The sequence below is a fragment of the Bos indicus x Bos taurus genome, chromosome 19 (assembly GCF_003369695.1).
Source record: "Bos indicus x Bos taurus breed Angus x Brahman F1 hybrid chromosome 19, Bos_hybrid_MaternalHap_v2.0, whole genome shotgun sequence".
NCBI classification, from domain to species: domain Eukaryota; kingdom Metazoa; phylum Chordata; class Mammalia; order Artiodactyla; family Bovidae; genus Bos; species Bos indicus x Bos taurus.
The window spans coordinates 52,513,706-52,578,885 of record NC_040094.1 but is presented as its reverse complement, the minus strand read 5'-3'; the positions used below and the strand labels follow the sequence as shown (position 1 = coordinate 52,578,885).

General features: G+C 56.2%; 3 protein-coding genes across 8 annotated transcripts; 1 reads left to right on the top strand and 2 right to left on the bottom strand.

Annotated features, from left to right (window-relative positions):
- Positions 1 to 1,294: 1,294 nt before the first annotated feature.
- Positions 1,295 to 12,479, bottom strand: TEPSIN (TEPSIN, adaptor related protein complex 4 accessory protein). Its single transcript, XM_027518011.1, is given in 14 exon segments — positions 1,295 to 2,983; positions 2,986 to 3,145; positions 4,100 to 4,234; positions 4,427 to 4,505; positions 4,631 to 4,744; positions 4,870 to 5,047; positions 6,001 to 6,204; positions 7,019 to 7,090; positions 7,213 to 7,291; positions 7,444 to 7,511; positions 9,897 to 9,990; positions 10,162 to 10,253; positions 10,580 to 10,652; positions 12,360 to 12,479. Coding segments are annotated over 14 exon segments (1,794 nt in total). The 5' UTR covers positions 12,408 to 12,479; the 3' UTR covers positions 1,295 to 2,585.
- A 47-nt stretch (positions 12,480 to 12,526) lies between these two features.
- On the top strand, positions 12,527 to 14,628 carry NDUFAF8 (NADH:ubiquinone oxidoreductase complex assembly factor 8). Its single transcript, XM_027518012.1, has 3 exons — positions 12,527 to 12,851; positions 13,014 to 13,124; positions 14,379 to 14,628. Exons 1-3 carry the CDS (start codon positions 12,768 to 12,770, stop codon positions 14,406 to 14,408), a joined length of 225 nt encoding a protein of 74 aa, XP_027373813.1. The 5' UTR covers positions 12,527 to 12,767; the 3' UTR covers positions 14,409 to 14,628.
- A 2,162-nt stretch (positions 14,629 to 16,790) lies between these two features.
- SLC38A10 (solute carrier family 38 member 10) lies at positions 16,791 to 58,308 on the bottom strand. Of its 6 annotated transcripts, none has more exons than XM_027518004.1 (17): positions 57,888 to 58,308; positions 55,010 to 55,127; positions 50,175 to 50,220; positions 49,279 to 49,372; positions 48,918 to 49,061; positions 47,925 to 48,049; positions 45,258 to 45,360; positions 44,249 to 44,431; positions 41,894 to 42,005; positions 40,939 to 41,045; positions 29,318 to 29,474; positions 23,883 to 24,050; positions 23,249 to 23,701; positions 22,592 to 22,711; positions 21,434 to 21,457; positions 19,560 to 19,730; positions 16,791 to 18,924 (listed from the first exon to the last, which is right to left on the bottom strand). In XM_027518004.1, exons 1-17 carry the CDS (start codon positions 57,984 to 57,986, stop codon positions 17,879 to 17,881), a joined length of 3,270 nt encoding a protein of 1,089 aa, XP_027373805.1. In that variant the 5' UTR covers positions 57,987 to 58,308; the 3' UTR covers positions 16,791 to 17,878. The 6 variants fall into 6 exon arrangements, with proteins under 6 accessions (XP_027373805.1, XP_027373808.1, XP_027373806.1 ...); XM_027518007.1 differs by having other exon boundaries at positions 19,569 to 19,730; positions 57,888 to 57,986; XM_027518005.1 differs by having other exon boundaries at positions 19,560 to 19,727; positions 57,888 to 57,986.
- Between the last annotated feature and the right edge of the window lie 6,872 nt (positions 58,309 to 65,180).

Genomic DNA, 65,180 nt, shown 5'->3' with positions numbered 1-65,180 from the left:
TATAATGAAAGTCTTATATGTTCTCTTACAATATAAAAATTAAAGTATTAATAAAAAACACATTTTAAAATAGTCCATCAGGACTTCCCTGGTGGTCCAGGGATTAAGACTCCGCATTTCCACTACAGGGGGCTTGGGTTTGATCCCTAGTCCAGGAGGTTTCACATTCTGCCTGGTGCTGTGCCCCCCAAAGAAGTCAGACAAAACCCAAGTCTTACGGGAATTTAGAAAATATTTTGAACTGAATAAGTACTAAAATGTTATCAAAGTTCATGGGATGTAGCTCAAAGTGTTAGAGGAAAATGTATAGCATTAAAAATGTTTCCATTAGGACTTCCCTGGTGGTACAGTGGATAAGAATCTGCCTGCCAATGCCGGGGACATGGGTGTGATCCCTGATCTGGGAAGATTCCACATGCCATGCAGCAACTAAGCCCATGAACCACAACTACTAGCCTGCACTCTAGTGCCCCCAAACCGCCACTCCTGCGCCCACAAGCTGCAGCCACCGACACCAGTGTGCCGAGAGCCTGTGCTCCACCATACAAGAGGCCACCCCAATGAGAGGCCCGTGAACTGCGATGGACAGCAGCTTCCACTCTCCGCCACTAGAGAAGGCCTGCATGCAGCAAGGAAGACCTGCTGCAACCAAAAATAAAATACAAAATTTTAAATGCTTGTATTAAAAAAGAAAAAAGGTCTTAAATCAATAATCTAAGCTTTCACCTTTAAAAAGCTAGAAAAAGAAAAAAATCCACAGCAGGAAGAATGAAACAGTAAAGACCAGAAGTCAATAAAATAGGAAACATAAAATCAGTAAGAAATATAAAACCAAAAAGTTAGTTCTTTGAAAAGGTCAATAATATCGAAACTTCTAATCAGGCTAACCAAGAAAGGGAAAAAAAAAAAACATTAATATCAGAAATGAAAGGTGGGACACTACAGAAATTGGAAGAACAAAAAAAGTAGGTTGAAAAAACTATAGCCATATTCACAACAGACCAATTCCTTGAAAGACACAAATTACTGAAACTCACGAGGAAAGAGATAACCCAAATAGTCCTTAAATCTACTTAAGAAATTGAATTTTGTAGTTAGAAACTTTGCAATTAAGAAAATTACAGGACAAGATAGTTCCGGTGGGGAGTCCTTCCAAACATTTAAGGAAGAATTGATACCTGTCCCTGCTTTCAGAAGGCTCTACCTGTGCCCCTTAGGGGCTCACCCCTGTGCCATTTTCTCTCCTCTCTCACTCACACACGCAGATAGAAAATGAAAAGGCGATCAGTGCAGCTTCCGGTGAACAGCAGGGTTTATGTGGGAAGCGTGACCCCAGGCCATCCCCAGTTCTCCCCAGAGCGACCACAGCCCTAGCTCTGAAGTGGCTGTGCAGTCTGCAGGCAGAAGTCACGGCAGGGGGAGCTGACACGGGCCACACAGGGACCTGATGCTGCCCTAAACCTACCCAGACCCCAATCCTGATGGACAAGAAGGCGGGAGGCTGCTTAGGACTCCCCCCTCCCCCAGAGAGACGGATCTGAGCTCAAAAACAAACACCCAAGCAGTGGTTCCAAATCGACCTTGTTTCTGAGGGCCAGGAAGGCAGGGGTTTCCCCGGAGGACCCCGAGGTCAGTGCTTGCAAGGCTCCGTGCCTGCCTGCCTGCTGCTACAGGAATTCAAGTCCAAATGGCCAGTCTCTGGCCAAGAAGACAGCAGGGTGGGGGCAGAGGAATGACTGAGGTGGCCCTGGGATCCTCCTCACAGGATTGTCGCCTGGAAACAGCAGAAGCTTGGCTGGAAGCTGGGCCTGGGCTCTGCCTGCAGATGGGTCCTCTCCGTCTTCCCCTGGTGCCCTTCTGTGTGTGCCCATAAGGACCCTGGGGACTCAGGCCAGTTTCAAGGGGTGTGTGGTCTCCAAGCTGTCACCAGGTCTCCTCTCCCGTGAGCTCCCCTCCAGTGCCCTCTGGGCAGGCCACATCATGCCGCCTGCCCCACTGCTCTCCCTTCGTCCTTCTGGCAGATGGGAGAAGCATCCCGCCAAAGCAGATGGCCATGAGGCGGGAGATCTGGCACCCCAGGACCCGCAGGCTGCCAGGCTTAGCTCATGCTTGGCTCCTCTTTCTGGGCCTGCCTTGCCCTCCTTGCAAGTCCTGCAGGGTGCTCGGGGGCGCTGCTCCTGGGCCATCAAACCTAGGGGGCAGGCTGTAAGTGGGGGGTCCTGCCTCCCAGCAGAAAAACAGGGAACCCACCTTAGGGGTAAAGTTGGGGAGCAGCTCCCACGGACACCTCATTACCACAGTGGTGGTCTGGCTCTGACTGGTGCGTGGACTTCTAAAATATCACCTGGGTTTTACTGGTGGCCATTCTCAACTCTGGGTGGGCCGTCCACTCTAAGCTTGCCTGGCTGGGTGGCTGCCCACACCCAAGGCCTCAGTGGGTGAGGGGAAGAGGCCAGGGGAGGGCGAGGCCGACCACAGAAAGGGGCATTGGGGGCTGTGGGCATAGGGGACAGCACAAAGTCACAGGGTCCTGGGAGTCATGGGCCAGGGAGCACACAGACTGCATGTGGCCCAGGCAGACAAGATCATGAGTTTAAGAATGTGAAAGCTGACGGCTCAGAGCCGGAAGGCTCTTTTGCTGCCAGCCTCTGTGACAACGTCCAGGGAGCCTGGTGGGCTGGGAGGGGCTCCTCTGCAGCAGTCCCGGCCCCCACCAGGCGGGGACAGGCCACCAGTTCCATGCCAGCAAATAAGGAGCTGCAGCTGTGGCTGAGGCCCAGGCCGATCTCTGGCCCTCCCTTTGGGGTGTCCATGTAGAGTGGGCCCTGCTCAGATGCAGCCCCCTGGTCTGTGGAACCTGCCAGCCCGGTCTCGGCATCCCTGCCAGCCCCAGGGACTGGAAGGGGGCAGCTGTCTGGGGACGTTGGGGGCACAGGGCTGGGCTGCAGCCCTGATGGGGGTGCGCTGCCCTTGGGAAAAACAGAGCTGAACTCAGAGGCTGCAGGAAGGCCGGGCCCCCGGTGAAAGGCAGGGTGTCGGTCAACAGGTCTGACGGGCCCACATGGGCGGCTGCAGGGCCAGGCTCGGCTGGGGACCTCCGGGAAGGGGGCCACTGTCGGCAGGAGGCTTCAAAGTGTCTCAGAATCTGGACGAGGGAAGAGGGGAACTGGTGAGGGCTCTTACGCTCCTCCAGGAATCACAGAGGACACGGTGCTCCCGGGTCCCCTCCTCAATGTCGCTGGCCAGAGCACAGGGCAGGACCACTGGCCGCTCACAACAATTCTGTCATCCCCGGGCAGCAGCGCTGCTGCTCTCCACCAGCTGTCATACAAACAGATGCTTTCCCCCACATCAAGCTGCTGTGGCCTGCCGGAGTGGAAGAGCGCCCCCTCCCGGTCAAGTGCCACACAAGCGCCTGACACGCGGGGGAACAGATGTGGCTGAAGCACCAACTCCCACCCAGGTGTCATCCCTGATAGCTGGCCTCCTGGGTCCTTCTCAGATTTTAGAAACTCCGTGATGTGCCCCCGGCGTGTTTTGTGTGTGGCAGGTTCACAAGCGCTTTGATGAAGGGCGCTTCAGAGACAGGTGACTAAGGATCTCAATTTTCAGCTGCCATACAGAAAACTGGAAGCTGAGGGAGGCCAACAGAGGGCCCCCAGAGAAGACTGCAGGTGGTCTCCCCACACTCATCAGTGGGAAGAGGACTCAGACAACTATTCCTGCTTTCCCAGAGTGGGGCATATGGGAACAGAGCTTAGACCCACGACACAGAGTACAGGAAGACAGCCATCCAAGCAGTCAAGGAGGGCTTCCTGCAGGAGGACGGCTTCCTGGAGGAGACAGCCTCCACGAAGAAGGCACTGCCCAAAAGGCAGATCTGCTGCGAAGGTCGGGGAAACCCGGGGAAGGTTGGGGAAACCTGGGGGTCCTGTGTATGGGAAGAGGCCAGGCCACCACCTGCAGTTCTAAGGGCATGACTTGTGCCAGCCGCGGGAGCGGGAGGGCGTGTGTCTAGGGAAGGCAGCGGGGGCGGGGGAGGGCGTGGGACTGCTGGGGTGTCCTGCACCCCCTCCTCTGGGCCTTGGAGGCTGCCCACCTTGGTGGCCTTGTTGGTCACGGGTCCGGGGCTGCCCGCACTGAGCTCCTGCAGCCGAGGCCGGGTGAGGAGCAGGACTCGCTCCTGGGAGAGCAGGTCGGTGCACCCGAGGGAGGCAATGGCACCCAGGGCTCTCTGCAGGGTGGGTGGGCTTGATGTCAGCTGGTTCCCCCTCCAAGGGAGGTCTGTGTGGCCGGCTCCCTCCCTCCCTCCCTCCTCTCAGCCCTCAGCAGACAATCGACCAGACAATCGACTGGGTGTCCTGTGCTCACTCTCCCCACTCCCCGTGCCCCGGCACACCCCAGCCCCGCCCACTCCCCTCCTCACCATCTGAACACGCTCACTGGTGGCAGCCAGGTGGCGGATGAGCAGCTCCAGCACAGCCTCACAGTTGAGGAGGCCACACCTGCAGGAAGGGGGTACCGCGCAACAGGGCTGGAGCCGTGGGGCGAGGGGTGTGTGTGCAGAGCCAGGGCAAGGGATGGGGGTGGGGTGCGGGGCTGAGGGGGCCTGGAACGGGTCGGGGCTCACTCTTTGACGAAGTGCTGCACCTCCTCTCGGCTCAGGAAGGTGTGCTGCCCCTGGGTCACAGTCCGGACCAGGCTCAGCTCCTGCTGGCAGTCACTCAGGGTCACAGCCTCCACCCTGCCGGGTGCACACGGGTTGGGACAAAGGGTGGGCTCCCTCACGCCAGGAGGGGTGAGCCCCCTCCAGGTCACCTCTCGCCCATCAGGGCAGGCAGGGAGGGGCACCCTGGGGTGTTGGATCACCTTTCTGCCAGGTCACTAGGTGCCCGGCTGGCCCCTGAGGGGCTGTCGCTGCCCGACCGACTACCCGAGTCCGAGGCCTTGCCCAGATCATCGTTCTCCTGGGAAGAATCCTGAGAGCTGGGACTGCTGTCCAGCTCATCCCAGCCGCCTCCGGCCTGCCCAGGCTGGTGTCTCGCTGCTGGAAGAAACACCGACTGAAGGTAAAACCCTTGGGGGCCTCAGATTGTCCCCATGTCTGTCTCCCCAGGAGCCCTGGATGGCGAGACCAGGGAAGAGCCTATGGGCTGGGTCCTTGGATGTGGACACATAGCTGCCTGGGTTCCAGCTCCGGGAAACACCACCCGAGAGGAAATGGGGCAGAACAGGGCATGCCCTCACTCAGGGCCAGGGTGGGGGGTCCGCATGGGACACGCCTGCCCAGAAAGCAGAGGAAGCAGCGTCAGGCACCAGACGCCAGGGCAGTGGGGACAGTATCCAGCACAGCAGCTCTCAAGTCCCGCCGAGCGCTGACATACTTGTTTCGAACCAGGCAAAGGGGACGGCGCTTCTGGGAGAGGCAGAGGTAGAGGCGGAGGGCGCGGGCAGCTGTCGCTCCCTCCTGTATCACAGCGCACCGCTAGAACACACACGGCATGGAGCCTGGCCCCTGCGGAGGGCTTCCCTGTTGCCCCTGGGCCCTGACGGGCTGCAAAGCTGCTTGAAGGCGCCAGGTGAACACACGAGAGCTGGGGATGGCTCCTGTCCCAGCTCTAAGCTTCCATATCTGAGCAGCTGGGATCCTGGGCAGACCCCACCTCTCATAGGGCCGTAATACCTGAGCTCCCACCCAGAGCAGACTGACAGAGAACACTGGACGTGGGGGGTTGAGGCAGGGTTGCCCTATGCGCACTGCCGCAGAGGCCGCAGGGAGTCGAGTCTCGTGGGCAGCTGGCTCTGCGAGCTTGTCACGTGCTGGCTCTGGGAGGTGTCGCAGGACCGGCAGGGTGGGGCTCCTGCCCCCTGCCCCCACCGAGCGCACTGCTTTCTTCCTCCTCCCTCGTCTGCTCCTGCCCAGCCCGAGCAGGTGATCGGAAGCCCAGGGCTCCGGGGAGGGGGAAGCCAGCACCCCAAGGGAGGAGTCCAGCTCGATACCTCGGGCTCCTGGGCTGGCCGCAGGGAGAGAGCTCCCGGAGGCGTGGGTGCCGAGGCTGGTTGAAGGTGTCACGGCCGGCTGGTAGGTATCACCCCGCGGAAGGGACCTCTGGCAGCTGGGGCTCTCAGGCCCAGGGCGCACGGCGCTGGCCACCACCTCTGCGGCTTTCTGGATGGTGGACAGGAAGGCTTCGCCCGCAGAGCCTACAGCAGAGAGAGGGGAGACGGCACAGCCCCTTCAGTCCCACCCTGTGTTCCCAGGATGAGGTGCCCACGGCTGCTCCTCACCCAGGACCCAAGAGGCTGGGACACAAGATGCAGTCACAGAGCAGAGGCCCTATGGAGGAAGAGGGCCCTCCCAGAAGCTTCTGCGGTAAATTCACTTCAATGCATCTGGGCCCCGCGGATCTTGGATGAGCGGCAGCTCACAGCAAAGCTGTACCACTTGCCCTCCTGGGTCCCCACCTCAGAGTAGGGGGCCACCTAAGGTGGTTGTCCTGAGACCACAATATCCCTGGCCACTTAAGGAGTGCTCACATCCAGTGCTGGGGGCTTTCCCACAGAGTGCCCCATGGAGAGTGAACTGGCGGTCACCCCCAGGTTAGGAACAGGTGGGCTCTAAGGCTGACCCACTTTAGGAATCACAAGTGCTGGGGAACTAGGAGCCATGGCTGGAGTGCTCAGCATATCAGCTGGACCCGGCCCAGAGCCCACAAGAGGCTCGCGTGGCCCTGGGGAACTTCATGCTCTCCCGGCAAGCAGGGCTGGCACTGCGCCAGCTCCAAGTCACCTCTGTCACAGACAGGACCACTGCTCTCTGCGCTCTGCTCTCTAAAGGAGCCGAGGGCTGATGGCCCAAGTGCGGGGCTGACCGTCAGCCTGGCTTCTCACCAGCCAGGTAAGGAGAGCCGACTGCACCTCCCCAGCTGCCCCGGGGTCGGACAGAAGCCAGTGGGGGGCACACAGGCCCCACCCACCCCCTCACCCTCAGCCGGGGCCCCAGTCCCGCAGCACTCACCTGTGTGAGCCCGCTCCTTGCTGTAGCCGAAGCCCTGCAGGGCGCTTTGGGGCCTGGACTGGGAGCCCATGCCTGCGGGGAGGCCCACATCAGCAGCAGCGGGGACCTGACCCTCAACCCCGGACATTTGCGGGAGGAGAGGCTTCGGGCCCGCCCAGAGTCACCCGGTGACAGGGCTGGGTGTACTTGCGTACCTGCCGGAGGCAGGGTCCTGGGAGGCTGGGAGGGAGGCGGAGGTGACAAGGCGTCGGAGTACAAGGCAGCCCCCAAGTCCTAGACGAGGCAGAGGGCACTCAGTGCAGCACGCCCACGGTCCCCCCACCCTTCCTTCTCCCCTGAGGGCCACTCAGGGGCTCTGTCCTGCAGAGAGTGGGGCCAGGGCGCTGGGCGGGGAGAGCAGGGAGTGACCTGGGTCCTGGGCTCACCTGGGCGGCCGCCCGCACCTTCTGGTACAAGCTGTTCCCGTGGAGAGGATCCGGGGGCCCCGCGAAAACTGCGCGACAGATGGGAGCAGAGTTGAGCTGTGCAATGCCGACCACTCAGCCTCAAAGCCCACACCCGATGCAGGCGGTGAGCCTTGGCCTTTTCTGGCCCCCCTTGAAGCCCCCAGTTCAGCCCCCTCAACCAAGTGCCTCGGGGCTTCCTAAAGCACAGATGCACTGCCGTCCCCAGGCCTCGGGTGGCTGTGCCCTCACAGCCCCTCGGCACCCCTTGGCCCACACCCCCCAAACCCCCAGCCGTGAGGCTGCAACTCAACCTCCAAACACCAGGGCCACTCCCCGGCCCAAGGCTGCCCCTCACCTGAGCCTCTGCAACAGCAGCCTCGCTGCCTCCCCTCAACACCATCTCCACCCAGAGGCGACCGGAGGAGGCTCTCAATGCAGGGATCGAACCCAGGTCTCCCGCAGTGCGGGCAGATTCTTTACCAGCTGAGCCACCAGGGAAGCCCAAGAATACTGGAATGGGTAGCCTATCCCTTCTCCAGTGGATCTTCCCGACCCAGGAATCGAACCAGGGTCTCCTTCATTGCAGGTGGATTCTTTACCAATTGAGCTATCAGGGAAGCCCGAGGAGGCTCTAGTCCAGCTGAAGAGCTTCCAAGGGCCTGACCATAACTCAGGTTCCTTATCACAGCCGGAAAGGACTCCTGCTCATAAAGCTCCAGCTGTGGCCCATCAGATAAGCTTGTGTGCACTAAGTCCCTTCAGTCGTGTCTGAGTAGGCTTCTCTGTCCGTGGAATTTTTCAGGCAAGAATACTGGAGTGGGTTGCCACGCCCTCCTCCAGGAGATCTTCCCAACCCAGGGATCAAATCCGTGTCTCCAGCGTCTCCTGCACTGGCAGGCGGGTTCTTTACCACCAGCACCACCTGGGAAGCTTGCGTGCCTGCACGCGTGCTTAGTCGCTTCAGTCATGTCTGACTCTCTGCAACACTATGGACCATGGCCTGCCAGGCTCCTCTGTTCATGGGATTCTCCAGGCAAGAATACTGGGTGGGTTGCCATTTCCTTCTCCAACCTGGGAAGCTTATGTCTCATTAAACCTTGCTGGCTCATCCTGCCTTAGGGTGCTGAGACCAGCCAGGGCAGGGTACCTCCCCGCCGTCCTGCCACAGCTCCCACCCTCCCTGTGGGAGTCATAGGGACCCCCGCCAGGCCCCCAAAGTTGGGCCAACCTCTGTGTGTCCCCTACTCCCGCCTCCAGGATCAGTTCCTCTCACAGCCCCGTCTATCTGGGCACTCGTCCTCTGGGGACAGTGCTCAGAGCTTGAGAGATGTTGGTGCTAATACAGAACCACAGTCGGCTGTCCCCCTCTGCTTTCTCTGCCCTCTTCGGAGACCAGAATAGAGGTGAGGCCCAGCACTGGCCACAACCATGTGAGCCGTGCAGCGGGACAGGCCCGTTCTGACCCTTCAGCTGGTGAGAATGAACCAGCCATGCTGCTTCAGTGCACAAACTCCAGGGAGCTGGGTTGTGACGAGTGCGCCCCCAGCACCCTGGGCGCCTCTAGGCATCTGCCAAGTAAGGGTCTGCGCCCCCTCCAAGGCCACTCCCTGTCTCCAAGGCGCCTGCATGGACCCCAGGGCCCACAGGCAGCCCAGCCCTAGCCTGGCCTCAGTGCACCTGCAGTAAAGGGAAGACAGTGGATTTAAGGTGCGGCGGCAGGGGTGGGGGATGAGTCCAAGCACCTGGTGGGTGGGGCACACTAAAGAGTCTCCAACAAGCAAGCGGTGGCCGGAGGACTCAGTCTCCTCCGTGGCACTGCCCTCTCGGGGACAGCTTGGCGGGGTGGGTTCTGGCCTGAAGGCCAAGGCCTTCCTATTCATTTCTCCCCACCCAAGAAGAAGACCTCAGGCCACGTCCCCCCACCAGTTCTTGTTAACAAGACACATGAACACCTCTGGCCTGGGGGCAGGTGAGGAGGGCAGGTGAGGGACCCCAGACCCACCTGTCACCTGGATCCCCACAGGCCAGGGCCCCACCTCTCACTACAGCCTCACTAGTCCCGTTCCCCACCCTCCCAGCCCTTTCGAGAACGGAGGGCTTCCTAGGGTCTGGAGGAGCAGCCCTGGGGAGAAGAGGGAACCCAAGGCAGGGACAGACAGGAAAGGTCCAGGCCGCGAAGGCCCAGCAGAGCTCACGGACAGACACAGCCATTCCACGCAATTCGCTGGCCTGGCCTGGCCAGGAGGAGGGGAGGAGCTGACACAGAGGGGAGGGAAGGGAGGAGCTGGCAGTGAAGAACAGTGTGGACGGAGCACAGAGTGGGGAGCATGGGTATGGGGAAGGGAGGCAGGGGCTCGGGTTAAGGGATCTGGCCGAGACCTGCCCTGGCCACCTTCCTCCCCACGCCTCCAGTGGGCAGTGCTGGCCAGTACCCGCAGCTTCCTGGATGAAGGCAGGGTTGCGCTTCAGGATGAGCAGAAAGGAAGAGGAGCCGTGACCACACAGGTGCAGCAGGATCTTCAGCACCTGGGGCAGCAGGGATGGGGGGGTGGGCAGAGCTGGGTCCACAGAAGGGTGCCCCACCCGACACAGCCCCCCATGCCCCCAGCTCATCCCTCCCCTCCAGCCTCACCACCAGGGGCAGGACAGGGCCCTGACCTAACCCCCGGGCAGGCATCTGGAGCCACTTGGACTCACCTTGAGCTTCACGCGGCCAGATCCGCTGTGCAGACGGTTCAGCAAGTACTCCAGGAGACACTGGCTGCTGCCCAGGGATTCGTGGGAGATCTCTGGGAGGCGCTCGGTTAGGGAAGGGGTGAGCTAACCCTGGGCCACACAATGCCCTGGCCAGGGAGAGAAGCTGGGCCTTCTTGCCATCAAACTCCTCAGTGTGGCCCCCTCCACCACAGGCACCTACCCCAGACCCTGGTTTCAGGAACACCCGGCTTCTAGGGTCTAAGCCTCAAGTCATCAGTAAGGTGACTTTCAGAGCCCACACACTTAGCTGCTATGGGAAAGGAGCCAGGGCCCCCTCAGGGCAGGAGAAGCCCAGGACCCTGGGAGATGAGATAGGAGAGGCTACAGGGCCCCCAGATGTATCCACAAGGAAGGATACTGGCAATTTCCTCAAACAGGTAGCCCGGACATGGGACATCATCATCCGACGTTCCCTTCAGGAGAATCGGGAGCTGAAAGGGAGCGAGAGCCCAGCCCACAGTGAGTGGCCACAGGAGCCCTCATTCTTGGGGATCCCAGTTTCCACACAGCTTATAGTTGGCGTGCCACAGGGTCAGGGGACCCAAAGAGGAGAGCAATGGTCCCACTGGCCACAGAGAGCCTGCAGAAGCCTCCCTTCTGGAGGCTAGGATGAACGCCTGGGAAGAGGAAATGGGTGGTGGTCTCCATGGTGACAGGCCCTAAAGGTCACGATTCAGCATGGCCCCCCAGGCCCCTACGCCTACAGCCACACAACTTAAAAGCCCCTTTAGTATAGCAACTTACAGACTGGCAAAAAAAAAAAAAAGACTCCTCAGGTGAGCCCCTGTGACACAATCATTCACCCTGACAGACCTACAGCGCCACTTCCAGGAAGGGATCCCACAGAAACAACTCAAAACAAGAACCGACTCAGCTGTGTGTCTCACACTTATCTGTCAGCACAAAAGTGTTTACACTGAGTTGACTCAGCACAAAGATGTACAATTTCTAGGGATAAAAACCAGAAGCACCCATTTCACGTCACGGCACATCTCGGGGCTATGAGCCTCAGTGTAGACAGGACAGGAGACCTCAGGTGCAGTCTCTGAGGTGCTGGCCACAGGCACCGTTGGCCTGAATGTTCCAAGAGGCTGCTTACGCTATCTGTCCACCAAGACCCAGAGGGAAGCTGGAAAGGTCTGCAGGACCATAGCATGTTCGGCACATACCAAAACCTCTGCTCGAAGAGAACTGACAGGTCTCTCAGCAGCATGAGGGTGAACCCAGCACCCCCCTCACCCCCGCTGCCTGCCTGCGGAAGCTCATAGTGCCAGAATTCACTGTTCATTCTGGCCTATTTCAGGTGACAGACCGCAACCTCCCTTTCTTGACCCTGGACTTTGGGCTGGTTCAGGCACACTTCAGGAGCATTTTCTACAATTAGGAACCCAGACCTCCTACAACCTGGGAGAGTCTTTCTCAAGGACCTGAAGGCCACTCCTTGAAATATAACCACCAGGAGGGACAAGGTCTGTCCCCCAGTCCCCACTGTACAATGGGATCTTAGCTTCTGTAACCACCAGTTATCAGCACAGCAGCCGTATCCCCCCAAAACCGCCCAACCGCCTGCCATTTTTCACTTGAACTCCACCCTTCTGTCCTGTCCTGAAAACGCCCAGTCCTCTCCGCACAATTTGAACTGGAATTCAGGGCTTCCCCCACTGGACCACTTAATAAAAGGTTTTCTGCCGCTCCTCGAATCAGCGTCTGGTTATCTCGGCCAGAGTTCGGGGGATCAGTTTCTTTTTTTGAAAAGCTACTTTAAGCTGGGTAAGAAAACAGAAAAACTTGGATTTTGTGCAAGGGGGTCTCACTCTTCCCAGTGGACCCGACACAGGGGTGGCCTGACCTGCCGCCCCCCAAGGCTGTGGGGTCCCCCAGCCTCGGGAGGGGCCGAAGGGTAGGATTTGAGATGAAGAGTGTTCTGGGATGTTGAAGCGGCCGGAAGACAGGGAAAGAGGCGAGAGGAGAGGTGGGAGGGGACAGAGGGGGACGAAGGGGACGCCAAGCCTGGCAGCAGCAGGAGGGCGCGGGGATCCCGCGGGGCCAGTGCGCAGCCAGGGAGGCGGTCGGCCTGGGCCGGGGGCGAGGCCAGGAGGCGGCGCGTGGTGGGACCGGGGCCGCCAGCACTCACTCACCCGGTGCAGAAAGCTCAGGCGGTCCCGCAGCGGCGGCATGGCCGCCATGGTGCCTGACACCTTCCGGCCCCGCCCCGCCTCCGCCAGGCCCGGGCCCCCGCCAATCACTGCGTGAGTCTGACCCCGCGGGCCAATTACTCGAGTGAGGAGGGCCTTGAGGCCGACTTCGGGGAACAATTTGCCCGTGAACGAATACAAAACCCAAGGACAGCGACCGACAACGAGCCAACTGCAGGGCTCTGGGAGACTGAGAGCGCTTCCGGAGAGGCAGAGGCGAGGGCTAAGCCTGACCAAGTGACAAAGCGCAAGAAAGGTTGTGGGCGGAAGTGCCTGCCTGTCAGGCTGTTGGGCGCCGGAAGAGGCCGGACCTAAGATGGCGGCGCCCACAGGTGCCGGGAAGAGCCGCTCATGTCGGGGAACGGAGCTGTGTGGGGTCGCGTGCGAAGCCGCCTCCGCGCCTTCCCCGAGTGTCTAGCTGCCTGTGGAGCCGAGGTGCGCAGTCGTCAGGCGGGGCAGGAAGGGCCGCGCGGAGCAGGGTGCGGGCTGGCGGGGGGCGGGTAGTGGTGCCCCGGGAGCCGCGGCGGCGGGGTCCGCCCGGGTAATCAGCGGGCGCGGGGACTGTGGCGACCCTCGCCCGTCTCCATCCGCCCCCAGGCCGCGGCCTACGGCAGGTGCGTGCAGGCGTCCACTGCCCCGGGGGGCTGCTTGAAGAAGGATCTGTGCGCGCAGGAGTTCGAGGCTTTGCGGAGCTGCTTCGCTGCTGCGGTAAGTGAACGCCAGCCTAGCCCGGGGGTTGAACCCTAGGGGGCGGGGACCCACGTTACCCGCTCGGGAAACGGGCTTCCTTTTCTTCTGGGTTCGATGTTGGGCTCCAACAGGTGCTTCAACGGGGCACAGCCCCACACCAGCCGGCGCGACCCCCGCCGCCACGGAGGCTGCCTGTAATGAGGCTAGCACAAGGTTTTGAGCTGGTGCCCAAGATGTCAAGGTCCTGGGTTCCCTCGACTCGGTGGGTCTGGGGTGGGCCACGATGCCCAGTCAGTTCTGTTCACCAGAGCTGCTGGTGCTGGGTACTGGACCTGAGAGGGGGCAGCTGGGTCAGCTCACCAGAATTTAGGGAATCCAAGGCAGTTTCCCTATGTTCCAGCATGGAGAATGCATGGGCCATATTTCATTTCCCGGAGGGCTCAAAGAACCCCTTGCACCTTCCTAGCAATCATTGTGGCTGGGATATGCGGCTTCCGCCCTTGTCACCAATCTCTGATCTGACATGTTTCATCCAAGATGCACCTGTCGCTTGGACTTGCTTCCTGGCTCTTGGCAGCTTCCCTGCTTTACTCAGAGCACTCCCTCAGGGAGGTACAAACCTTCATCCTGTGGTCAGTGGTTGGAAGGATTCACATGTAAAGTAAAGATAACACACTCCTGGCCAAACCAGGCTTTTCCTTACCGCCTGTGGTTATTAGTCAGGATCACAGGTATCGGGTCCTCTCTGATTCCTTACGCTCTTTGCCTCTGTCATGTTGTCCTGCCCCCAGGAGCGCGTCGCTGCCTCTCCTGCTGTTTTCCATTGAGGGCAACCTAACCACAGGCCCCAGGCACTGGAAGTTCAGGACAGGGAACCTGGGGGTTTCTCATTTAAAGACACAAGCCATTTTGTCTACTCTGTCTGCACCCTGAGGCTCTGTGGGAGTGCATGAGGAGGCAGGAGAGGAGCCCGTCTCTGGGCAAGTGTTTCAGCATCTCTGACCTAGAGATTCCTTTATAGAAGGGGGAGGACTAAATGGGACTCATTGGTGGCACAGTGCCAGGCAGGGGTGGGAGAGGCCACAGAGCACGTTGAGCCCAGCCCCAGGCTCCCCAGTGCCCCAACCAGCCTGGCCCCATGCTGCACACTCGTGGCCAAGCTCTTTGTCATTTATTTGCCAGGAGGTGGCTTCTGGTGTGGTAGTTTTCTTAACTTTGAAACCATGTCTAACTTGAAAGCAACCCATTCAGACACAGCCCTTTGTCTTCCAGGCTAAGAACACCCTGACAGGAGGCCGTTAGGAAGGACTACAAGCTCCAATCCACGTCCCTGGGCGCCTGGCACTGATGGCCTCAAGGAGCAAGCGTCTAAAACCTCGAAAGCTCTTGGGGCTAAAAGGACTGGAAACACATTAGGCGTGCATGAGCAGAGGGGAATGGGTTTTCCAGCCTTGCACACCTAAGGATTTGGGGAGAATAAGATGCAGTGAACCCACAGTAAAGATCAGATCAGATACTGTAAGATTTGTTTTGTCATCTGCAGAATGAGTGCATGGGCTGTGAACAAGCTGCCTTGCGAGTCTCATTCTTTAAAGAATTCTCACCAAAGGCATGTCATCTGAGTCTGGCGAAGCATCTAGAAGTAACTACCAGGTTACAGCACAGACCAAAGAGAAAACAGCGACACCATGAGGGACAGGTCCGAGCTGTAGGAACCTGATACTGATGGGTTTTTTCCTTACTTAGAAAAAAAGGTGGGGGTTGCTCTTCCAGACAAAGGGGTGAAGAACCCAGGGAGGGTCCAGTTTTAGGAACCCGGTGCCTGTGAGACTTGCTCCACGGGGTTGCCCCACCCTCCCTTCCACAGCCTCTGGAGTCTGAGCCCAGGTCCATCCTGGCCAGGCTCCTGCCCACTCTGGTCCCACCCCTCATCCTGAGCTTCGGTAAGGCCGCAGCAGCACACGTGCTGGAGCTCCAGGGAGACCCAGCGGGACCCAGGAGGATTTCAGCATCCTGAGTGCTGCCTGCTGGGCATGTCATCCCAGAGCCTCCTTCCCCAAGGTGTGGAGGTCACATTGTCCTCTGGCTTCACCCAGGCCCTGCTGTCCCAGAGCACCCATGCCCTGAGGCCTGGAGCTGTTCCCTCTTGTAAAGGCTCCTCCACTTCCCCCACAAAGTGCTGAAACCCCTTATCTCAGCTGTCATCCCAGTGAAATGCAGTTCCCAGGGCAGCCTTGGAGGGGAGCCATACGCCGTTCAAGGTTTTTTAGGACTGTTAAAAGACTGGCTGGCTGGGCAGTCATGTTTCACCGTCACCACTGGATTTCAGGACTAGACATCACTGACATGACCCCCATCCCGGCCAGAGGTGATGGCCCCTCAGGTTGGCTGAGGGCAGGAGGGAGGAGTGGGCCAGGGAAACAGGCTTGCTGAGAATTCGGCCCCTCCCCTGTCTGCTGAGGCAGCGTGCACACCCAGCAGGTGCCTCCTGCCTGAGGATGGCCTCTTTCTGACCCTTTGTGCTCTCTGCACTTGGGCAGCCTGCTGGCTAGAGCTTCTGGCATCTCTGCTGTGCACAGGCGCTCTGGTCGCTTCTAGAACTGTCCCACCCAGTGCTCCTAACATCCTTTCAGATTCCAGTTCATGGGGGCAGATGAGGCCACCAGCCACATCTCAGGTCCAGGGCTGCGGATGTGATCCACTGGCTGGGCCAGGCCGCTCACCACACACTGAAGTCAGCTCATGGACCTTCCTGTCTCCCCTCCCCAAATTCAACCTGTCTTCAAAACTGTGTTTATGGGAGGGAATTCAACAGAGTTGTGTCAGGATGCAGGAAAAATGGTTCCTGCTGCTGCTTCAGCTGTGTCACCAGAAGGCAGTCACCCCGTGTGGCTCTGTCCGCTCCACCTGTCTTGGCCTCAGACTCGGGGCTCAGCTACACCACGAGAGGCCATACCCAGCCTCAGCCTTAGCTTCTTCCCACCCCAGGCTGGGCTTGGGGGCCCCATTCCAGAACGGGAGTACAGACAGGGTCCTATCCCAGTCACCTAGGCCAGCCAGGCCTCGTGTCTGCCAAGTGTATCTGCAAACATAGAAGGTCACTCCTGGTGGCCCGGTGTGCTGCACTGGCCACATCTACCAGCCAGGGGACCCAGCTGGAGGGGTGGCCTGTGGTCAGAAAGCAAGGCACTGTCTCCCAGCCCCTCCTGGCTCCCTGCAGTACTGGTCATGGTGACCCCACCGAGGTCTGCCCAGATCTTTCCCAAAGGAGAGGACGGGAGGGGAGGGGAGCGGAGAACCCTGAGGAGAGGACAGCACTGACTGGGACAGAAGACCCTGAGCGCCCGGAGGTGCGGGAACGGCAGGCGATGGCAAAGGCTGCGCTGCTGCTCTCAGAAGGCTGCGGCCCCTGCTCTGAGGAGGAAGTTATCTTTGCAGAAACTGAGAGGACAGAACGCTGGGTCAAGGTGAGAGATTCAGGGAAACAGGGCTGGATGCGCAATCCCACCCCAAAACCACAAACGGTGTTCCAACCTGGGGGAAATTTCCAGCTGGTACAGTTTGCTTGGAATTGTTTTTAGTTAAGAATGGAGGGCGGGAAGCACTGGGACCCGGACACCTTTCACTGAGCTCCCCTCCGTGTGAGCAGTGCCCGGGGTTCGTGGGGAATCAGCTTGGCTTCCAGAGGATTCCACTCCTTTTATTATTCATTTTGAGGCTTCAAGATGACATAGAAATCACAGTAAACGATAAAACCATTTCAAAAGGCACAGGGGAGAGGTGAGCCAAGACCAAGGCCGGAGCTGTCACGTGGCCTGGGCAGCCCTGGCTAGTGATCAGTGAGTGGCTCCCCGCCATGGACCCCTTGGGGCAGGATCTGGAGCGGCCCCCGCCCCCAGAGGGGAACGAGGCACACACAGCCCAAAGCACAAAGCAGGTGAAGGCCCCAGGCTCTTGAGGGCACATCCCAGCATGTCAGGTCACCTGCTAACCAGCCCGGCTCGGGGGTGATCACTGGCCTCTCTGCCCCTTAAAACAAAGTACAACAAAAACACCACAAAAACCCTCCCAAAAGATGAGTCCCATGGGTGCAAACCCAGGGGAGATGCTGCCCTGGAGGAAGTGAGCAGCAGTGAGGAGTGAGGCCATGCACCCCTTCCCACTGGGCCTCGAACCCAGGTTTCGTGGTCACGGCTTCGCTCTGTGGCATGGGAGCTTTTGGGTGATTCACCTCGGCACCAACCAGACAGCAGTGGTCTGTTTTACTTTTTAAATCTCACAACCACTCAATTGGGAGACCGAAGTATGCAGAGCAGAGCACCAGGGCGGAGGCAGCTGGACCCACAGGCCTGTCCAGCCTCTCAGTCTTGACGCAGCACTTGCTGTGAGACGGGGTGAAGGCAGAAGCATTTACTCAGGCTTTGTACTGACAGTCACAGAGAACATCAATAAGGAATTAAAGTTCGGGGTAACACCTGCCTCTCATGGCAGCCGGGGAGCCAGGGCTGCAGTCAGCACTCAGAGCCCCAATATCGCCACCTGAACCCCAGTGGCTCCCACAGCCACAGAGGTGGCAGGTCGTGTTTCCTGGTCTCAGGGAGTGGCTGTTTTTCCTCAAGGCTGCAGGAAGGGAGCTGAATCATGAGAGAGTCAGCCTGGAAGTGGCCGCAGTTGCAGAGCCGTCACTCCACCGCGGGCCTGACTTCTGGGGCTTGGCACCCGCCGTGGTCCAGGTTCACCAGCTGACTGGAGCACCCTGGCCTTAGTGGGGCTCAGGGCTCCTCCAGGGCCCCAGGCAGCTGTTTGATCTGGCGGCCTGGGACCACCCGCAGGGCGCCCCCAGCGGCCTGGTGCAGCTGGGTCTCCAGGGCACTGCGGAGGTCGTTGACCTGCACCTCGGGCAGTGAGTTGAAGCTAATGATGACCCCGTCCTTCGGGGCCAGCCCTGCCTCTGCCAGAGGAGCTACGTCCCGCCGTCTCCTCCGAAGGTCGGAGCCGGCCTGGACTTTCAAGTCCCGGTTGGGTTTGGCGTTGTCCGGCTTCTGATCTCCAGGTATGGCGGGTTTGGGCCCGAGCTCAGGGTCTGGCCTCTGCTCGGGCTCCTGGCCAGCGGTGTTCTCCCAGGGAGCAGGCACGTGCTCCCTGCCGGGGGCCTCCTTCCTCATCTCCATATGACCACCCTGCTGCCCGCCCTGTCCTCCAGCAGGGTCAGCCCGGTGTTCCGGCTGATGTAACACAACCTGGGCCTGGGGGGCGGCTACCCCCGACCTGCCTCCAGGTGCCCGGTCTCGGCTCGCTTGCTGGGACTTTACCTGAGGGGCCCCAATCGCTGCCCCCACCCCCAGCACATCTGCCTCCTGAGTGTCCGCACCAGCAGCTGCTGCCTCCTTCCCGGATTTCTTCTTCTCATGGGCGCCTCCACCAAAAACATCCCGACTCTGCCCGGGGACATCCCCAGCCCCATGCTGCTCTGGGCTCCCGGGCATCCTGGCAGGCTCCAGCACAGGGAGCCGCTCTTGCACGCCCGCGCCCTCAGCCTCAGGCACAGCGCCCTGCCGGCCTTCCCTTGGCTCAGCCGGAGCTGCCCAGGGCTGCGGGTCAGCGCCGCCAGGAGGTGCAGCTGGGGCTCTGCCCGCTGCCCCCTCAGGTTCCTCCACGGAGCGCTGGCTGTGCCCCTGGGGAGGAGCGGCAGGACGCCCAGGAGCGCCGGGCAGGACTTCCACAGGCTGCGGCGGGGGACGCTCCGCCATCCCTGCGTCATGGACCTCCTGCTCCTTACCTCTGGGTGCGGCCACCCCCAGCTCAGGCTGCACGTCCACTGCAAATGAAGTCAGGTACCCGTTTAGCCACAGAGATGAGCAGGAGCTACCGACGCAGTGACTAAATGAAGCCAGCTTACCAGCAATCAAGGAATAAAAACACCTGCTTAAATTCGCCCAGCAGGACTCTAGACCACAGAGCCACAGATCCAACGGGGATCGGGGGCGGGAGGAGGTGGTGGGGCAGGCGACTCTGGCTTTCATGAATTAAGGGACAACCCCTGTGCTTCCCTGGTGGCTCAGTGGTAAAGAATCTGCTAATGCAGGAGACATGGGTTTGATCCCTGATCTAGGAAGATCCCACGTGACGTGGAACAACTAAGCCCATCCACCACAAGTACTGAGCCTGTGCTCTTGAGCTCAGGACCACAACGACTGAGCCCAAGTGCTGCAACTACTGCCTAGAGCCTGTGCTCTGCAACGAGAGAAGCCAGCATGCCACAGTGGGAGAGTGGCCCCGGCTCTCTGCAGCTAGAGAAAAGCCCATGCAGCAAAGGCCCAGCACAGCCAAAAATACATACATACATAAACAAGCACAATTCTTTTTTAAAAGTGACAACCCTCTTCCCTGAGCAGGTGCAGCAACCACCCCCGGCCTGCACGGCCCCTCTCCCCCTCCCTCCCCCGGACTTGCCGTCCTCGCCTTCCTGGCCGTCCTGCCTCTGCTGGTGGATCTCCTTATGCTGCTCTTCGATCACCGCGAGCAGCTTCTCCTGCTGGTCCAGGAGGCGCTTCTGCTGCACCTGCTGCTCCTTGATCACTTGTAATAGTACAGCGTGGTCCAGCATCTCCGCCCGGCCAGCTTCTGGTGCAGAAAACACACGCGGTCAGAGCCTGGGGCTACAAAGGCACCTGGCTGGGCTGAGGGCAGTATGATACATGCAGGGAGGCCAAGGTGGCCTGTGGGCCCCTCCCTTGGACACCTCCTGGGCACTCCCCTCTACCCGGCTGAGCCAGCACCCACGCACTGTGACCACAAATGACAGCGATCTGGGCTGGTGACTCGAACTATCAACTATTCTAAAAAAGAATACTGGCTTTTTAAGAGAGTTTCCTCCAAGGTGAGAACTTTAAAGACAAACAGAACCATCTTCCCCTTCAGCAGCAACAAGAACTGGGACCTCAGTGAGAAGGCTGCGCCAGTGCTCCCGCCGGCCCCGCCTCCCCCGGGAAGCTGGCTGCAGCTGACAGGGGAGGAGCGCCAGGTGAGCTGGGAGCAGGCCAGCTGCAGCAGGTGTGTGTAGGAAGGGCCCCCCCAGACTGTGGACTGAGAAGAGGCCCCAAGGCTGAACACCTTGGGTGTGGAAAGCTCATAACGCACTGCAAACACGTCAGCACTGGGTCAGCTCTGTAGAGCCAGCAGTCCAGGTTTAAGGGACTTTTATAACACGTGTCTTTAAACAGGAAGCTTTGAAAGATGATGTAACTTTACAGGTTGTCAGATGGAAAAGCTCAAATCCGAAGAAAGGAGAACATTTGGGAGTGGCGAGAGCTAACACCCCAGCGCGGGGCCCCCATGCTGGGCACATGCAGGTGTGCTGGCCTGTCCTCCCCAACAGTGACCTGTGACCCCCCAGAACAGGGCAGGGTTGGCCTTCTCCCAGGGACTGCCATGGCTCGCCCCAAGAGGCCAGTGCCCATGAAGAACATGCTGAGGCTAAGCACGTGGAAGATGGGTCCCTTGGCCAGCCCGGGTGATCCAGCCCCCTGTTCTCCACCAGACACACATCCAGACATCCTAAGGTGACCAAGACGCCTGCCTGAGAAAGCCTACATTCCGTGGATCATCTCAGGGCTCCCCTCACCCTCTTCAGACAAGGGATGTGCACAGAGCCATCCCCGAGTTCCAGACCAGATCCCTTGACCATGACCATGCTGCCAACACCACTTGTCCCCAAGGGAGGGTTCCTAAAGAGCAGGCCCCCTGACTCACTGGCTCCTCGGAGGACTAGCCCTAGCCCACGGCTGGGGTTGGGGGGGAAGTGCGCCATGTCCAGCCAGAAGCAACATGGGACAGACGGGAAGCAGAGTGGAGGTGATAAACTGAGCCCTCAGCCCGAGCTCCGTGCACAACTGCGCGGCCCACCAGGACCACAGGGATCAGACTCATGGATGGCATGAGAGCTGCACAGATATTAACACACGTGCAGAGCACATTAATACCAGGCCATGCACATGGCGGAAGTCACACGCAGGCCCCGCCCCATCTCTGGGAGTGCCCAGATGCTTACAGGCTGCACCTGGCTGTCCTGTGGTGGCGCCCCACGGCGGAGCCCCAGTGGGGCTAAGGGGCACCAGGGCATGTGGACTAGAAGTGAGCGGGTTGGGGCATCAAGGGGGACCCCACCTGAGGGGCTGTGGCTGAGCCCAGTTGGGGGACAGACCATGTGTGGATCCCGGGCTCTGACCACATGCAAGGCGCTACCGGACTCAGTGCTCACACTGTCTGCTGTCTCATCTTTAAACCCCCACAAAAACCTTCACTGTGGTGCTCCTCCCGACTCCTACCTGCCACCATCTTTCTGATTTCAGCTGTGCATCCCATTGAGAGGCGTTTGGAGAAAGGCAGAATAGGAAACCATCAAAGTTCTTTCAGAAAAGAAAAAGTCAAAGAATCAAACAAGATTAGGTAACAGATTGTGAGGACCAGGACCAGTAAACAGACTGAAACCAAAGACAGCAACATGCAGAACTCCACAGCATCCAAGCTACAGGAAACCCAGGACCCTCAGCTCTGCCTTCCTGGCCTCTGCGTGCAGAGGCTCGGCTGCCTTCCCGGGCCTGGTGCTCTGGGCCGGCTATCCCGAGGCTGCAGGACCTTCTGGGAAGCAGCTTGTGGGGCAGCAGGGCATGAGCATCCCATGAACCCACCTGAGCGCTGTACCATGACGCCCACATACAGACCCAGACTCTCGGAGCACACAGTGAAACACGCAGGGGCCACTCTGTGGACACCGCTAGCAAATAGGGTGACCCCACGGGGGTTCAGCATGGGGACCAAAGAGCCCAGAAGAGTGATCATCTGCTGGGGGAGCCGCCACCACCTCCTTTAGTGCAGGGCAGTGCCCGACCAGGTGGGGCTGTGAGGAGGGGGCACCAAAAGCAGAGAGCGGGAAGCACCCCAAAATGGGCATGAAGGTCTGGAGGAGGATGCAGAGCAAGTTTTGTTCACTGGACAGAAAAGATTAAACAAGCTTTCGCTTTGGGACAGTTGCTAGGTCTTCACTGCAGGTGGGTACAAAGGTCCCCACCCAGCCCCAGATAAGACCGGGTGGGAGCTGCTGCCACGGTGGCAGGGAAGTGCTAAGACCGCAGTGAGCCACCGGCTCTCCCACCCTCGCTAATGCCCTCCACACCTGGCCAACTTGTTGGAAATATTAACGTGTCTATTTTGAAGTGAGATACAAATGGGAATAGAAAGTCACGTGACAGTGACAGGTTTGTTTGTTTTTAAAGGGGGAGAAAAAATACTAAAAACATCTAAGGAAGTGAAAAGGGAGGAGAGAATGCTGTTAGTTGGCAGGGGAGCTATTTAAGATCCTTCCTCAGCAGGAAACTGGCAAGACAACGGGCCCGTGTCTCCTTCTGGGCCATATTCCGCTTCCAGAAGGAAGCGGCAGTATCTCCAAGCCTTTGGAAGATGCAGGAAGAAAGCAAAGGCCTTACCCTCCAGCTTGCTGCCGGCGTGCTCCCCGCCCTGTCCCTCCTCGGTCCTCTGCTCTCGAGGCTCTGCCTGCGGCGCTGCCCCCGGGCCTGGTTTCTCCTCCAGGAGGGGAGCCTTCCCACCTGCACACAAGGCAGAGACTCAGGAGGCTTGCAGGAAAACTCAGAAGGTGGAGGGGGGACAAGAGGAGGAGGCCGATATTTCCTAAAATCACCCTCCACGTTGGCCCTCCCTCCCTGGTACTGTATATTCAACCTGATGAGCACCAGGGAGGTAATAAAAAAATAATATTTAACATCTCACAGTCTGGTGGCAGGGAGCCAGTGTCAACTACATTCGTCAATTAGCATGCGGGGACCGTTGTCAGTAGCTCTGAGATGGCACTTAACAAGGAGCTACCCGTCAGGCCCGCGCCGCGCCCCGTGTGCGCCCCAGACACGCAGGAGCAGCCCAGCACCTGGCACTTACGGGTCTGGTGAACAAGTGTGTGACAAATGTCAGAGGAGCTGCCAAGCCCCGACAGCTGCATCAGTGCTGCTACACACAAAAGCTCATCTTGCGAGAAAAGAGAGGCAGCGCAACAGAAGGAAGGATGGTCAGCATCTCCCGCCCCATCCCCAGCCTCTCCCGGGCCCCACCAGGATGGAGCCTACACCCACCAGGCTCTTTCTTCTCCTCCGGCTTGCCCATGGCCCCCACGGCATGGCCAGGCAGCAAGGCACCGTCTGCTCTGGCCCCTGCGCCTGCCACCGGGACGTCCTGCCCCTCGGAGAGCACTGCCTGGGGCCCTTGATGCACGCCCCTGTCGCCCTGCCCCAGGTCCTCCTTCACAGGCTCAATGGCTGGCTGACCATTTTCTTCTGGAACCTTCTGAGAATCTTTGGGAAGACCGCCCGCTGCCTCCAAAGCCTGGTCCTGTCTGGGTCTCTCTCGTCCTGAATCCAGCAGGGGTGGCACCATTTGACCCTTGCCCCCCAGGGCCCTTTCATCCATGTGTTTGGACGGCCGCTCCTTCTCCAGTCCTTCTTGGTCTTGACCTTCATCCACTATCACCTCGTCGTGAGGCACAGGGGGTTCGTGACGGTGGGCCTCGCCCAGAGGTACTGCAACTCCTGGAAGGAGACAGACGATGCTGGGGAGCCGGGGTGGGGGTGGGGGAGACTCAGCCTTCCCTCCCAGGGCAGCTTTCCCTCTTCAGGTCTGTGAACCAACCAACCACGTGACTGATGTCCAGCTGAGGTCCCGCCCCCGTGAACACCGACCCCCACACCCCCACCCAGGCAGTCATAGCACCTTGACCGGGGCGATCCAGCTGTGCCGCCTCCTGCTTCTCCTTGGCGTCTTCCCTTGGGGGCACATTCACGGGGCCCTTAATCTGGGCCTGCTCCATCTCATCTTTCTCATTTGGCAGCTTCGGCTTATCTCGGCCGTCCTCAGCCACGTCCACAATTGGATTCTGGCCTGTAAGCACGGCACAGATAATTGAGCGGTGTTTCCACATGGCTACACCGCCAATCAGCACGGCAACTGGGCGGTTTTCCCTGGATTGTAATCACATTTCCCAGGCGAATGGCAGAGCCTAAGCAGTTATTTTTTTTTTCCTGTTCAATCATTAGCAGCTAAGTAGCACAGAAAACTGTCATTTTTCATGTGTATTCATAACAAAAATATGTCAAAATGCAATTTATACCTAACTGGGTGCAGAAGAGCGATACCCCGCATAAAGCTGGCCATCACCACCAGGTGGCAGCAAGAACCTGCCATTTGAGGCCTGGGAACTGGAAGTGCCCAACGTCATCCCTCCTGGGGACCATCACCCGCCCTAAGCCCAACCAACCCCTTGCTGCAGGCCAAGGGGAAAGGGGAGCAGAAAAATGCTTAAGGAAAATGCCTATGGGAGGTTGATTTGCAATTCTGTCAACTTCTTGCTGCAGAAGTAAAAATTCCTATCAAAAGGAAGGTGAGAAAGAGGCACAGCCCACAAAGCTGGCCTCCTGCACACACCTGTATCCCATGGGCCTCCTCATCCTCCCAGAAGCCCAACAGTTCAGTCACGGCGGGCCCTCGGGGAGAGGGCCACGAGGGTGGCCCAAATGGAGCCCCTTAGGAAACTCTGTCCATGAACAAAACCACTCTCTACCTATTAGGCAAAAGTGGCAGAAACTAAAATACTATCTGGGGGGGAAAAAAAGATTTAAAAAGTCATTTCATCCCAGAGGCCCCAAGCAACCGCTTTCCGCCTTCAGGGCACAAGCTGCCTGCAAGAAGGGAGGCGGAATGCCCCGCAGTCGTGGGACCCCAAAGCGGCTCTGGGGGGATTCACGACAGTCCTGTTCAGGTGGGCTTGCTCCCTCCCCCGGAGGAGAAGGAGGGACCTGGGCTGACCTGCCATGCTCGCCGGGGACACCTGCAGCAGCTGAGGCTTAGTGCCCAAAGCAAAGTAGAGGGGGGACAGCGCTGGGCAGGAGCGGGACGCAGGGCTCCACAGTTCAATCAAGCGACTGATTCGCGTGAGTGTGTGGTGTCTGCTCCACACCACGGTAACACCCCTGTCCCCAGCCGCCAGAAGCCCCTGGGGGTCAAAATCAAGAGGTGCTGTCCAGTGGAAGACCAAGTTAAGACAGGGGGCCAGGAAGGGAAGGAAAACCACAACAAAACAAAGCATATCTCCATCATGTTGTAGGACCAACTCAAAATCTATCCATCACCAGGCAAAGGAATGAGCGGGGGCTCGGGTGAGCAAGGGGCATGAGTCCACAACGTGGCCACCCTGCCCACAGCAGCCGGGCCTGGGGCACTTTGCAGCTGTCCTCGGCAATGGACACAGTGCTTTCTAAAACGAACCAGAGCTCCTCGTGGGGACAGTTTGCCAGCAATGCCTCTGGGCCACAGTAAAACTAACACCAAACTTCCTAATTAGCAACTGAAGAACAGCCCGCATTCACCCAGGGTGGTCACCCCAGGGAAGGATGAAGGCCAGGCAGGGGCTTGGCCTGTTTCACCTTCCAGACGCGGCAGTGAATCAGAGGGAGTGGCCAGCAGAGGGCGCCCTGGCCTGGAGGGGCCTCCTCTCAGCCTCAGCGTTGTGGCCTCCACTCCCCAAAGTGGGCACCACGCAGGGAAACTCCATGTCTGCCTCAGTACTGCTGGGCGGGGAGCTTTCTAACCTGCCTGGCCCCATCCACACTCAGACCCTCCTGATGGTGCCTCTACCAGGAGCTCCTGGGAAGACTGTTAGCCAACAGTCACTCGTCTAGTGTGGACACCAGGTGGTTCTGTGACTGGCTCAGGGAGACACAGGACCCAAGTTCAGTTCAGCCACTCAGTCATGCGTGACTCTTTGTGAGCCCATGGACTGCTGGACAGTAGGCCTCCCTGTCCATCACCAACTCCCAGAGTTTACTCAAACTTGTGACCATCAAGTCGGTGACACCATCCAACCATCTCATCCTCTGTCATCCCTTCTCCTCCTGCCTTCAATCTTTCCCAGCAACAGGGTCTTTTCAAATGAGTCGGTTCTTTGCATCAGGTGGCCAAAGTACTGGAGTTTCAGCTTCGGCATCAGTCCTTCCAATGAATATTCAGGACTGATTTCCTTTAGGATGGACTGGTTGGATCTCTTTGCAGTCCAAGAGACTCTCAAGAGTCTTCTCCAACACCAGAGTTCAAAAGCATCAATTCTTCAGTGCTCAGACAGACAACCACAGATCTGAAACCTGGGAATGTGCGGCCGTTTTTGGGTGTGACATCCAGAACAGGCCTGTCCACGGCAACGAGAATCTGCCTTCGAGACTACTTCCACCTCAGAAGACAGGGTCAGGGCCAGGGGCTCCTCTTCCTTGACTCTCCCCTGCAGGACCCCATTCTGAGTCTGGAGGCATCTCTCTGTATCCTGTGATCAGTGAAGATGGAAACAGTCCTCTGACTGCCAAGCACAAAAGTAAAGTGTCTCTTAAAATCACACCAGAGTTCCACAAATGGAACTGGAAGTAAACCCTGTTTACTGGAAGTAAACCTGGAAGTAAACTGGAAGTAAACCCTGTTGACTGGAAGTAAACCCCAAATTCAGGAGATGCAAAGGACCCCAGGGCCATGCAGAGAGCAGGAGCAGCCACCAACAGTCCTTTAAAAAGGCCAGGTGCTGCTTCTAAGTACCTTTCCTGACAACCTCCAAAGTGCCTGCCTCACTGCTGCCGTGAGGAAGTCTACTTGGGAACCCCTGCTCTTCTTGACTTAGGCAGCAAGGGAAACCCTGTCTAGCACGCTCTATTGGATGTGCAGGAATCCCAATGGGTCCCTGGACCCAAAGCCCCAGCTGGGTGGCTGGGGGGCCCCGTCTGGCTCACTCGTCACACTCTCCTGCAGAGGGGTACGTCTGCCCACATGCAGCAGGTAGAGGGGCCGTGGGCCAGTCCCTCGGGGCTGGACACGGCAGGCAGCGCCCCTCCCTCCCCTGAGGAGTCCTTTCAGATTCGGCTGCAGCTGGCATGGTCATCTTAGCACCGATGAGATGAGCTCACAGCCACATCTGACACACAGGCAGAAAAACTGAGAAGTCACGCGGCACAAGGGTGTTAACTGCTCCTTCTCAGCAGGGCACAGGGAAAGCTGCGGTGGGGACCAAGGAGGGAGGCAGCCCTGCAGCCGGGCCTCCCCACAGGCACGCTGGCATCGGTCGCAGGTGGTCAGACGCTTTCCTGCCCGCGTGTACCAGCTCCTGGCACAGCAGCACAAGGGACGCATCCTCAGAAGAGAAATTTAGGAAGGAGATGGGGGAGGGCAAACTCCCACTCAGGCCTGTGACCACCCTCTGCCAGCTGTGTCCCCGCACCAACGTGCTGCTGCCCACAGGCCCCGTCCCAGCCCTTCCCATTCTTTCCCACCCAGCGGAAGCAGGGCCAGGTCTCTGCTGGAGGACGGACAAGCTGTACGAGGTGTGTGGCCAAGGCGGCTCCTGACACTGAGAGAAGCCGCAGGCTGGGAGGGAGAGGAAGAAATGGGATGAGGCCACGCTCAGAGGAGGAGCTGAGGAGCATGACAGACTCCAAACCCACTCACCAGACCCACGAGGGAGCCACCAGCCTCACGGTAAGTGGTCTCCTAGCCTTTCCGGAAGGCCTGCCCACCTCTTCTGTCCACACCAGGCATGTCACAGGCCCCGTGCTTGCCGGGAGTGCCAGGCTGGGGGTGGCCAGGCCCATGTGCCCCCAGGAGGGCAGGACTCCCCCAGTCCAAAGCCCAGCTCGGGCTCTGGGGAAAGTTGGTACTGTTCTGGCCTCTTCAACATCAAAGAGACCAATAAACCTGCCTCACACGCTGATGGGCGGACGGCTGCGGGGCACGCGGCCCAGGCCCCACGGGCCCAGCTCCGCTTCAACGAGGCAACCCATCAATGACGGGGAGGCCGGGGGCGCGAAACACGGAGACTTGAGTTAAACAAACGGCATGTGGTTCCAAGAGGGGCCGTGTGTTTGTTACAGACTCGTGGAAGAAATGGAAACCAGATGTGGCCGCGGCGGCTCCAGGTGAGCCCGGGGCCCGCCTCCACGACAGGATGCAGCTGCTCGCGCCGGCAGCGGGCTGGAGGCCGCCCAGCACCGTGGGGACAGGCAGCCCAGTGCCGGCTGCGTCAGCTGATGCCGAGAAGCCCACTACCGGGCGGGCTGGCAGCCAGCTGAGACGGAAAACCAGTGTCCAAGTCACATTTTGCTGGGGGCGTCCCCAAAGCACTGGGGCCAGGACCCCCGGGGGTGAGGGACCCAGTGGGGCTGCTAACAAGGGTGGAGGGGCGCCATCTCCCTCCCTCCTCCAGGAAGCTTCTTTCCGTCCAAGTTACTGAATCTGTGCAACCACTGTGGCAATGCCCAAGCTATTTCTGACCACTCCAATTAATATTTCTGCTGAGTGCCGTTATCCCCAGGGGTCCTCTCTGCTGGGGACTCCCAAAGGGGGCGTCTTCTCGCTGGCCCTCACCATCCAAGGAAGACAGAAGAGAGCATGCCCCATTACTCTGGGCTCAGGGCTCCCCCAAAAGAGCCCCAGGAGAGACTGTTCTGCTGCAGGAAGTTGGTGTGGGGTGCTGTAACTGCAGGGGCTCTCTGAGCACAGACAGGTAAGTCTGGAACAGAGACGGCAACACGTCCGAGAGGCCCAAGCCTCCAACCACAGGCAGCCCAGCCCCGCAAGCACCTCCCTGGACACACCTGCCTCTCTGGACAGCCCTCGGGAGCTTTCCTTCTGCCACTCACAGTAGGCGGGGAGACCAGTACTTCCACCTGGGCTTACTAGGCATCACCACCCACAGGGACCTGGAATCCACCAGCAGCCAGCACTGTTGCCCCTGTGGGGCAGGCCGGGCAGACAGCAGGGAACAAAGCTGAGGGGCATCACTGACTCGGTCCAGGAAAATCTGGCTTAAAATGTACATCCTTACAACAGGCAAACGTTGAGTGACACCCGCAAGCTCACTTACCTGCTGGTGCTCTGAATGGGGGTGGGGGAGGCGTTGAGACCTCTGCCCTGCTGTCCAGCATGTCCCCGCACGCAGGCAGCTCATGGAGGTGGCTGCATACAGCAGCCCCCAGGAGCCCCACCGCCCCCTCCATCGCCCGGATAGGCTGGAGGCAGCTGGGCAGGTGAGACAGCTGGAAAGTGATGACTACATCCCCATGACCCACGGTGATGCCGAGAAGGCTGCGGGCCTGTGTGCACACCTGGGAGACACGTACCTGGGAGCTGGGCTGCCTCTACCTTCACCGCGCCCTTGGCCTCTTCAAGCCTGCCACCCTCGGCCTCCTTTGCCAAGTCCATGGGGGTCTCCTGGCTCACGGACAGGGTGGTGTGCGTGCTGATCACTAGGATGCCCAGGCCGACCCAGAGCACCACCTGGATGAGACAAATACCCCGAGAGCTAAAGGAGTCACGCAGTCCCAGGGCCCCTGCCCTTCTTGCGAGTGGGGTACAGCCCGCAGAGGCCCCAACCACACTGACCACTGGTCACTAACTCATCAATGTGACGGAATCGTGAGCCACATCTGCAGGAGCCACTCCGGCAATGGGGCTGGGGGGCGGGGCAGGGCGTGAGGGAGCCTGAAAGCAGCAGGGGGCATGAGTGTGACAGGGAGGGGCCTGCTGGCCAGAGAGACTCCGGCCCACCAGCCAGGCAGCCTGGAGAGCCTGGCAGCCATGTAGGCCCACACTTACTGCTGCAGAGATTGGGCCCCTTGATGGTTTTCACCAGAAGAGCAAGAATCTCGAGGCCTCGACCCAACTTAAAGTGGGCTCTTGCTTATCCCACTCCCTCACCCAGAAGAGGGCCCAGGCCACTGGGTGCCCGGCTACCAATGACTAGTCCCAACATCACCCAGCAGGCTAGACACGCCTGCAGCTGCAGGGCACAGATGGGACGGCTGTGAGGAGGTGGCTCCTCGCCCCCTCTGGCGGTCTGTGCCCATCGGTGCTACCCAGCAAGCTGAGTTGGATGCGCTGCTGCTCACCGAGAGGCCCTGTCCCCACCCTGTCCCTCCTGTGATGGCCCCGAGGCTGATCGTAAGTGCTGCCCTCAGCGACTCAGGACAGGGACCCCTCGTGCTGTGACACTGTCTGCCCTGGAGCCCCGGCACATGCGGGGCCCACCGACGCTCTCCGTGTGACTTTCGATGTCACGGCAGTGGGCGCAGCTCGTTCTGCCCTTCCCGGCCTGGCCCACCTGGTACTCCCTGGGGAGCAGTAACTCCTGCTTCCTCGGAGAAGAGCCACGAGGCAGCCTGCCCGAAGAGCCGGGGGACCCCGCCACCTACCTCCACGCACTCTCAGAGCCAGAACTCAAATCTTTCCTGAAAGGCACGTTGACTCCTTAAAAAAATATCAGTTCAAAAGAACTGGTGAGACTTTTCCAGGCTCAACACAACTGCAGAAGAAAGATTTCTGACAGGAAGAAAGGCCCTGCGCTCCTGAAGGTGGATGCCAACCAACGTGGAGAACCTCAGAGAGAAAGTCTGTTTTCTCCACAGTCGCTCTGGAAACACTGAGCTGGTCTGGGGCTCACAGAGGCAAAATGCTGGCCACGCTCCAGGGTCCACGATGCTTCAGAGAGGCCCGGTCAGTGCCGTGGACTCAAAGGGCCCCTCCGGTACTGACCACCAGCCGGCCTCAGTCAGGTGTGCATGGGGATGTTGTGGGGTTTGAGCCCCTGGTGTCTGAGCAGCACTGAAACACTGAGCATAGCATGGGGTCAGGGCTCCTGACTCCTGTCCCCCACTTCAGATAATTTTCTTGATAACATGTGGATGCCAGCTTCAGCTGTGAGTTCAAAGAGTAGCACGTTACACCCGCTCACCACAAAGGGAAGGTTCGAGAAGCAAAAGCAGACACCACCAAAGTAGTTTTTTAAAAATAAAAAAGAAACTTTAAATCCCTTGCATCTTGTATTTCTCTAGCTGACGGCTGAGAAACAACAAAAAGAACTTCATGTCCCGCCTTGGACCCCATGGCATCGACAGGACGAGGGCAAGACCGAGCGAGCGCCCGACTGAAGCACTCAAATGGCTGAAGTGGCTCTGCCTGCCAGGCTGGCCAGAGGCGGAGGGGTACTCTGGCACAGCCCCCAGGACAGAGCCAGGTGCGCCTGGGCTTCACCAACAGAAGCCCATCCCCTCCAGGCCCTGATCTGGGCGGCTCCTAAAATGGTTTTGACACAGAGATGAAGACAGCTGGTTGGTCGTTTCTGTGTTGGGTTATTTTTACGGGGACATCACTGAACATTCCACAGGAGACCGACAAGCCAAAGGCAACATTTCATCCATGGCTTTGAATGATTTATTTCAACCCTAGGCTTTCTGGCGTTAAAGAAACAAATCGCACACAAAATAAAAAATGTTAACTCCATCAATGCTGGGAGACAGCAAGCTTAAAAAGGCCAAGAGAGTGTCAACTTAAGTTCAACTTACAAAGAGCTTGCACGGAGCCAGGAAGCGCTGCATGGCGCCACGCACACACCTGTCTCTGCCTCCAGCCCAGACATCTCATGACCCCACCAGCAAAGTGTGTTTCCTGTCTCCACCTTGTCCATAAGACACCCACCTGTGCTCCCCCACCCAGCAGCAGTCTCCACCCTACCCTTTGCTGGGAACCCCCTCATCCCCTGACACACCTGGCATTTGAGCTGCCCAGGGTTCTGTAGGGTACTCGCCAGCCGACCACTGTCTTAAGCGTGAGCAGCCCACTGGCCCCACCAGAGCAGTTGTAACAGATCCCAGCTCTCCACTCTAACCCTTTCTTTTAAAGAAACGCCACAGGTCCATGAAAACCCCCCCAGGCAGGGGAGCCAAAGCCACCCCCGCTTGAAGAGAGCAGAGGATTAATGCCAGGCCGGCATCGGTGAGGACGTGGGAGGGCCATGCCCGATGCTGAGGGGATCTAGGTCCACGGGCTGTTGCAGTGACCAGATCGCAGTCCGCCAGCAGGCACGTGTGGGAGGTGATAGTCCACACCAGGGCAGGAACACGCCCCCATGGCAGATGCTCCAGGTGGGCCGGACTTTGTTTCGTCGCTAAGTCATATCTGCCTCTTTTGTGACCCTGTGTACTGTAGACTGCCAGGCCCCTCTGTCCATGGGATTTCCCAGGCAAGAATACTGAAGTGGTTGCCATTTCCTCCTTCAGGGATCTTCCCCATTCAGGGATCAAACCTGGGTGTCCTGCATTGCAGGGCGATTCTTTACCTCTGAGCCACCAGTGAAGCCCTTTGGGCCCAACTTTGCAAAGGGCATAGGTGTTGCCCAAGTCCCTGGGGCAGCCATGACAAGTATGCGCTAACTACAGACCGCCCCCCGCCCCCAGCCCCACCAAAGGCCTGAGGCATCCGGGAGGCCCCAAGGTCACAAGAGGCCAGAACTTGCGGGTCGCCGCTCTGCCATGAAGTGTGGAAGGCTGAGGGCCACACGTGTGTGAACAGGGATGACCACCCATCTCCCAAAAGTTCTGCAAGAAAGAGATGCTGCTCCCAGAAGAAGGGTCCACAGCCGAGGTCTCCACCACGCCAACCAGCCGTGATGGAATGACACAGTGGAAGCCAGCAGGGGTACCGGGCTGCCACGGCCTCAGGACAGGGACAGGAGGGGCTCATGCCTGCAAAACCCATCTTTCAGGTATAACTTCTGCAAGTCCAAGAGCTGCTTCCAAATGGGACAAGACTGGTGAACGAACCCGGTGCACTAGACATCTAATCACGCAACCCTGACTTCTGTTTTTAACCAGTTACAGAGCCGCCAGGAGGAGAAATGCAAATACATCCTGACGTCTCAGCCGCGGTATTTATGACAAAACCACGGACTTGGCCCAGGGACCACGGGCGACACCCCAGGACCCCCAGCCTGCTGGGACCCCCAACTCAGAACACGAGAGAGGCACCGAGCCAGAGTGAAGGCGTCCCCCTTCACTGCTGGGACCCCCAACTCAGAACACGAGAGAGGCACCGAGCCAGAGTGAAGGCGTCCCCCTTCACTGCTGGGACCCCCAACTCAGAACACGAGAGAGGCACCGAGCCAGAGTGAAGGCGTCCCCCTTCACTGCTGGGACCCCCAACTCAGAACACGAGAGAGGCACCGAGCCAGAGTGAAGGCGTCCCCCTTCACTGCTGGGACCCCCAACTCAGAACACGAGAGAGGCACCGAGCCAGAGTGAAGGCGTCCCCCTTCACTGCTGGGATCCCCAACTCAGAACACGAGAGAGGCACCGAGCCAGAGTGAAGGCGTCCCCCTTCACTGCTGGGACCCCCAACTCAGAACACGAGAGAGGCACCGAGCCAGAGTGAAGGCGTCCCCCTTCACTGCTGGGACCCCCAACTCAGAACACGAGAGAGGCACCGAGCCAGAGTGAAGGCGTCCCCCTTCACTGCTGGGACCCCCAACTCAGAACACGAGAGAGGCACCGAGCCAGAGTGAAGGCGTCCCCCTTCACTGCTGGGACCCCCAACTCAGAACACGAGAGAGGCACCGAGCCAGAGTGAAGGCGTCCCCCTTCACTGCTGGGACCCCCAACTCAGAACACGAGAGAGGCACCGAGCCAGAGTGAAGGCGTCCCCCTTCACTGCTGGGACCCCCAACTCAGAACACGAGAGAGGCACCGAGCCAGAGTGAAGGCGTCCCCCTTCACTGCTCACACCTGAGACTGAAGACGTGCACGTTCAAACACAGCTCACACCTCGAGGCAGGGGCTCTGGTACCTGCCGCGTGCACCCCATTCCAGGTCTTCAGTGCAGTGTGATCAGGGCATGGCAGGCACCCCAGCCCTGAGGCAGAGGCGTCACATTCTGGGTGAGGTCCCAGTGGGCACTTACATCCCTGTCTCAGGAGCACAGTGGCACCTCCGGACCCTCCCGTGGAGGCTGGTGCAGCTCTGGCTCAGGGCTCCACTGCCTCCCAGCAGCCACCAGTTCCAGGCGGCCCTGCTCCCCCTGCTGGCTCCCGGCCACAGTGTCAATTCCGCGTGGCAAACCCACCCCTCTAACTCAGCCCCACTGAAGAGCTTCTCCAAGTTCTTGAATTTTCAACATAAAGGATGAACTGGTGATGACAGGTAAGGTTTCTTTTCACCTAGCTGAGGACCAGTAGTGTTTCCACGGCCACTACTTATGCTTCTGAGGATGTTTCTCAGAACACTCTTTGGTGCCTTTCTCCAGCACAGCTACAATGGGCCCATAACCTGCACCCCCCCACCTTCCCTGCCTCTTCTGGAGGGCCAGGGCCAGGAACAAGCACCTCAGTGCCGGCAACACTCAGGCAAGTGGGGCAAGTGGACTCAGGCTGACACCAGGTCTGTGCCATCCAGGAAAGCAGCAGCCAGGCTCCCAGGAAAGCAGGGACACACCCCAAGCGGGTGCCCTCCAGGCCCGAGGTCTGCGCACCAGACTCCAGTTACATTTCTGAGTGTGCCCCTTGCAAAGCTCATTTTTCTCAAAACATGAAAACTCCACATTCAGAAGTAAAACAGCAACACATACAAACGGTATGCCCCAGTCAGATGGTCCATCCAGGACTGACCCACAATGCACCTCACCAGAACACCAAGTCCAGTGGGGAAACCTACCATCTTCTCTGCACATGGTCAGAAAGCAGTTAATATGATTCAATGTGCTTTCCAGTTTTAACAATCCATATTAAAACAGGCACGGAGAGATGCCGCTTTAACGTGATTCTAAGTGTGTTCACGTCTACAGAAACATGGGGGCGTTTGAATGCGCATGTTCATTTCTGTACATGAAGCCGAAGCCAGCATTACATGTGACGATTCAACACTATAAGCTGTCCCAGCTCAGCTGGGAAGACAATGAGCTGGCCCCTCACCCCCCAGTGCCACGGAGAGAGGCAAAAGACGACATAGACGAGAAACAACCAGAAAGGGGAGGTGAAATTACCAAAAGAGGCCGTAAGGTCAGTGGGTAAAACATCAATAAATGAGAATCTACAGCCTCCCTATGTATAAACAGTTGGAAAAGCCAGAGGAAAGGGAGGTCCCAGTACCCCCGGCACACGTAGCAGACAGAAGCTGGTCCAGCAGACGGAGACGGGGAAGGTGGGCTGAGAGCAGCCGTGACAACTGAACGCCACACCCCATTATCACACTGGGAGGCTCACAAATACACTCCGCAGATTAGCCGGAGTATCAAGGGAATGATTCTTCCTAAATTTATCTACAGCTTCAGTGAATTCCAAGTAGACCAAAACCAAAAAGGTGGATTTATTTTTGTTAGGAGTCAGATCAGCTGATTGGAACATTGACATAGAAAGTAAACAGGGAGTTCCCTGGTGGCCTAGTAGTTAGGATGCTGGGTTTTCACTGCCATGACCTGAGTTCAATTTCTGGTTAGGAAACTGAGATCCCGCAAGCCGTGTGGCGCAGCCAAAAAAACAGAAAGTCATCAAGAACAACCAGAAACATCATTAATGAAAGAAGAGAGATTAGAATTCAAACATTTTCAGAGCCACACGACAAGGCAAGGGAGTCCCATCGCAAGGCTGGGTAATTACAACAGTACGGATGGCTACATCACTGGACAGAACAGGCAGGAAATTAAAATACAAGTCCCGAACAAGCCCAAATGCACACAGGAGTTTAATACACAGAAGCAGCAACATTTCATACCAGTGACGGACTCACAGCGTTCGGACAACTAGGCAGTCATCTAGAAAAAACTGAGGCTGCCTACTTTGCTTCTTACACCAAAAGAGAAGACAGATGAGGCAAAGATTAAATGGGGGCTCCCCTGGTGGTCCAGGGGTAACCTCTCTACCCTTCCACTACAGGGGGCACAGGTTCAATCCCCGGTCTGGCAACTAAGATCCCACGTGCCATGTGGCACAGGAAAAAAAAAAGTAAGAGACTTAAACGGAAAAATGAAGTTCTGGAATTACTACAGGAACTGATGAAAAAATTCCTTAAAATAACACCAGCGTAGAAGGGTCATTTTAATAACGACTTTTTTCTCTCCTAAAAAGAGTCTGATAGACTAAAACACTGGGACTTCACAAACTGGGGAAAACATTTGCCATTTGGCAGGTAATGAACTAACTGCCTCATATTATAAGGAGTTCCTAAAAGTCACTAAAATCTTCAATTGAAGGCACGGGTGAACCGCTTCGGCGGCTGAGACTTGAGGAGTGAGAATCCAGAGAACAGAGACGAGCACCACCCACCAGGGCAGGCTTTTCCTGGCCAGCGGTGATGGGCACCAGGACAGAAGAGCAGGAACCTGGAGCCGGCAAACACACAGGGCAAGCCCCAGGCTCCCCACAGCCAGAACTGGATCCTGTAGAAGAGGAACCCTCCAGGAGGCACCCACGTTCTGTGAGCAGCTCTCCCCGAGGCACGTGCCAGCCACCAGCTGCGCCGAGTCGTGCAGAGATCAGCTGCCAAGAGGATGAAAGCTAAGCAGAGAATTTAGCAACCTGCGGGTGATCGAGCTGAGACTCAGGAAGGGCTACACCCTAGGAGTCAAGGCAAACCTGACATCGATTGCTCACAAGTGGACACAAGGCCTTCTGCCTGTCCTCTGTCTGCTGGACACAGGACATCTTCATCCAGGGACGATTTCTCACACCCGCCTCCATAAACTACCAAGCATACCAGGGGATGGACCAGGCCCCAGAAAACCAAGAGGGTGCGAAGGACCAAAATACACAAACATCAACTATCCGAAAAACAGAAATAACGTCTTGTAATGTTTAAAATACAGTAAAATTAAAACACATAAAAACAATAGCACTGAAGGCCGAAGACAAAGATAAATGGAGTTAAATATTGTTGGATGGTTACTTCATTTGGGAATTAGTAAAAGAAAAACAACTAATGTATGGTCAACTCTAATAAACCAAGGATTCATATTAAACTGCCTCGTATAACCACTAGCAGAACAGAAATGTACAACACCAGCTAAGAGAATAGAGAACAAATACTTTAAAATGCTTGATTTATCCAAAAGGCAGCGAGAAAGAAAGAAAGAAACAGAAAAAAGAACAGATGGGACAAATAAAAAACAGAGTGCGATGGAAGCTTTAATCCCCACCCCCCAAATCGGTATTAACTGTAAACAGTCTTAAACACTCCTATTAACAGATTGGATCAAAACAAAACAAAAGCAAACTATATGCTCTTACCCAAGACATAACCTTAAATATAAAGGTACAGAGACATCAAATGAGAAAGGATAACAGAAACGACATCGTGCAACTATAAACCCAGAACAAACCCGGATTAGCTACACTGTATCAGACAAGGCTGCTTTAAGGAGAAAAGCATCTCCAAAGACAAAAAGGGACATTTCATCCAGAAAAAGGTCAGGTTAATAAGATACAACCATCTGAAAACTGTAAGCTCCTAGTAACATAGCTTCAGGACAAAAAGCAAAACTTGATAGAACTAAAAGATACACGAACCTTTAAGTGATTCAAATGGAAACCGTCACACCTTTCTCATAACTGACACACAAGGAGATTAAAACATCAGTAAGAATACACGAAAATCTAAAAAAATCACAGTTAGCAAACTCAACCCAACCACACATGGGATGCGCTCTGCACCAACAACTGCAGACGGCCAGACAGCTGAACATCCGCCGGAGTCAACCACCTGCTGGGCCCAGCGAACGTCCGAGGACCGAAGTTCTTCAGCTCGGTTCTCTAACCACACTGGAACTGTGTGAAATCAATCAAAAAGAGTACTAGGAAATCCCCCAAAGTTTGGAAATCTAGAGAAACCACTGGTGGAAATCAGATGGAGTCCCCAGAGGGCTGCAGACGGAGGGGGTTCCGATAAGGAAAGGTCTGAGACCTGCCTCAAAAGACGCAGGGCAGTCAAGAGCAAGGCTGGTTACCTAATATGGAGGACCAGTGAAAAATAAAGACGTGGGGTCTTTGATCCAAAAATCAGGTAAACAGTACCATTAAAAGTACTAAGATGTTTTCCCTTTTTTCTGTGGTTTCCCTCCCAACTTATTACAGTGTTTTTTGTTTGTTACTTAATGCTGTTCTAGGAAAAATTAAAATTTTAGTGTTTAAATAAATAAGCCACTGGTGAAAGGAGAAATAAGGATGGAAATCAGGAAAAGTCGCAAAGTGAATGATGATGTCAATCTTCAATCGACAGTTTGATGCAACCCCAGTCAAACACCAACAGCTGAGAAGCCACTTCTAAAACTGAGTTGGAGGACTTCCCTGGCAGCCCAGTGGTTAAAGACTCCTGGCTTCCACTGCAGGAAGCATGGGTTCAATCCCTAGTTGGGGAATTAAGATCCCACGTGCTTCACGGTGCAGCCAAAATTTTTTTTTTTTTAATTAAAAAAAAATTGAGTTGGAAATGCAAAGGACTAATTATAGGTAAAACCACCCTAAAGAAGAATAAAGCTGCCAGCATCAAGACTCATTACAAGCCTCAGCAATCGACACAGGCAGCTCTAGTGTGGGAGAGATGGACAGACCAGTGACGGGAGTTCCCACTCTCACACGTACACAGGTGACTGACCACAATGGTGCCGGAGCAAAAGGGTGCCGCTCAACTGGACAGCCACCCAGAACATGACCCCTGACCCCTGCCACACACCAGGCACTCCAGATGGGCATGGATCTAAATGTGAAAGAGAAAATAAAAAGCTTCTACAATATGACAGAGTACACTGTCCTCAGGACCTGGGGATAAGCAAAAATTTCTTAAATAGTACATCAAAAGCACACAGCAAGGGACTTCCCTGGTGATCCAGTGGCTAAGATTCTGTGCTATTACAGAAGGCCCAGGTTTGATCCCTGGTCAGGGAACTAGACCAGGTACAGTCAAATTTTTTAAAAAAAATTTTTTTAAAGCACAAAGCAAAAGAAAAACTCAAAAAACTGAACTACACTAAAATTAAGAATATCTGCTGATCAGAAGAAAGTGAGAAGGCGGCCAAGAGTCAGAGAAAACATTTGTAATATACATGTCTGAAAAAAGTCTTGTATCTCAAATCTTTAACAAACCTCCACAAATCAATAAGAAAAAGACAACTCATAGATAAAAAATGGGCAAGACTTAAAAGGCACAAAAGAAGAAACCCACACAGCTAACAAGAGCATGAAAAGGTGTTCAATGTCATCAGTCACCTGAAAATCACAAATTAAAACCCAAATGAGGTACTGCTATATATCCAGAGGAAGGGCTAGAGACTGAAAAAGGGACCGTAAATGTCAGTGTAACTAAAATTCCAATATGGTGCCCGAGGAGCACTTTGGAAAACTGGGTAAAGTCTGGAAACATCTACCAAAACTGGACAGACGTAACGCCGGGACCCGACAATTCCACACCCAAGAGAACTGCCAACCGAAGTGCACACGGGCTGCGCCAGGAGAAACGGGCGGGGCAGCCCACCCGGGACACTCAGCTCTGGGTGACCAGACTGCTACGTGGAGAAGCATATGGCAGGGAGGATGGGCAGACCACCCCTGGCCGCCCAGCCAGTAACTTGGGAACTCAGGCGTGAAGCTAAGGAAGGCGGCCAGACACTCACCAATACTTCCTGTGAGGCTCCATTTTTACTAACTTGAAAGGCAGGCAAAAGTATTCCAAAACATAAGAAGACAGGCAGTAATCTCTGTGGAGGAAAGACTAGGGCACCCCAGGGAAGCTTCGAGTGCTAGAATATTTTGTATCTGCCCTTGAGGTGGTTCTGTGACTGTGTTCACTTAGCCACACCCTCTGGTGCCTCAGATGGAAAACAATCTGCCTGCAATCTGAGAGACCTGGGTTCGACCCCTGGGTTGGGAAGATCCCCTGGAAGAGGAAATAGCTACCCACTCCAGTATTCTTGCCTGGAGAATTCCATGGACAGAGGAGCCTGGCGGGCTACAGTCCATGGGGTCCTGAAGAGTCGGACATGACTGAGCAACAAACACTCACATTTTTCATTTCACTTAGCCCACATATATCAAGCTGTATGTGAGATTTATGTGCTTTGCCTTACGTATACTATGTTCTCAAAGAATTTACCAAAAGCTCAACAACTCCATAAAAGGTGAGCAAAAAGCACAGACAGTTCATGGAAAGAGAAATGCCCACCTTCACTCCAGGGAAGCCAAGACTTGCCATCACCCTCGGGCCAATGGAGAGGAGAGGCTGAGCTCAGTCGCGGAGCTACAGGGCCGACCTGCACATGGGTCCTTGAGGGGAAGCTCCTGCTCTCTGATACAGGAATCCCAGACCCAGGTAGCTTCCTACAGTACTTTCTCAAATGTGTAGAAATGCTCGTGTACACACATATTCACTGTGGCTTTGTCCATAATAGTGAAAGCCTGGAGAGGCGACGCCAACAAGACAGTCCCCAAGGACTCTCCTGGTGGTCCAGCAGTTAAGACTCCACACTCCCAATGCAGGGGAGCCTGGCTTTGATCCCTGGTCGCGGAACTAGATCGTGCACGCTGCAACTAAAGATCCCACATGTCAGATAACTAAGACCCGGGTCAGCCTAATAAATTAAAAAAAAAACCCACAGTCCCTAGCAAGACAGTTGCGGGTGACCTCAGCAGAGGATGGAGTCAGGGTCGTGGAACACAAGAGGCACACATGGATAATCCAGTCACCAGACAGACAGGCAGGGGAAAGCTGTTCAGTACTTAACACTCAGATAAGCCTGGCTCAGTTCGGCGGCCCTGGGGTGTACCTGGGGTGTAAGGCTGCTCACCGTGGCGTAGACCCACGTCTCCCAGACCTGTGGGACCACGATCCTTTTGTGTAAGGAATACAACTAGTTCCAGTAGCCATCAGAGAACATGCCCTCCCGCTCTGCCCAACCCAGCCCGCCAGGAGTGGGGTGAGAGCGCCACGCGCACCTGGGAGGAAAGTGAGTTCTTGTGGATCTTCTTGTAGATCAGCGTCGGGCAGACGAAGCAGATGAGGCTTCCCATGGTGGCACCCGTGAGGCCCAGGATCGTCTCCACTGGCGAGAGCGCAACAGGCAGGGGTGAGCTTCCAGCGAGCAGGGTGAGGAGCTGTCTTCCCACAAGGACCCTTCTGCACGTGCTGCTGGACAGCAGCGAGGAGCAGGGCACAGCCTGCTGTGCTCACAAAGACAGCGGGGCTGTCCACCCTGACACCGTGATGAAGGGCTGCGTGGGGCCGGGGCCTCAGGCGAGCCCTCCCTCTCTGAACCTCGGCTTCCCCGCCAGCGAGGTGAGCTTAACAGCACCGCCTGCCCCACGCGGCGGGGCCCACATCGCTGCTCTGGCTCCTTGTAGTGTCTGGGCACCCAGCGGGGGTCGCTGGGCCAGCTCATCTCACATCACCCCACCTGGTGCCCAGCAAGTGACCCAGCAGAGCCTGTCCTGGTTTGTGGGGAAGCCAGGAGTGTGGGGGCCTCGGGGTTGCTCCTGGAGGGCATGTGGGGCCCACTGGATGTCTGAGGACAATAAGCTTTCTCTGTGCTGGAGCAGGGCCCTGCCCTTTTCCCTCAGTGACGTGTCAACAAAATCAGGAGTCGGAAGTAAGGAAGGAACTGCTTGGTAACCGTAACTCGCACCTCAGGCCTGGACCCCACACCGCAGCTCTACCCATGTGTTTGTGGTCCCATCAAGCTGCAGCGTTTTCTCCCTAGCCTTTCTCAGGGCGTCAAAGAAAAGACCACCCAAGAGTCTCTGGACCTGTTTTTTTGACCAGAGAGGACGGTGGCAAGACTCTGAGTGTCTTGGTTGAACACCGAAGAGGCAGGGGCGCACAACAGCAGGACGGGTCGGGGAGGGCGGGGTAAGCCGGTGGGAGGCCGGTCACTGGAGCAGCCCCCCGCCTTACCGTTTGGGATCATCATTCCACCGACCATGGTTCCGAACACAACCGAGAGGGTGAGGGCTTTAAACCGCAGGGGCGGCATGTAGCCTCCAGCGGCGAAGGTCCCGTCTTTTTGCTATATGAAAGAAAATAAAAACAAGATTTAGAAATGACCGATTTCCTCTCTACTCTCCTGTAAGCACGTCCCTAAAGGGCTCTGCCAACACCCTAGGCGGGTCGGCCTGTGAGGTGGTGGGTGAGCGCTCCCAGCACAGGCAGCTGTGCCTGAATGTGACCCTGCAACCAGAAGCTTGGAGCCCCAGAAGGCCCAGGCTGCTCCTCACAGCAGCTATGGGGGTAACTTCGTTCTGAGAAACTTGGAACAAATCCTTCCGTCCTCCCTTTAGAGCAGTGCTGTGACAGAGACTTTTAAAAGCGCCGCATAGCACAGGAGGCACAGCACAGCCCCACTCACAGTAACACGCAGCAGTTTCAGGGTGCGGTGGGCCCCCATGTGCACAGACATGCTCAGCTTTGCCATCCTTGCCTCCAGCAGGTGCATCCAGGAAGAAGACAAGGGGAGAAGTCACAACATGCTACAGTCAAGCCCAAGAGACCATCTCAGGCTCAGCCTCTCACCCAAAGGCACAGAGGCACCAGAAGCATCTCATCAGGCTGTGGTGGGAGGTAACGGGAGAGAAGCTTCTAGAACAGCGCTGTGCACACAGGAGGGGCCGACCGTGATTACTGTTGCTGGGCTAGGAAAACACCACTCAAGTGAAGCTTCAACCCTTCTCTAGCTACAGTTTGGAAGCACCCAACATCCAGAATTGACTTGCAACGGTGGCTTTCTCAGAACAGACTAGAGCGGGAGGGTGTTAGGTCTACACCTTCTGGCTCAGCATCCTGCAGAAATTTCCCCAGGAAACACTCTAAGAGGAGAAGAAACAAGCAGCTACGTGCATCAAGGGGTCACAGGAGTTATCTGTGAAAGGTCAAGGGTGACCAGGAGACGTCAAGCAACGACTAGGAGGTGAGAGCAAGGGCGCAGTGACACTGGGGGTTTCTATGGATACACGTGGAGTGGAGACAAGAGATAATGCAGCGAGAGGAAATCTGCAGAGATGCACACAGACGCTGAGGGGAGCAGAAGGTCATTCGCGTGAGGTTGGAGACATGCAGGTAAGCTTTCCACTTGAGTTAACATTGCCTTTGTCACCGGTACTAATTTTCTAATTTTAAAAATGATAAAAATGGGTTACATACAGAGACACAAATGCTTCTCAGATATGAAGCACACATGTGCATCAAACGAGGACCCCAGGGCTCCATGAGCTAGCCTGCTGTGCCCCCAAGGGGAGAGAGCCTCGCGTGGTGTCCAGGCACCTGGACACCCAACAAGGGCAGGGGTCAGGCAGCCAGCTTTTCAGGGCAGGGGCTCTGCCTCAAGGTGCTGGCCTTGGTGGCAGAATCCGAGGGAGGCTGACTTGACCACGTGCCAGCCTCTAGACCACAAGCCTGGTTCCAGCTGTCCTAAGTAGCCACCTTCCCTGCCTGCCTGCTGGACTCTCCCCTCCCCGCCTCTGTGGCCTAAGCAGTTCAACTGACCACCAGGAGTCCTGGCTGACGCCATAGACCAGGCTCAAGGACTTGGGCAGGAACACAAGAACCACCACAGAGAGACGGGGCCAACCCCATGCCCTTGCCCTGGGGCATGAGCTACCACACCTGTACCACCTGTTGTCAGCTGGGCAGCAGTTAGCGGGGGAGTCTGGGTTCCAACTGTACATTTGAAAACTGCTCGCGCAGGACTACATGGAGCCAACCTACACATACGACAGCAGACCAAACAGCCTCTCTCAGGGCTCAGATGTCTTCTGTCAAACTGTTCAAACCTTCTGGTACACAAACCTAAAGAGAACGGTAGCCTGACCCCAGCACCGATCGGCCCACCTGGCCGGCCATTATACACGCCTGTCAGTCAAGCCGGCTCTCCTGAGTTCCCACCTGCTCCTCTCCCATGGGTTCATGCTGCAGCAAGCCCCTGATTTCCCACTACTCCTCCAACGAGGGACAGCAGGGCAGTCACAGGACATGGGCCTAAGCTGCTTGGATGCTGAGCCTGACTCCACGTCTCCTTCAGGAATCAACCTGGCTGATCTGGCACTCTTTTCTCCAAAGTTGGTTGGTTTAAAAAAAAAATCCCTATTAAAAGATTCCATTTTAACTGGAGTTTCTGATTTTTTACTAGAAAAAGCTCTGCCTGCTACTGCCCAGAAAAATAAGGAACTAGCAAAAGCCACTGGAGGACAATGTAACTGAGGCCAGGACAGGGAGGATTCTGGGCAGAACGCCATCCGAGGGCCCTGAGCACCTTACCTGCTGCTCGAAGAGCAGAGTGTTCAAGGCCTGTCTGCACGGCAGGATCATCATGGGGAAGCCCACGGCCACGGACATCATGAAGCCCACACGGATCATCTCAGTCACCAGGTTGGAGGGGAAATGCATGAGCACATTGCCCTCGGTGGCTTCAGTGAAGCTCACGTAGCCGAAGAAGCCCACCTGCAGGGGGACCAACAGCAGGGGACGTGTGGTGGGAGAGGCACACCCTCTCTGGAATGGCCTGGAACCTCGTCACGAGCAGCTGAAGCAGGACCAAGGCCCACCAGCTCCTGACTCATACAAGTCCCCTCTGATGAGCAGAGGCGGAAGCCCTGAAGGTGAGAGTCCCACGTGGCTTCTCCCTGCTTGGACAGTGAGGCACCAAGAGAAGGGAGCTGCCTGCTTGGAAAGTGAGCAGAGGCATGCCCCACGAGCCCCACGAGCCCCACGGAGGGGCTGGATTTAATGTGGCTCAAAACCCAAACTTGGGAACCGAGGGGTAAACTGCTGTCCCCACAGGCTGAATGGACAACAATCTGATGGACCATTCGGAAAAACCGACAAGAGTGGCGGAACCACAGGGTTCAGGAGAACAAGTCAGACTCGCAAAGAATTTATAGCTCTATCTGACATGTAAAAAACAATGAAGAGAATTAAGAAGACTGGAGGGGAACATCTACTGAAACATGAACTGCATCTGCGTCTACGGGCTGGAACTTGTGATTTTCTTTCTCTGCTATTTCTCGAATTTCTCACTGCTGCACCACCTTTCTACAGTGAGTCAGCAGAGGTCGTGCGGAGGCTCCAGGCCCTGGGTTGAGGTGCCCACGCTCCTCGGGGGATGGGGACACCAACACCACCTGGAGAGTCAGATCCCTGCCAATGCTAGTGCTGAGTGGAGGGGCAGAGCTGCCCTTCGGCTGCCGGGATGGGAAGAAGCAAGGACAGGGCTGTACTGGGGACTGGAGGGGCTGGGGGAGGGGAAGGGGCATGAAAGGGCTCTTACCATGACGTAGAAGGTGGTGACCACGTTGAGGGAGGAGGCAAAGATAGAGCTCATGGTTTTCACTGATGGCTCATCCAGGCTGTCGTACGTGGGCAGGACCTGGCTGTAAAAATAACAAGCAGCTTCGCGGAGCCGAGTCACCTCTCCCAGGCCCCCAGCCGAGTCTCCAGCACCTGCCTTCCCACGACGCCAGCCGCCACCAGCGCCGAGGCTGGGCTCACACAATACTACGGACGGCACTCAGCGCGTTCCCCGCAAGCACTCTCTGTAAACATTTCAGAAGTGCCACAGGATGAAAGGCCGTTTGTTCCACTGCAGCAGGAGCGTGACCGCTCCGGGGAGCTCCGGGCTGGGCTAAGCAGCCCGTGTTTACAGGGGAAGCAGGAAGCGGTTCAGAGCGTCGCTGTCAAAAGAATGGAAAGTTAAACAAACAAGCCGGGCCGCCTGCCCATCTCAGCGCCTCAGTGAGGGGCTCAGAGCCGGCATGGACCCAGCTCTGGGACGAAAGAGCGGCTGCAGCCCCACGGCCCAGGGCCAGCAGGGCAGCACTGCAGGGTGAGGGAGGATGCGTCCACGTGGGCTCTCTGAAAACGGCAGGCAGGGAGCCGGCACCTGTGAGAGGTGAGCCAGGGAGGGGCGGGTGCCCTGTGCAGCCCTGAGAAGAGACAGCAGGGGGACGCTGTGCTGAGGGCTCAGGCGTGGCACCCAGGGAGCCGGGGCCGGCGGTCACGCCGCATGGGAGGCCGGGAGGGGGCGCAGCAGGATGTTAAGTGAAAAGCACGACAGTCAGCGCAGCCAAACCCCAAAACCAACTTAAAAAAAAGTGAAAGGAGAACAAAGAGGACCCGCTAATGTTACTAACAGCAAATGACAAGGATGGGGGGGGCCTGGCTGGCAGAAGCGGGCACCGTCCCTGGCCCTGCACACTGCCCCACTGGCCACTGCTGGTGGGCAAGAGTCACCGTGGAAAGCTGTCCCTACCTCCGTGCTACAGAGGGGGCAGTCCGCGGCCACGGGCACATACACCCATGCAGACTAGGGAGGCGGCAGAGGACCTGCAGAGGGACTGCCCAGCTCCTAGGGTCAGGGCCAGGGCCACACCAGGGAGCCCCAGCACCAGATCTCAGGACAGGGGCATCCCCAGCACACACGGGGAGAAGCCCCTGCCAGGAGCCACTGAGGGGAGGGGCTGTGCCCACATGTGGGGATGGATGGGTGTGGCAAGGCTGTGGTGCTCGCCTTCCTCAATCCTGCCTGTGGCACCTGCAGAGCACCTGCTCATCTTACCGAGCAGCCCGTGACTCAGTTTACCTGAGTCAGAGGTGTCCACCTGCCCCCGCACAGCCTGGGCCTCCACGCGCTCCCTGCTCTCTCTGAGCTGCGCTGGGGGCCTGCTGGTCCTGTGCCGCCCTGTACTTGTCTCCCTCGAAGTCAGACCAGGGAGGGCCGCACACTGATGGCCCAGCGGAGGCCCAGTCCATCCAGGGTGGGGAGACCAGCCACGCAGCGGGGCCCATGGCCACCTGGCAAGGGCAGCAGGGCTCCCAGCCTATGCGCTTCAGGGCCAGATGTGCGGGGAAGAGCCCCAGCTCTGGACCTCTCGGCTCCACTCCCCAGGGGATGTGGGCACATCCCCAGGCCCCGTGCCTTCCATGAGTGGCAGACAGAATGTGAGCTCACAACCCGCCCCCCTCCGGAACCCATAACTCAACCGGAGAACCAAGCCCAAGAGACCCACTTGATGACAGAGCAGCCCCCACCGGAAAGCCAGACCAAAGCCACAGGAGAAAAGGACAATCGGTAACTAGGTACACGGCAAAAGCATGTAGCTTCTGTCACCAGCTCTAACAGGGACGCTAAACAGCAAGAGTGGAGTGTGCTCTGGCGGAAACCGAGCTGCCAAGCGAGATGAGAAGTGGGAAACGACGATTTGGATCTCGCGTGTGGGTGTAAACACAAGTCTCATCTGTCACGTTAGTTTACAACTGGCACGGTTCATGCCCGTGGAGCTGCGGGGGGCTGCTCTGCCAGACCCCCACCACCGATGGTCCTTTCCTGTCCCGGCCAGACTTAGGCCTCTTTTGAGCAAGGTTACCACCCAACCTGGCATGGATCGTAGGCTCCTGTCATTTGGTGGAGAAGGTAAGGCTGCTGGAATTATGGAAATCACTGCTCTGCATTTACAGAGCCCCAAGTGCCAGAGCGCACGCCTGCTCAACCACACACACGTGTGCGCGCACGCAGGCACACACACACGCACGCCTCTGAAAGCATCCCAGCAGCAGTCTGAAGTCAATGTTTGTGCAATTCCCTCTTAAATATTCTCACACGAATAGCTAAATTCTGGCAAAACGCTCGGGACTCTGTGAGTCAGATGGTTCGGGGCTGTGCTGTTCCCCACAGCCAACTCTGCTCGTGGGGGATTTGGCAAACTGGGCGTTGTCGCCAACAGTGCCGGCAACACATCTCAGGAACAAAGTCAATTTCTCTTCTGGTAAACACAGAACTCCCGCCCTGAACCCGGAGCAGGGAGAGGCCACAGTGAAGAACACCTTACTCCTCGTGTCCTGGATCATCCACTGAAGGAAATGGTGCTTCCCGCTCCCAGGATGGCAGCCTCCCCTTCTAACACTCACCCCCAGGGCCCCGGGAGCAGGTGGTACTTACGACTGGCAGGCAAAGGACATGCCAAAGATGGGGATGCAGCGGAAGACGCCCTCCCAGCGGATGTAGCTGACCCGCTGCAGCCACTGCCCACCAAAAAGGCCATGCTTGAAGGAGGAGAGCACGATCTGCGAGGAGAAGGAAGCGGAGCTCGGCAAAGGGCAGCACACACAGGCGGGATTCGGGCCAGGGCCGGGCAGGGCACCAAGGTGGCCGTCACCACAGTGCAGGCCCCGCACAGTGCAGCCTGGTGCCACCGGCCAGAGGGGCTGGGGGAGCCGGAAGGGCTGGGAGTGGTGCGTGGCCCCGGGGTTTCGGCTCTCTGCTGTGCCACCAGCTGGCCAGGTGCTACCCAGAGGAGCTGTGGGGCTTCCTGGCACCGGGGGCGGCTGCCCATCCAGGGCTGCAGATGGTAAGCAATGAGGCCCACCTGCTGTGCCCACCCCAGTCGCCTCCAGGTCAGGACAGTCCCCCAAGCTGGCAGGTCCTTGCCAGTCCTGCGCAGACATAATTTAAAAGACAGACCCATCAAGGACAGGGCTGCCTGGAGAAGCAGAGGAAGGGTCACTGGGCTGGCCCTCAGAGCCGAGGGGCACTGGAGACACCACCCGGGGCTCAGTCTTCTAAGGAGAGCCCACTGCACAGACTCTCCCATTCTGCTCCCACCGGAGTGGTCAGGGGCTCAGGCCCAGGGGCTCCCAAGGGGCGCCCTGAGTATCAACTCCGGATTGCACCCCCCTGCCCCCTCAACAGTCAGTGATAAACACTCGTTAGACAACAACTGCTCTCACCCCTTGTGACAAAAGGCTGGCCTCCTGACTCTTGGCCACAAAGCCCACATAAAAGGTCTTCCGTGAACTGGGGAGCATCACGCTTTCACTCCCTGCCTCAGAGCGCTCCCCTCCCCTGCGGCCCCATCTGGCCACCAGGCTCCTGTGGCAGATTCTACGTCACGTTCCCGTCAACCTCAGTGGCAGCTGGCGGCCCGACACTCACCACGAACATGAACACGGTGTAGAAGATGAGGGCCATGGCGCTGAAGGACTGGATGGAGGCCATCATGTTCCTCTGCAGGCTGAGTGGGAGCACGATGCACAGGGACACCGCGAAGAGCAGCAGCATACGGAAGGTGCCCGTGACCTGGGCGGAGTGCCAGGCGTTGGCCCACGGACGGCCCGAGCTTCCCACCCCGAGCCCCGGGACTGACTGAGGCCCAGCGCGCTTCGCCTCTTGACGTGCTGGTCTCAGAGCCCCTCCCACCGCTCCCCATCCAAGACGTGGACTGAAACAGTCCCCGGGCTGCCACGCAAGCAGCCGTGAGGTTTCCGACGTACCACACACCTGCAGATGTCCTTACCTGAAACCCGAACAGCCGAGCAAAGAAGTTGGACCCCAGGTCGCCAATCACAACGTAGAAGGCAATGCATGTTCCCAGCATCAGCCCAATCATGCTGCAAGGAAGGCGGGCAAGCTTGAGAGCTGAGCACCGGGGGTCCCAGTCGCACCCGCATTCCCCTGGCCACTGACACGCAACAACCCAAGGGAGGGGTCAAACGGGAGACATGGTGTCGACATTCAACAGTTTCCAGGGTTTGGCTGCGGAGTTTGCTATTTTACTCAGAATGAATATTGAGCAACACTAAACTTTTCTTTATGTGGTATTACATTTTTCTCTCAGCAGGAGGTTCTAAAAGTTCTTTCAGGTGGTACAAAAATGCACTGTGATGTTAAGACAAGTTAAAAGAACAATCAACTGCTTCAGAAAAGGGTTATTCTTTTCAGTTTGCAATTCCCTAATTTAGAAGCCTAAAAGTGCAATTTCTCAGCCATTTTTTTTCATCTCATAAAATTTTACTCCAAAGGGAGAATATGACATTTCCAGTTTAATGCCACCTTTATGCAACTGTGTTCGGGGCAAGGGGCGGGATGGGGGCAGGCATCTGATTTCAGGAACAGAACCCAGAGATGAAGTACAACCGAGGGAGCACCCCCCTCGCTATGCTCGGGTTTTCAATTTTTATATTTTTCTTAGTAAGACTTAAATAAGGCTTTTAGGCTTGACACTAATCATTTTAAGGGTACAATAAATTAAACTTTCAACTATTTAGTAAGTAACACTTCAGAGAAATATTTTAAGCTATGGACCAATCCACCTCTGAAACATCCAGCTCCCTGTGTAACAACCCTCCTGTTTCTCTTTCGTCACAAGTGAAGGACAGAGAGAATTACCCCCAATAGAACGGCGCCACCTACCTGGTCTCCACCAGCATCTTCCCTGCTTTCCCGTAGGCGTGCAATGCTAGTGCAGGGAGGGAAAAAGAGAATGAATGCTCAGTCTAAAGTGAGAGAAGCACATCAGTAAAAATATTACCAGTAAAAGTTGTGAAAGGCAATCTGACAAAAACCTGTGGGTCTGGAGTTCTATGGGTATAAGGGGATACTTGAAATTTTGGTCCCGTGCTTTTTTCAGATCTGCCTTCAACAAATAAGAATCACTGAAAATAAGAACAAAACTAGGGTGGGTCACTTTTCACACTCACACATCCACAAAGAAAACAAAAGAAAAAAGAAAAGAAAAACGGTCCCAGGGAAGCAGCAGTTTCCCTCTGGGCAAGCTAGGCTGCCAATAAGGAGGCTGAGGGAGACCTGCCTGGGTCAGGGGCTGCCCGGGACAGGGTGGGGGGTGCCCAGAGAGGGCAGTCAGCCCAGCCCCAGCACATCTGGTTTTCCCAGTCATAACAAAGGGACCTGGCTAAGGGCCTTCATGTTCACTCTGTGGTTTTAGCAGAAAATCTCAAGCAAGGTACTTTGGGACACGAGGGGACAAGTGCACGCAAGCCTGGAGGAGCCCCTCTGCCTGTCCTTCCTGACAGTGGAGCTGTTTCCAGCAGAGGAGAGATTAAGAGCTGACTCAGCAGGCCCCTCCCTGGACCTCACAGAGGCCGGGAACCCCTGCAACCCAGCCCCGTGGTGAGCCAGACGAGGGCTGAGAGAAGCTCTGATCCCCCAGGAGCAAGCAGGAGGGGGCGCATGACAGCACAGCCCTCTCCCTCACACGGGCAGAGCAGGAGACCAGAGAGCAGGGAACACGCAGGCCGCCTGATGTGAACGAGTCCAAAAAACCAATACTTTACTTTCAAACTACTCAGGAAAAAGCACAGCACTGCCAAAAGCCAGTGAACATGGAACCCCTGGGCTACACGGCCACGGGCAGGTGGCCTTGGGAAGCAAACGGGGGGTCATTCCGGCCTCCGGGCTTGTCCAACTACCACACGGACACGAGCACCTCAGGGTCCTCTAAGACTCACAGTCTGGTGCCCCTAACGTGAAGGTGGCTGGGGCCCAAGCCATCCCATTCCTTTCCTTCTCCAAAAGGAAGCTGAGCATCTACAGCATATTCTAAGTGCTCAGAGTACCCTGCCAGAGAGAGTTCCAGAACACACCCGCATTCTGGACAAAGGCAACTAAAGTTGCTCTCGGAAGCCAGAGAAAAGTCATGAGGCGGCACCTTTTCACCCAGAAAGACTCAACCGGTTCCCAGAGGTACGATTCTAGTGCGGCTGCCCCCGAGGCGCTGCCTGTACTGAGAAGGCCTGTGGTTCCCGCCCAGTTCTCAGCCTGGACAGCCCCACACACACCCCACACACTGTTCCAAGTGTCCAGCCCTCAGCCTCTTGCCTGGCAAGCCAGAGACTGCCCTCCCGCCCCTCTGGGCCGGAACCACAGCACCAGATCTGCCCCACGAGGCTGGGCGGCATCTGCTGGATGGTTTCCAAGAAGGCAGGTCCCTTCCCCACGCTCCTGGGTCGGCCCTCCCCTCTCCACCTGCGGCAGGCTCGCTGCAGCTCATGGGCTGGGCCCCGTGGGGACCTGAAGCTGGCACTCCTGCCAGGTGTGCAGCCGGGAGCGCTGTCAGGAGGGGCTCCCCAGTCTCCCCAGAGAGGCTGGCTCAGGGCTTTCTCCTGGGGCCACAGCCGGGCCCACGGCTCTGTGGCCGCTGGGCATGCAGAAGTGACTCTCAGGCCACCTTGTGGAACTCGGGACCCCAGCCCTACCCCACACTCTCTGCCCACAGTCCACAGCCTCCACTTATTGGGCAGAGATGGGGAAGCACACACCAAACTGTGCTATTCACGCAGAGGGTAGTGACCTCAACCCAGCCCTCCCCAGAGCCAGCCACCTGACCCCCGCTGCCATCTGCCTGGGAGGTATGATGACCATTTGCTGGATAAACAAGGGGTGGGGAATGCAGAGAATCCTGGGTGTCAGAAAGGATGGTTTTATGACCCTCATTTCCCAAGCCAAGTATCCACAGGTGCAGGTCACACAACTTGGGACAGGCAGGGAGGGACAGGCCCTCTGCAGGCCCCACCCAGCCATGATCGGGCAGCAGGCTTACCAGGGCCACAGAAACCTGGGCGGACAGATGACAGGACCACAGACGCGGTGCCAGAGCAGCTGCTGCACACGACTGAGTGCTACTAGGCGACAGCAAGGCCTGGTCACCTCTGCAGGCAGGGCCCGGGTCAGAGTGGCCTCGTGGGGCCATGACTTCTAGGTACAGCTGACTATCTGGTATAACTGTATATCTTCTGAAAATGGGGTTTGAAAAGTCTACTTGAAAGTCAGCCACACAAGGCAAAGGAATAGCAGATAAAAAGTAGATAAAATTCACAGAACTGGGTCTACAAGCAGCGAACAGAACAGCACAAAACACACACACAAAACACCAACAGAAAACACAAGACACACCAGGGCTGTATTTCCCCAGACTGGCAAAGTTCATTCTCCAGTGATGCCTACGCACAGGCCAGGACAGGGAGGGCAGCCCTGTGGTCACTTCCAGGGATGAACCAAACTGAGAAATGTCGCAGACTCAAACCTGAAAAAACCACTCATCCGTTCTTGGAGCGCGGAGGGCTTAAAAAGGTTATCTCTTGAGGACGCCTCTGCCGTTCAGCAGCTTCCACACCCTGCAATGCACTGTCTCCAGGCCTGTCCATTTCCCACCCCCCACCCCCCACCCCCAGCTGTCTGATGCCCACGGGCCCAGCAGACATGTGGTGCTGGGGGCTCCGCGGACAGAGGCCATCTGTCCCGGGCCTGCAGGACTGGCATGCAGTGGGCTCTCTCCTCCCAGGCCACCCTCTCTGGCAGCAGCACAAGCTCTGGGCCAGGAGAAGAGGAGGACAGAAGACCTACAAGCAGTGGAAATGGCCCAGGAGGTGTGGGAAGATTGCTGGTCCACAGGGTTCCAGAGACTCCCATCTCGTCCTGTGTAGGGCTCCTTTCCAAGTGGGGGGGGGGTCTCTCCATGTCAGAGATGGTGCCAAGACAGAGCCAGGACAAAGGGCAGCTGATGCTGCAGGCTGGGCCTGGGGGGACTGTGGGAGGTCACACAAATGCACCATCTTGTTTGGTACCAAAGGCGTAATCAGAGACCACAGGTGGTTTCAGATCTTTTTTGCTTCTGGGTAGTCAGAACTGGGCTGCAGCCACCACAAGCAGGTAAAGGTAGGAGCCCCAGCCAACCACACAGGCGGGTGTCCACGGGTGGTTTTCTTCCATCTTTCACACCTCGTCAAACCAGTCTGCCTTCTCAAGAACTTTCTAAGAATGTTCAGATGGACAGCTGTCAAAAACCACAGCCTCCCCAGTCCAGGGTCACTCACCCTCTTTCAGGGCACAGCCAAGCATTTGGTGGGAACCCTGAGCAGGGAGAAAGAGTCACCCCAAAAGCCACAGCCTCGCAGAGGGAGGAAGGGACCTGCCCTGGTGCACATATCATCCCAAGCAGAACTTGGCCTCATGGGAGCGAGTCAAATTTAGCCACTATATTTCACTTCCCCACGTGACTCCAACAGCAATGAGAGTCTGACAGCACCACTCTTATCAGACCGGAGAGAGAAGGAAGCAGTCCTTCAGTTTTGAGGTCAGAACAAATGTGAGTATCTCAGTGCCAATGCAAAGTAGGCAGACTGGAAGGAAACCAGAGGTCACGCTGCCAAAAGCCCACGCGTGGGGCTCACAGGTGTTTTTATTTTCTTTGGCCCTGGGAACCCTGCATACCGTTTCCTCTCGGCACCTCCTCCCTGCTGTAAGAGCTGGGAGCCGAGGGCCCACTGGGGCCTCTGCGAGCGGACCCAGCATCCGGGCCACACACCAGCTGGATGGTCAGGGGGTCCCAGCCAGAGGATGGGAGTTTTCCCCAGACGTGCATAGGGCAGCCTCTGAGACCACGTGTACTGGAATTTCAACACCCACACCACATATCCCCAGAATGCAACGTGGAGTCGAAAGGTCCGAGGTGGCAGACAGAATGCAGCCTTCACACACCAGCCTGAGGCGGGCGGGAGAGTGGGGGCCCTGCCCTCAGAGACAGGCTGCCCAGGAAATAGATCAAACTGAAACGAGGTGGAAAGCACAGCCTTCTTTGCCTCAGCTGAAATCAAAGGAAGAAAGAACTAGAGGAAACAAAACTGCAACCAACAGCAACCGGACATAGAGGGTGCAGCGGAGGAGCTGATGACTTGCTGCCGCTACAAGCCTGAGCCCAAGGACAGGCTGCCCATGGCATTCAAAGTGGAGACGTGCAGCAATATCTGGGTCAGGCAGCTCGGAAGGAAGGCTCTGGGGCCGCAGGCATAGGAGCAGAAGCTGCCAAGGCTGCCTGAACCGGGAGGGGCCTCTCTGTGTGGATGTGCATAAAGAGAAGGCAGGAGGACAAGCATTAACTCAATTTTAAAACGTGTTGATGTTAACAGCTTTGTTTTTTTTAACTGCATTAAATTTTAAAATAAGAAAAGAAATTGCTGCTCAAAGGACTCTTTAAGAATAAAGTAGAATAAAGAATAAAGCACTGGTGGTCCAGTCGTTAAGAGTCTATGCTTCCAGTGCACAGGGTGTGGGTTCGATCCCTGGTCAGGGAAATAATATCCCTCATGCTGTGCGGCATGACCAAAAAAAAAGAATAAAGTGAAAGAAAAGTACTTAAAAGACTAAGGCCCACACCCCCAGATCCAGACGCTGCGCTTTTTAAGAAGGTGCTGAGAAAGGTCCCGCCCCTCTCAGGGAGGCAATGCACTCACCCAGGCCAGCGTAAGTCCTCCGCTTGCTCAGGCTGGCAGCTTTCACCAGGAACATGCAGGACTGGTGCGTCATCCAAGAACAGAAGGCCAAGAGCAAGGCCCCCAGGACAATGCCACACTGGAGTGTTGGGAGAAAAGAAAGATGTTAACAAAACAAATGGGGTCGCAAAGAGTCGGACACAACGAGCGACTAAACTGAACAAAATAAAACTACCCAGCATCGTTATCTCACACGCTGAACACAGGTGAATAGCACAAGCGATGACCAAAAGCCCTCCCCTCGGCCCCCGCTCCCTAGACTTGAGGCCCCAGCTCTACTTTGTCCCCACGCCAATGGGTAACAGTTCCTGGATGGAGTGGTCAACACGTTCTGTCCAGGGACATAAAGCATATACATGTCCCCAAAAGAGCACCAGGGACCCCATTTCCTTCCCAGAGTCTCAAGGAATGGTGAGGGGTTGCCAGTCTCCCCAGTTCCCTGCAGACACCCTACAGCAAGCCACCTTCCAGCCACTTGGATCAACAGCTACGAGTGATAAACACATTCTGGAAGGAAGAGATTAAAAGTGACATCTACGCCTTTCTTATAAGTTAAACAGACACTCACCATCTGACCAGCAATTGCACTCGTAGGTATTTACCCAAAAGAAATGAAAACATGTGTTCATGCACAAACCTGCGTGCCAATGTTTACAGCAGGTTTATCTGTAATCCAAAAACTGAAAAAACAACCAACTGTCCTACTAGCATCTAGCAGAGTGGAATACACACACAGCCCACCAGCCAGCTCTCCTGCGCGCGGGTCACCACCCCACAGGACAGGTCCATGTGGTCAAACCCCATGCATGTGTTCCTAACTGCTCCAAACAGGAAACGCCACGCCTGCCTAGCAAAGGTTAAAAACCAGATAAATTGAGCAATGGTAGCCAGACACCTACGACATGATGCATTCACATACAGGTAAAACCTGGCAACACTGACCAGTGGGGTCTGGGGGTGGGAGGGCGACCCTCAGTAAGGAGGCAGGGGTGGGGGTGCTGGCAATGCTGTGTTCCTCAATCTGGGAGCTGGCTACATGTCTTTGTTAATATTATGAAAATCCATCAAGAGTACACCTAAAATGTGTTCACTTTTCTGTATGCATGTTACACTTTAATAAATTGCTAATTTTTTCGGAAAAGTACCCCAAATTATTAAAACCAAACAAACAAAAAATGCAAACAAAAACTTTTAAGTGACCTGGCTACCAATAAATACACACATCTCCAAATTGCCTCTTGGCCTCACATGGTGTTCTTGCCAACGGGCTTCTCAGAGAAGACGCTGAGTCTGAGTGATGAGTGACAGCATGTCCTAACTTGGCCAGGCCCTCGGGGCAGGGCAAACCACTTCCAGGTCTTTGCTTGCAAGAGGGCACCCACCGATCAGCTCTCCCCTCAGACAACTCAGCCTGGCCCATTTTTAAATGCTCTGGCAGGGGACTCATGCCCAGCACATAGTAAGACACTCAAATCTGAATCACCAGAGCCCTGCCACAGTGGCACTTGGCAGAGAGGAGTCAAGGAAGGCAGCACTGCATTTACAGACTCAGAATCAGCTAACTACACATCCCAGGATGCAGTTCTGTGCCAGGCAAGTCACAATGCACGCTGGGACACGTAGTCTTTCCAATACCCAGAGGTGGCTGGCCCACGCTGGGATTCACAAGCCAAGACACAGATGTTGCTTCTTGAAGCCGCCAGCGTGGCCTTCTACATAGCCCTGCAGTCTCCATCCTCCCACCAACATGCTCATCAACCAAGTCAGAACAACCACTCACACGGGAACGCTAAATGCATTTTCTTTTTGCTATTTTTATCCAAAAGATGCTAAATGTGAAAAGTGCAGTGTTACTCTAAAATTAAATGCTGATGCCGATTTTCAGTTCCAAAATATCCATCTTATTTTCATTTTTCCACCTATTTGGTTTCATCATGTAAGACTGGTCTTCGAGGCCTTGTTGGCCACCTGTCCTTCTCTGGTGTCCCTCTCCTCCTCCATCCTCAAGCAACCTAGCTAGTAGACAGCTCCTGCCCCAAGAGGCAGAGGTAACAGTATCTCCAGCATGGCACACAGTAAGCTAAGAAGTTCATTTTTAGGAAAGAAGTTACCCAATTTGATAATTCTATCACCTCCCTTCTCTACCATACCAAATGCCTGTTTATTTGTGAATTAAACAGAAGCCAAATGAACCCACACCTCAAAAATGGTGAGTTTCTTTCATGAGGTATTTAATGCTGGGATGACACCAATTTTTTAATATTTTGGATTTTTTCAATCAAGGTAACATTTGCATATGGTGAAATGCACAAATTTTAAGCACACAATCTGGAGTAATCACCTTGTAACCAACACCCCAAACTAGTTACAAGGCCTGGGGGTTTGACTGATGTGCTTCTGAATACAAGTGCAGTCAGGTCAGAGTTTTCAGAAATAATAAAGAAAAATAACACTGAAATCTATTGGTCACTTTACATTTTTGAAAGATCATATTACTTTGCTATATGTGCACTTGGATCTGAAATTATTAATTGTTCTTAAGCTTTTCCTTGAGAAAAGAGGATAAGATGGTTGGATGGCATCACCTACTCGATGAACATGAGTTTGAGCAAGCTCCGGGAGTTGGTGATGGGCAGGGAAGCCTGGTGTGCTGCAGTCCATGGGGTCGCAAAGAGTCGGACAGGACTGAGCGACTGAAGCTTTTCGTCGAGGTTATTCCCTCAATTTCTCTTGCAGCCACGGGGCGGGCGAGCTGCAGGGCCGCCTCCCCAAGTCCTAGTTCCCGTGAGGGGGTGAGCCCGGGGCGGCGAGGGGGGTGACCACTGCCTGCTGGACTCACCTGTTTGAAGCAGAAGGGCATGGTGAGGACACTGACCCCTACTATGCTGTTCACTATGTTCGTGATCAGCCCCCAGTTGGAGGCGGCGGCCGCAGTCATAGCGCGGGGTCTAGAGGCCCGGGAGCCCCAGTTCAAGGCGCCGGGACGACGGTGGGGCGTGAGACCGTGAGGGAGACGGGTGGCTGGCTGCCTGGAGGAGGCGGCCTCTTGGGAAGGCGGTAGGGGCAGTCAACCTCCAGACCCCGCCAGACCCCACGGCCGCCTCATGTCTTCCTCCCCCGCTGGTTCTCGCCGGCCACCTCCGTGTCCCCACGCATAGACCCGGAAGAATTGCGGGGTGCCAGCCAGGAACACCTCAGCCCGGCTTCGCAGCCACCCTGACACACACTTCCTCCTTCCGCGGGCTCCTCTGCCCGGAAGTGACGGAGAATAGGCGGTGCTCAGGCAGGGCTCTTACGGAGAGAGGCGGACCTAGTGGGGCGGGGCTTGGTGGGAAGCAAACCAATGAGAGGTGGGCTGGGTGTGTGGGGCGGGACCTGTGGGCGGGGCCCGGTGTCAGAGCACCTGTTCCAGCACCCAGCTAATAATCCTCCTGAGAACCTGGTATCCTGAGCCCTTTCTTTCAGGACCTGGAGCACAAGGAACTCGCCACAGCTCTACATTGTCACATACATACGGTATCATCAGTTGGGCTAATCTGGTGAATACAATGGAATCACATTGTGGTTTTTATTTTTTATCTTTAATATTTATTTATTTGGCTGCATGGGATCTTAGATGCAGAATCTTCGGTTGTGGCATGCTAACTCTTAGTTTCGGAGAAGGCAATGGCACCCCACTCCAGTACTCTTGCCTGGAAAATCCCATGGACTGGCTCCGTCTATGGGGTCGCACAGAGTCGGACACGACTGAAGCGACTTAGCAGCAGCAGCGGCAGCAGCAACTCTTAGTTTTGGCGTGTGGGATCTAGCTCCCTGACCAGGGATGGAGCCCAAGTCCCCTGCATTGGGAGTGAAGAGTCTTAGCCTCTGGACCACCAGGGAAGTTCCTCACTGTGGTTTTTAATTTGTTCCCCCAGTTACAAATGAGGTAAATTATCTACTCCTATTTTTATTGTCCATTCATATTTCTTCTCAAAATGCTTATTCATTTTTGCCCATTTTTCTAATTAGCTATTTGATCTCACAAATTTTGCATTCTTTCAATGTGCTTGATAACTAACCCTGTGTCCCTCAATTTGGGTTTTTCTGATGCCTCCTCGTTGTATTAGTTTTTCATAGCTAGAGTAACAAATCACCACAAATTTAGCAGCTTAACCAACAGAAACCTGTTCTTATGGTTCTGTGGGTCAGAAGTCCAGAATGCATCTCACTGGACTGAAATCAAGATGTGAGCAGGTCACCCCCTTTATGGAAGTTCTCGGGGAGATTCCATTTCCCACTCATTGGGTAGCTGGCAGAATTCAAGTCGTTTGGGTGGTAGAGCCAAGGCCCCCATTGTCTTGCAAACTGAAAACTGAGGCCTCTTCTCAGTTTCTAGAGGCCATGTTCCCCGGCTCATGGCCCCCTTCCTCCAACTTCAAAGTCAGCAGCAGCGGAGAAGGGGTCAACTCCCTCTCACTTCACATATCTGACCCAGCCAGGAAAAGTTTTCCAATTTTAAGTATTCATGTGATTAGATTGAGTCCATCCGGATAATCCAGGATAATCTCCCCATCTCAAGGTCTGTAACCTTAATCACAGCTGCAAAATCCCTTTTGGCATGTAAGGTAACATATTCACAGGTTCCCTGGATTAAGGGGTGCACGTCTTTGTGGGGAGCCAGTAGTCTGCCTACCCACACTCATGGTGAAATTCAAGTTACATTTCTTTGGCACAAATATTGTGGATGTGCTCCTGTGTTTCCATTGAATCCTATCAGATGCCCTACGATTTTGATTTGTCCCATTACTGGCTATATTCTCTCTGATTGCTTGATTAGATAGTTATGTCTTTCTCCTTAGTAAATAATGAGTGGTTTGTGGGGAGGTACTTTGAAACTAAATGTCCTGGTCCTTGTCAAACTTGCAACCTATGACTATATCGACAGCACTGTGGACTCCAGTTGTATTCAGAGGGTTATCATCCATTATTATCACAAGCTATTTTGATGTGCCGATTTCCTAGACTTGGACAGTGAGAGCCCCTTCAGCTGGCCCCTTTGTCCTGTGCTGGGTCCCTGTCATTCTCTGAGCACTTCCTTGCTTTCTTGCATGATAAGGTGTTCCAAGCTCATCGTGTACTTTTCAAGGATCAATCCTTTCTCCAAGAACTCCAAGGAGTCCTTTCAGTGGAGACTAGTCATAGAGACTGAGATCTGGGCACTGATCCTGGCCACTGTTCCTCAATGGGCAGAACTAGAAGACACGTGTGTGTACCACACTCACATCTAGATGTCTTCCTAGGTCCATGTACATATTGAAAGTCACATGTTCACAGCAGTATCTCCAAACACTGCCGGCGGTCCAGGGCCACAGTCTTCATCCTGATATTCTCCCCTTCGATACTTGTAATGCCTGAGTTGATGCTCTCCACCTCACTTAGGCTCCCATACCCTCCCCTGGGCTGCCCCACCCCCATCCCAGACTCCCTCTCCACCCAACTCTGGTTCTGAGTGTTCCCCCACCGGCAATTCCCACTGGCACAGACACTCACCTCACCTTGCACCACCTAAAGGTTTTAGGACTGATGTGTAAAGCAGAGAGAGTCAGGGGCATGGCCATTTTGGAACCTGCACCCCTTCCATTCTCGCTACCCACATGTGAGTTCAATCAGCAGAGCTAATGTGACACCGCTGTTCCATGGGAGCCTTCTGAAGCACAAAGGCTGTGTGACCCTGGGCATGTTAAAGAACCTCTCTGAGCACCCATTATTGGGGCATCCATCACTGAAGAGGCAGCAACTTTCCATTTGGTTGCTGGAGGTGACAGCCATAGGCACCATCTGGGGAAGGAGGCAGATGGGGCTGGACTAGGGTCCCACCTCTGGATGCTGGCGACTCAAGACTTCAGACAGAGGGAGATGTTGACCCCACCTGGCACACCTGTATTAAAGTGACAGATCCTGCTTCTCCCACATAGGTGCCTGCTTTACCAAGAGGGAACCCCTCTACCACCCCTTCCCCTTCCCTCCCTCTCCCCCACCTCAACCCTCACCAAAGACATTCAGGGACCCAGCCTGGGTTAAATCTACCTGGCAGTTGTGGCTGCTTTAGAGAAGGGCTCCTGGAGAAGGTGGCCTGGGCCCAGGAGGCAGCTGTGGGCAGAGCCAGAGCTGTGGCACTGTCTGGGACCTGGCTACCAGAACACTGGGTCAATCCTCAGTGTTTTCAGTTGTTAAATGGGGCTGATGACCCTGCTCTGCGAGTCTCTGAGAGGTCACAGGTGCAATCCTTTCTCTCCCAGAGAGCATCATTGTTTTTTTTAGCGATCTTCTGCTTTTTCAGGGCTTCCCAGGTGCGTGCGTGCGTGCCAAGTCACCTCAGTTGTGTCCAACTCCTTGTGACCCTGTGGACTGTGGCCCACCAGGCTCTTCTGTCCATGGGATTCTCCAGGCAAGAATACTGGAGTGGGTTGCCATGTCCTCTTCCAAGGGGCTTTCTAGGTGTGGCTAGTGGTAAAGAACCCGCCTGCCAATGCAGAAGACCTGGGTTCAACCCCTGGGCCAGGAAGATCCCCTGGAGAAGGAAATGGCAACCGACTCCAGTATTCTTGCTGGGATATTCCCACAGACAGAGGAGTCTGGCAGGCTACAGTCCATTGGGTCCAAAGAGTCAGACAGGACTGAAGCGACTGAGCATACACACAGCTTTTCCATCAGTCTCCAGTTTCCAAACTGGAGGCATGATGGGGGCCAGGATGGTCCCTCGGAAATGAACACTGGGGGGCTCTGGGCAGTTGGGACGAGATGGGCATCAGGGACCCTGCCTGGTATGGAGCCTGAGACTTCATCACCCCAGCAAGCAGGACTTAAATGTTGACTCTAGCCCAGTGGCTGAACTGTCCAGAAGGCCATTTCCATACCCCTCTCTGGTTGGATCCTCACTCTTTCAGGCTGTCTTGAGTAGGAGCAGAGCCTGGGGGCTGTCCTGAGCCCAGGGAGGTGGCCAAGGGAAGGAAGAGGGAACCCAGGCCTGGTGGCCCTGAGTCCCTGCACGCTCCCCTTGCTGTTTATATAACCCCAGAGCCATAAAACTGACAACAGTTCCAGCAGACAGGACTGGATCTTACTTAGCATCTGCTGGGCGGGGTGCCATCGGATCACGTGCTACGGAGGAATCCACCAAACCCCACCACCAGCCCCCCACTGCCAGGCTGCCTCCTCAGAGGAAGGGGTCATGCAAAAACTACGCAGAAGGACCAGCTTCACAGGGAGATTCAGGGCTGCACCCACCCCCTACACACACACACACACACACACACACACACGGCCCTGACCTTGGTTTTCTGGGTACGGGCAGTCAGGCCTTAATGAAATGTGAGGGGAGAGAGGGTCAGCCCTGGTGTTTTCCAAAGTGCGCTTACTCCATCCACATTATACTCCCCTTTGTGGTGGGGGAGGGGAGAACATGAGGAGGGGGAGGTGGGGCTGGCCCCACTGTGGTCTGGAGGAAGATTATGTCCCCTCGTCCTCTGTCAGGGCCCCCCCAAGTTGGAGATGCCTGGGGAGCTGCCCAGGTGCAAGGGAGCTTTCCTGGGGCTGACAAGGGGGAGCTGGCTGGGCCACCCTTAGTCCCCCACTGAATGGGCCCAGCTCTGAGAGTCCGTTCTTGGCCTCAGCCCCTAAAGCCAGGGACCAAGGGTTTTTCCAGCAGCTCAAGCCACTGGTGACCCCTGGGCTGTTGGCTCAGGTTCTGGGAGGAGGGCTGGGGGCCAGGTGCCCAGGAGAAGAAGGCAGGAGAGTAGCTGCTATTGGGCACCTAGGCTGGGTGGGCCTGGAAGATCCTAGGGGGCCCAGCAGGGTCTTTCAGAAGTTTTAACACCACTTCCCTCTGCTTCAGGGGCCTCTCTCTTGAGCAGGGACAGCTCTAAGACCCTCTGTTGGAAAAACCACAGACTAACTATCCAATCCTCCAGGGCCGCCCCCCGACCCAGGCCCCAAATTCCCAGAGACTAGGAAAGCTAGAAGCCTGGCAAGCAGAGACCAGACCAGCTGACCCAGCCCTGAGGGAGACCAGAAGCCAGCTGGGCCAAGAGTGGACCAGGCCTCCCCCACCCCAGGTGGCTCTGGGACCCAGGCAGGGGCTTCCCAGGGAGGCCTACCCTCCAGCCTTTCCTGGAAGGTAGGAAGCCAGAATGGGGTGCTGGAAGAGGCACCTACATTTTCTCCCAGCCGGCAGCCTGGCCCAGGTGCCCTCCCTTCATCCTCCCCAGGGGACCCCACTGGGCCAACCCATCCCAGGATGCCTGGTGGGGAGGGAGAGGGCCAAGAGGTGTTTTCTACAAGGAACTGAGAAACAGCCATCAACAGAGTTGCCTCTCAATGCCCCACCAGTGAGGGCCTGCCACTGCCCAAGCTCAGGGCCACTGCTGCCAAGACCACCCTCACCTTCTCTCCTTGCAGGTTTAAGGTGAATGTGGGGCCACCCCAGTATTCACATGTGCATTCCTAACTCCTGTCCCTCAGCATGTGGGGGGCCCTGATCCATTATGACTGGTGTCCTTATAAAAACGGGGAATTTGGGCACAAGCACCCACATGGAGTGAACACCTGTGAACACTGGCAGAAATTGGTATGACTCATCTACAAGCCAAGGAATGCCGGGAGCCACTGTCAGCACCAGGAGCTGTGAGAGGGACATGAAGCAGATTCTCTCTGAGAAAGAACCAACCACGCCGACACCCTGATATCAGGCTTCTGGCCCCAGAATTGGGAGAGAATACGTTTCTGTTAAATCTATAAGAACTTTATTCCATCAGCTCCAGGACATGAATGTCACCATACTGCGCTTTCCAGACACTCTCAGGTTTCAGGACCCTCAGTGTCCACACACCACAGCCCCTGCCACAGCCTCGCCTGCTCCATCTGACATGCTCATCTTTCCCCTCCTTGGCCACTGGTCCCCTGGTGCCCTTTGCCACTGCTTCTCCCAAGCATTGGCCCTGTCTCTTCTTGCATCTGGACACCCCTCGATGCATGAGCCGACTATGACCTCCTCTAGGGCCAAGTTCACCACACCACCTAATTTGCAGCACTCACCCTAGAGAACCACAGAATTTGGAGCCATTAAAGTGTGTGCCCAGGTGAAATTCCTGCCTAATTCCTGCAGGTAGAGAGGGTCCATGGAACATCCACCCTGGCCCAGGTCATCAGATTGTATCTGTTCCAACCCTTCTCACAGGGCAAATTCTGGACTTCTTGCTAGAGGCAGTCAATGGCAATCCCTAACTATTGCCCTCCCCATTTTACAGAAGGGAGAACTGAGGCTCAGAGAGGTGAGGTGATTTGCTCAAGACCATGTAACTCCTAAGTTACATGGCCTGGACCCAGGTCATAGTGGGTCCATAACTCCTTGTACTCAGGGCCACTGGCCTCTGCCCGCTGAGCCAAGCTGCGGGAGGCAGCATCTTCTAGCCGGTGGTCAAGTCCAGCACCGTGCTGTGGGGCTGGCTCCTGGGGACGCTTTTGGCCACATTAGGGGAGAAAGGACACAAGGAACACAATTGCACCACTCCAGACCCACCCCCAAGCTCACCTGCACACCAGCTTTAGGGCCTCATGTGGCCTCTGCAGACCTGTTTCCCACCAAGGCCTCCCCTGTTCCTGGTCTGACGGGGGAGCCCTTGACCGGGTCCTATCCAGCAACCAGGAACGGGAAGTGTGTCTCCATAGGGAAAGCCTTCTGTGCAGCCAGGGTGAGCTGGAAGGACAGTATGACCTTTGTGATGTCCCTGGTCTCAGACAAAAGCTGCAGATTATCATCTTGGCCACCAGGAGAAAACTCCCCCTGAATCTCATTATCATCTTGTAATTAGAGGGGGTGGTTGAGAATTCGACAAGATGGAAAACCTGCTTTCATCTACTTTTTTTTTTTTTACCCTTTTCTAAAAATTCCAGACACGAGGCGAGAGCTGCCTGGGCCCACAGGTGCAGCATCACACGTCCAGACACAGGGAGCCGCGTGCACAGGCCCCAGGCCCCCTCCCCGCAGGCCCTTCAGGGCAAGTGGGTTCCCCACCTTGGTCCCTGGGAACTTTGCAAGCGATTTCTCTTCTGTTGGGGTTGGAGGCAGATCTGGGGGTGCAGGAAAGGCAAG

Excerpts from the sequence above, each read along its gene's own strand:
- NDUFAF8 (XM_027518012.1), top strand. The coding sequence starts at position 12,768 with ATGTCGGGGAACGGAGCTGTGTGGGGTCGCGTGCGAAGCCGCCTCCGC. Across the intron at positions 12,852-13,013 it reads TAGCTGCCTGTGGAGCCGAG|GCCGCGGCCTACGGCAGGTG; the intron begins GTGCGCAGTCGT and ends ATCCGCCCCCAG. Across the intron at positions 13,125-14,378 it reads GGAGCTGCTTCGCTGCTGCG|GCTAAGAACACCCTGACAGG; the intron begins GTAAGTGAACGC and ends TTTGTCTTCCAG.
- SLC38A10 (XM_027518004.1), bottom strand. The coding sequence starts at position 57,986 with ATGACTGCGGCCGCCGCCTCCAACTGGGGGCTGATCACGAACATAGTG. Across the intron at positions 45,361-47,924 it reads ATGTCCTTTGCCTGCCAGTC|CCAGGTCCTGCCCACGTACG; the intron begins GTAAGTACCACC and ends TTATTTTTACAG. Across the intron at positions 24,051-29,317 it reads AGAGGCAGCCCAGCTCCCAG|GCCAGAATCCAATTGTGGAC; the intron begins GTACGTGTCTCC and ends CCGTGCTTACAG.